A 72089-nucleotide genomic window follows, 5' to 3' on the forward strand; every position below is an offset into this window, starting at 1 on the left:
CTATGTTTTTGCTAGGTTTTCAGAAACCAATTAAGACCTAAGTTCATTGTCTTCGCCGTATAGTAGTGTCAGAAAATACGTCGATCTTGACGGTAAAAGTAAAGACTAGGTTAGAGTGTGGTGTTTGGTATTTATTTTTGGCCGAATTTTGGAGGATTATGTCATTTATGTGAGTGATGTGATCCTTGTTTTCATCCCTGTTGTGTTAAGTTGATTGGTTTAGTTGGATAGTTTTAATGTCAGGTTTTATGTTATTATTGTTGGGTAGTATGGTTTTATGCTTTGGTGTTGGAAGTTTCCCTGTTGGAATTGTTAGTTATTGTAGATTTGTAGCCCTTTAAGTATTCCCCAAAATTGTTTTATTGTTGGATGTCTTATGTGGGTATGTTCAACTTTGAGGCAAGTAGGAGTTGTTCGATTGAGTTTAAATGTTTACTCAATTCTAATTACATAAGAGTCAGTTAACCTTGTTAGTGGCCTTGTCCTGTGTGTTCATACTACTTCTAGTGGGGGTATGTCAGGTTATAAGATGAAGGGGGAAGATGTGGGTGATTATGGAAGGGGGTGTTGGTGTCCACAAAGTTGGGTTTTCCGGTTTAGGTTTGCGATGAGAGGGGATCTCATTGCATTCAAAATTTCTTATCCGAAGACAACTCCCCAATGTTTGGGGGTTCGTAGCTTGTCAACTAGGTTGAGTCTCTCCCGTTCTAAGGAAAGACTCAATGTATCTTTTCAATAAGGTATCCAGTCAGTGTCTCAGTTTGTTTGTGAGCATTATCTATCCTTTCGTGTCTCTCTTTGTCGTTCAAGTGTCACATGGTTTGAAGGGATTCCTTTCGACTACAAGCTTGCTTCAAGCCAAGTGAAAATGGGAATGTAGAACTGTTATGAGGCTTCATCAACAGTCAAGGGTTGACGATCAAAGTGTTCACTACCTTTGTGGTTTTTAAAGTTTAATACTCCGTATTTATTTTGTTTGTAAGAGTTAGTAAAGCTCTAGTAGTATGTTGTAAACTTGTAATATGTGAACATATTCAATTATGTATACGTATGTTTGAGCTTATGTCCAAAAAACTAAAAAAAACTTAAACTTTTTATGTAATAGTTAAAATTACAGTCAAAGGTAATATGTATAAATGTTCTCTTCGTCCCTTTTTGTTCTTTACACTAGTTTTTGAATTCAGGCGATGCCCCGAGTTATTTATTGGATAACGCTAACTAAGCATTTTCCGCAAAAAATAAAATAAACAATTATGATTCTCTCCTATTTTTATTAAAACAAAATTTATTTCTATAGGAGTATTCATTACAAAATATAACATGTAATATTGCTTGGCCAAGTGAATACGTCATTAGTGTTCAAATCACGAGGTCATGGGTTCGAATTTTATATTTCTAATTTTTGAATAACATATGGATGACATGGAATGACATGTGTCGAATGCAAGATAAGAGCGCCACATGACATGGTATACTCTCTTACAAACGCTATTCCTTCTATTTTTTATTTAAACGAAAATTACGTTTATTTATAATGTTTTTACTTTTATCCAAAATCTGACATTGGGAAAATGTGAAATAATGCCCAAATGGAAAAGTGTGAGAGATTAAATGCCCAAAGAATTTAATCAGTTAAAATAATCACTTGGCACAAATTTTTACAGAATATTAAGGGCATCTATGTGATAATATAGAACGAAATTTTATAACGGGTCGTTTGGTCGGAGAAGGGAAAGGGAAAGAGTATGAGAAAGAGAATCAAGGAGAATGGAATGAAAAGCATTAGATATAGAATATTGTTTGGTAACCTAGCTAGCCCCTCCCTCTTTCTTTCTCCATCTCCTCTTCCGACCAGCGAGCAACAACAGTCATCCATGTTGTCGCGCTCGTCGCCCTGGCCTGCTCCACCATTGCTCTCTCGCCTCCCTCTCCTTCTGTCGCCGCCCCCTCCCCCCCTCCCTCTGTCATCGCCCTAATCCCCTTGAAGGAAATAATGCCCTTGGTCCAAATATGCATTCAAAGCTAAGTCTAATAAATGCAGTTAAGTATTAATTAATTAAACAAGTTAATAATTCAGTGAGATCAAGTGAGTTGAATACCTAGCTAGAGGCCACTTCAGTTCAAGTGGAATTAATAATATTAATCCACCGCTTACTCTTGACTGAACCCGTAGGGTCACACAAATAGTACGTGAACGGATCAAGTATTTAAGTAAATTAAATACTCCATTTATGAATATTCGGAATCGACGGATCTCGGTTCCAGTGGGAGCTGAAATCGTCAAAAGGCAAAATATGAATACTCTGGAAATGATGATATTGCCGGAAACGGAAATATGGATCATAACGGAAATATAAATATTATCCAAGTCGTAGATGTTGCCGGAAACGGAAACATGGTACGTATCAGAAAATATTATCGGAAATAGAAATATTGCCGGAATCGGAAATAAATTCCGGAATCGAAAATATTAAATATTTGTTCGAAACGGAAATAAATTCCGGAATCGGAAATATTAAATATTGTTCAAATCAGAAATGAATTCCGGAATCGGAAAACGAATCGGAAGCGCGACATACGAAACGATCGTCGGACGAGCTTGCTAGACGCAAGGCCCAGCACGAAGCCAGGCCCGCGCCTAGCGAATCCCGCAAGCAGCAAGGCCTACAAAGCCCGCGAGCAGCGAGCAAGGCTAGGCCCAGCAGCAGCGCCCACGATGGGCCGCGTGCTGCCATCGCCTGCCTTGGGCCGAGCCGCGCACCAACGCCCATGTGGGCTGCGTGTGTGTGCAATGCTACGTACGACCAATTCCTTGGTCGTTTAGGATTGCTTGATTAAATCGTTTTCCTAATTCTACACGAATTTAAATGTTTTTATGTTTGATTAAACATTAAATTCTAAAGAATTAATTTAACTAGAATGCTAATAGATTTAGTTATTTGAATCCTAGTAGAAATCTAAGTCCGTTATTTCCACCCTATAAATACGTGGTTCATAATCACAATTTATACACAACAATTCAATAAGTATTCATATAGTTTAAGTTCAAGTACGAATTTAATAAATCGCCTAAAATATATAATTAAGCTTTCAAATAAACATAATACCTTAGAGAATATCCTAGTTGGTTGAATCTAAGACGGATCCGAACGTGTTGTGGACTATCTACGGAGGGGCGACATTTGGAGTCCTAAACTTGTTCTTGTTCGGTTCGGGGGCAGCTAGGGAAGGCACGCATCACATGTATGTATCCTAAATTATGCTAATTGACTATGTGACAATTAATTTGGATTCCTGGCTTTATGGTTTTTCCGCATGAGATATATGTTTTATATTTGTCATTACCTAACAGTGGTATCATGAGACTTTAATTAATTCCATAATCAATTATAGTTAACATGGTTAAATTTTATAAATTTGCAATGAATTAAAGGGGTGATTAATTTCTTGTATGTAATTAATTGCAAATTTGTGCGATTATTTGTATATATGTTCGCAGGGTTTTTCGGCAGTTTTCTCAATAATGGTCGAAAGCGTATAATTTTATTGTGAATTTCGCATGTAAACGACGTTTTAAAATTTTAACAAAAATCAAAGATTTGTTGCAAATTCGAATTCTAACTATGACTTTTCGGAGGTTTTAGTTTTTCGAACGCAAAATTTATAATTTTTATGATGTTAAATTAAATATTTGCGAATCTTGTACGTAAATCTTGAATCTATGATTGACCTACTGTATATGTATAACAATTTTAAAGCCTAATCTTGTTAGTTATACAACCTAATTTGTAATTGTAATTAATTTGTTGAAATTCGAATAATTTAGAATTTGTTTTGGTTTTCATAATTAATTAACAATTTAATTAGAATCCTATAATTAAAAACCACAATAAAATTTGTTAAAATTGAAAAATTTTTAAAATTTTATGACCTATATTTGAATCCATGAAAATTAATATAATCGGAAATTAATTTGAATAATAAATTTTTGATATTTTGCCTAAATTTATGAAATTAATATGAGCTATTAATTTGTCAATAAATTTAAATTATAAAAGTTTTAATTTTTATGAAAATCGTTCACAAATCTTGCACGCACGAAGCAATGGAAGCTAAGTGTCACCCTTAAGGGGTGTTGCATAGTGCACGCATGCGACGACGAGCAAGGGAGCTCGTCGCCCATGCGGTACTAGGCAGCGAGCAAGGCACGGTGCACGCGCGCGGGGGCTAGGCTCCTGTGCGTTGTGTGTTGTGTGCACGTGATCGAGAGGCGAGACGAAGGCAATGAGCACACAGGCCGCGCGCGCAAGCGACGAGCGCTGGTACGCGCCAGCAAGCACTGGTTCGCCCAGTGCGCGCTGGCTCGTCCCAGCGAGCGATGCTTGTTGCGCTTAGTGCGTGGCTGGCTCGGCTTGCTGCGTGATATGCGTGGCCTGCTCGATGCTTGTTCTACGACCATCGCAGTGGGAGGCCGTGGGCACTGCACTCGTGCACGCGACCCATGGGCGCTGCTACTACAACGCTTCGACGAGGCATGGGCGCAAGCCTGTGGCTTTATCTTAGCCCGTTGGTTCGTTTTTTTTTTCGGTTGAAAACGATTTTAATTAAGTTTAATTTTGTAATTTAACTTTTTCTCGGAATTTAATTTTGATTAATTTAATTATTATAAATTTATTTATACTAATTATTTTACTAAAATTAAAACCTTGATAAAATTTAAATTAATATATTAATTTTAATCAACTGGAAATAAAATAAAGGATTTAAAATATTATTTTATATGAGCTTTAAATTTTAGTTAAATTTGTAAGTTTCCGGTTGGACTAGGAAATACAATTTTATGTTTAAAATTTGTAAAGCATGTAAATTTCTTGGTTTTAGTAGGAGCCCTTAGTCATTAAACTCTTGATTAGGTCTACATTCCTTTAAGGTTAAAACAACTCGATTAGAATTAATAAGGATTGAATAATTTGTAGATTATTGGAAGCCTTGATTAATTGTTGCAAATATTTATGTGATGCATAATATGTTCTACTAACTTGCTATGTGGGTCATTCATTGATAAATGAATAGGTGAATGGTATATTGTAAATATACTGTTTTGCAGGTTATGGAAAGTGACTAGTATGGCCCAAATAGGATAGAAAATATGGTCTGCGTACCATTAATTTGAATGTAAAATTGGTCTAATGCACCAAAGTTTTTAATTTTAACTATGGTCTGCGTACCATCAAATAGTTGTAATTAGTTTCAATTATAGCATATCCTATTTGAAGAAAATGGCGCCTCCCATGGTGAAATTCAAGACGGAGTTTCCAGTCCATTTTCAAGACGGAGTTTGAAGTTGAAGCTTCAAGATGAAGTCGGGCCATACTAGATCACATTTATATCTTATGCATGCTTTAAGTTATTTATTGCTTTAAATATGTCTTAATTATGCATGAGATTGTGGCTTGATTTGTTTAAGGATTCTAGTTCACTTAAAATCTAACCAACATAGTAAGAGCCTTAAGTTTCAAACTTTAAAAATTGAGTTAAAAGATGTCATGCCAAAATAACACTTACTTGGATAACCTTTACATCAATCTTAGTAATAGTTTTCCGCCATAGCGAGGTGTTACTTATTGATCCTAAAGGGGTAAGGTACACAAATAATTGTGAGTACATGTTAGTTTTGGTGAAACTCAACGATATAAGTAAGGAGTCCTTTTATGTCGTGGAAAAACAGATAGGTTTACCTAATAAGTTCTTAGACGTACCTATCAACCAAGAGTAGTTTCTAGACTATTAGCAAAGGATTTGCTTACCTAAAATATTTTAGAATTGAGTCTATAATGTTCTTAATTCTTCGATGATTTTAGGATCTTGGAATCATTTTATTCACACCTGCCGGAACACATAACTTGAATAAAATGCTTAACAAATATTGAATTATGCATGAATGCTAGAATTTAAGTATATTAAGAGAAACTGTGAATGGTTATTTACTTGTTTATTCTTTTCAATTGTAGTTTTAACTATGGCAAACAACAAATAATTCAACATCCGTTCAATTCTCGAAAAGGAGAAGTTGAGCGGGAAAAACTTCCTTGACTGGCAAAGGAACTTGAAAATAGTTCTTATGCAGGAAGAAAAGGAGTATGTCCTGGAAAAGGCGATGCCCGAAGCGTAGGCGACGGGGTCACTTAGGCAGCCCTCAATCGTTGGATTGATGCCAACAAGGATGTAAAATGTCTAATGCTTGCAACCATGAGTGCAGATCTACAGAAAACGTTCATCAACTCAGATGCTTTCACGATCATTAGTGAGTTAAAGAACATGTTCCAAGATCTGGCTCGAGTCGAAAGATTCGAGACTCATAGGCAAATTCTTGAGACCAAGCTTAAGAAAGGCGAGCCCGTAAGTCCACATGTTCTCAAAATGATTGGACTCATTGAGAATAAGAGTCGGCTGGTGTAGGCACGGAAAATTCATAATACGTGTAATACGTGCCACGTCGGATATTATTTGAGTCAAAAGTCAAAGTATTGACTCAATAATTATTTGACGGTCGACAAAATTAATTAAGTTTGGTCCATAAATTAATTTGGCCCATTTTAGTTATTTTATTCAAACCCGAATATTTTTAACGGTTAAACCTAATAAAAAAAGGTAAATTGTTATAACGGGTCATGACAACCAAGTCCAAACAAAAAGCCCAATATTCAGCAAAACCCTAAAAGCTTCCTCATTCTATAAATAGAGTACTTTACCTCATTCTTAAGGAGAGGAGAAACAGACGGCAAAACCTAAAAATCTCAAATCTCTCCCTGCCAGTCAAGTCACAACTCTCTCCCTAGAAGAAGAACATCAAGCAATCAAATCGACGTGCCGTTCCATTCTAGAAGATCAACCTTGGACGAGATCAAGCCCGGAGGCCCTTATTCAAGAAGATCAAGCCAGTTCGTGAGCAACATCAAATCAACATCAAATAATCCCGGTGGAAGAAGAACAACAAGCATACAAAACTGACGTGCCGTTCTATTTCTACATCAACATTCTTGAACGAGATCAAGCCCGAAGGCCCTCATTCAAGTACAAATCAAATCAGTCTGTGAACTAAGTAAAATTCAAAGTGGAGATCGAATCAGAGGAGCAAATATTAGAGATTGTACCCAGAAACTTCAAAAATCAATAAAATATTTTGTTCACATTATTTTGATTCTCTTATTTTGCAGACTCTGAAATTTGTGTTTACAAATTTGGCACGCTCGGTGGAACAATTTCTACCTCTCATCTCTTTCTCCACAATCAAAGTACTGACGCACTTTCGAGCCGTAAAAGCATGATGATGAAGAAACAAGATCCGATCATGGCGGCCAAGAAAATAGCTGTTCATTTTGATGCAACTTTGTCGTCGCTAACAAACCTTGACGGTGGCTACAAAAACATGTTCTTCCCTCCAAAATCAAGCAAACGTCTGTCACAGAAGGCAAGCAATGGAGCGGTCCGAGGTCCGTCACATGAGACTAGCAATGGAGCAATGGACGTCATCGTTGTAAATGTCAGGGTAATTGAAGAAAACACCATTGAGGAAGAATTGGCGAGCATGAAGAAACACCTTGAAAAACTTGTCAAGGACGGCGAAGAAAAAGGAGCCCAAATCAAACGGCAAGAAGAAAAAATTGCCAATTTGACCAAGAAGCTGGAAAAACGTCCCATTGGCAAATCATACAAAAACGGTGAAAACGAATGTGAAGGAAAAAGCGGTGATCCTAAATCGACAGTGAAGTCCAAGCCAAGAAGGAGAAGAAATCCCCATGGTGATTCGTTCTGCTTCCGTCAGATTCAAGATACGATAGCCAAAACTATTAAACAGCAGCAACTTCGCGTAGATCCTGACAAAAGTGGCCATTACATCAAACCGTACACAAAAAGGATTGATGCCTTGGAGATGTCCAAGGCTTATCAACCTCCAAAATTCTTGCAGTTTGATGGAAAAGGCAATCCGAAACAACATGTTGCACATTTTATTGAAACGTGTAACAATGCAGGGACTGAAGGAGACTTGGTCGTGAAGTAGTTTGTTCGATCGCTAAAAGAAGTTGCCTTTGATTAGTATGCCGACGAATTAGAATCTGGATCGATTGATAGCTGGGACCAGATGGAAGAATTGTTCCTGAATCGCTTCATAAGCACTCGTCGCATCGTCAGCATGATGGAGTTAACACGAACAAACCAGTTGGAGGATGAACCGGTCGTGGAATACATCGATAGCTGGAGGATACTAAGTCTTCAATACAGGGATCATTTTCCCGAAACTTCTGCAGTTGAGATGTGCACCCAAGGCATGCAGTGGGACTTGGTTTACATCTTGCAAGGAATCAAGCCCAAAAATTTCTAGGATTTGGCAACTCGAGCTCATGAAATGGAGAATTCGTTAGCCAATCATGAAGAAAAATCCGATTAGTCGGGCATTTGTTGAGACTTCGACGATTCGAGGACACAAGTCTGCAAGAAGTTTCAACAATGATCCTGGGAGCAAAGGTGAAAAATATCTTCCTCAAAAGCTCCTAAGCACGAGCCTAAACTGCATAACAAAAAAAAATTGCAAAAAAATTTGGAACTACGTTCGGCTTGATCCAAAAAAAAAAAAGTGAAAAAAATCACTTATTTTGGTACGTGCCTATCTTGGATAATAAAAAAGTTCAAGGGGAGCCACATCAAAAAAAAATGAAAATAATTTTGGAGTAAAATTTGAAATTGTATTCCATAAAAAAAAATTAGAGGATTACGTATGTTTTGGAAACACACAAAATGTTTTTTAAAACGAAGTATGACGGGGGCATGAGTAACAAAAAAAACCAAATTGTTTTACTCTTTCTTCAAAAATATTAAGTTTGTCGTCATTTACTCAATGTTTGGAGAAAGCTCAAAAGCACCAAATACATCGAACCAGAAATCTGAAGAAAGCATCCAAGCACCAGGAGTTCGCGAAAACTACATTGAGTTCCGGAGATAGCTTCTAAGCACCAGGAATTTGTAACGTGACCGACTGAAGAATGGAGAAAGCTTTCAAGCACCATCAAAACACCAAACACCTCGGACCAAAGATTTGGAGAAAGCTTCCAAGCACCAGAAATTTGCAAAAGGGATAAATTGAAGGATGGAGAAAGCTTCCAAGCACCATCACAATCAAAATTCAAAAGGATCAAAATATTTTCTTGAAGAGAAGCCGTCAAGCACCACAGAGGCCAAATGTTGAACGTGAAGATTGGAGAAAGGTTTGAAGCTCCAATGCACTATCAAAATTTCTTGAAGATCTAGAGGAAGCTACAAGTGTGAAGTCAAATGTCAAGGTACAACTCAGGTCACAAAGTTCACTGTAACATCATCGAAAGTGTTGTCATACGTGTTAGCTAGCTTCATGTAAATGGATTTGGTCTCTAATGTCGTCATATCATGGCTTCAACTACGTACTCTAACTCCAAGTGCTTCATGCGCCACAAATATGGCTCGCGGCTCGACTTCAAGTTATATAAGTCAATTTTGTCCGGGTGTTGCGTGCTTGGCTTCATGGTAGCAATGCTTGGCTGATTACGATAGCAAAATTGTTGTTTGATCGGCTTCACGGTAGGGATGCTCGATAATCGACACCAACTTTATTGAAATTAGAGTCGTATAAAAGCCATGACGCGTCAATTACTCCGCCATTAGTGAAGATGAGATATATTGATGAGGAGTCTTTATGTTGTAAAGGTCATACAAAAAAGTTGCATTTTAGCTCCTCTATGGCATTGGGAAAAAATTGGCTCGTAGTCCTTTGGCATCAAACATGACAATCACCACTATCAATCATATTATTATACTTTATTTTTTATTTTTTTGAAAAAAAAGCAAAAAGATAAAGAGAAAAGAAAAAAAAAAGATTTTGGCATCAAAGCACGTGAATAAGGTAACAAAGAATGTTTGAGCTTTTCCTTATTGGTCATAGTTCAACCATACGAAATACGAGAAAGGCACCAAAGTTTCAGACGACATAGTTTGAAGCTCAAAGTTGCTAAAGATGATGGCCTCTTCTTTTCGGTGCTACTCAAGTACAATAAATAGGTGCAAGGACAGGGGTTCTCTTTTCGGGACTTCTTCGGTCCAAGGACATTGAGGCGGTCTCCCTCCATGGCTTCTCCTTCATCTCCATGAATCATGATGGTACCAGCTCCTTCTCGGGTTAACAAGTAAAGGACAACTCCATCTCGGACTCGATCAAGGACGACAACTCCGTCTCGGGTCTTCGGAAGATCAAGCAGCTCGGACTCAAAGACAATAAATAGCGCGGACACCTCCTACTACACTCCAAAGCGGTATAGTGATGGGATGATGACTTCTTCTCCATGCCTGGAAGGAAAATCACAAACCTGCAAATAAATCAAACAAAGATAAGTATTATCTTTTATAACAAAAATATGTATGACGTTGGAGCATAATTGTATTAGATGTGGAGTTCCTTCACAAATTGATGCTGTCAAGGTATCATTCTTGTATATACATGACAACTGACAAGTGCATACAACTCATGGGTAGATTATTCAATAAAGTGACCCATTAAGTTTGGGCCGTAGGAAAGCCGGTTAAAAAAAAGTCGAGACTCAATCACGAGAAAACACTTCAAATTGTGTACGTGACTTAGTCTCGAGGGGGCAATTTGTAGGCACGGAAAATTCATAATACGTGTAATACGTGCCACGTCGGATATTATTTGAGTCAAAAGTCAAAGTATTGACTCAACAATTATTTGACGATCGACAAAATTAATTAAGTTTGGTCCATAAATTAATTTGGCCCATTTTAGTTATTTTATTCAAACCCGAATATTTTTCACGGTTAAACCTAATAAAAAGGGTTAAATTGTTATAACGGGTCATGGCAACCAAGTCCAAACAAAAAGCCCAATATTCAGCAAAACCCTAAAAGCTTGCTCATTCTATAAATAGAGTACTTTACCTCATTCTTGAGGAGAGGAGAAACAGACGGCAAAACCTAAAACTCTAAAATCTCTCCCTGCCAGTCAAGTCACAACTCTCTCCCTAGAAGAAGAACATCAAGCAATCAAATCGACGTGCCATTCCATTCTAGAAGATCAACCTTGGACTAGATCAAGCCCGGAGGCCCTTATTCAAGAAGATCAAGCCAGTTCGTGAGCAACATCAAATCAACATCAAATAATCCCGGTGGAAGAAGAACAACAAGCATACAAAACTGACGTGCCGTTCTATTTCTACATCAACATTCTTGAACGAGATCAAGCCCGAAGGCCCTCATTCAAGTACAAATCAAATCAGTCCGTGAACTAAGTCAAATTCAAAGTGGAGATCGAATCAGAGAAGCAAATATTAGAGATTGTACCCAGAAACTTCAAAAATCAATAAAATATTTTGTTCACATTATTTTGATTCTCTTATTTTGCAGACTCTGAAATTTGTGTTTACAGCTGGATCAAAAGTTCTCTCAGGAAATGGCTGTAGACACCATCCTCCATTCTCTTCATAACGGGTATGATCAGTTCAAGCTGAACTACATTATGAATAGTCTGGACAAAACGATCACTGAGCTTCACGGTATGCTGAAGACCGCTGAAAAGACGCTCAAAAGTGATAAGCAAGATGTGCTTATAGTGCGTGGGGGCAAGTTCAAGAAATCTGGAAAGAAGAGGAATGCTAAGAAAGGTGGCAAGAAGGCCAGCCTAACTAAGCAAGCTGGCGGCACCAAGTCTGAAAAGAAGAAGGTGAGCCAACCCACTTATGAAATCTGAATGCTTCTACTTCAAGAAGAAGGGGCATTGGAAGAGAGATTTCTTGAAGCTTAAGGAAGATCAGAAGAACGGAACGGTCGTTCCATCTTCAGGTACTTTTGTTATAGACTGTATACTTGCAAATTCAACTTCTTGGTTATTAGATACAGGTTGTGGCTCACACTTATGTTCCAATTCACAAGGACTAAGATTAAGTAGAAGATTAAGCAAGGGTGAAGTCGACCTACGAGTGGGAAATGGAGCACGGATTGCTACATTATACTGTAGGAACTTATTATTTGTCGTTGCCCTCTGGGCTAGTTTTGGAACTGGAAGAGTGTTTCCATGTTCCAAGTCTTACTAAAAACATCATTTCTGTTTCTTGCTTAGACGCTAAGGGATTTTCCTTTTTAATAAAAGACAATAGTTGCTCGTTTTATTTTAAAGAGATGTTTTATGGATCTGCTAGATTAGTCAATGGACTTTATTTACTAGATCACGTCAAACAAGTTTATAACATAAATACCAAAAGGGCCAAAAAGAATGATTCAGATCTCACTTATCTGTGGCATTGTCGATTAGGCCATATTAACATGAAGCGCATAGAAAGACTTCAAAAGGAAGGAATTCTAGAACCATTTGACTTAGAGGATTATGGTAAGTGCGAATCATGCTTACTTGGCAAAATGACAAAGCAACCTTTCTCTAAAGTTGGAGAAAGAGAAACTGAACTATTGGGTTTGATCCATGCAGATGTATGTGGACCAATGAGTACAAATGCTAGAGGTGGTTTCAGCTACTTTATCACTTTCACTGATGACTTTAGTAGATATTTTTATGTCTACCTAATGAAGCATAAGTCTGAATCCTTTGACAAATTCAAGGAATTTCAGAGTGAAGTAGAGAATCGGTTAGGCAAGAAGATTAAGGCACTGCGGTCTGATAGAGGCGGTGAACATCTGAGTTATGAATTTGATGACCATCTGAAAGAATGTGGAATTCTAACAGAATTGACTTCTCCCGGAACACCTCAATGGAACGGTGTGTCAGAACGGAGGAATAGAACCTTGCTAGTCATGGTTAGATCAGTGATGGGTCAGGCCAAACTTCCAATAGAATTTTGGGGACATGCACTAAACACAGCTACATTCACACTAAATAGAGCTCCGTCTAAAGCTGTCGAAACGACTCTGTATGAATTATGGTTTGGAAAGCCTCCAAATGTGTCTTTTCTAAAGATTTGGGGTTGTGAAGTATACGTCAAACGATTAATTTCAGACAAACTTCAACCAAAATCTGACAAATGTATCCTTGTTAGCTACCCAAAGGAAACAAAGGGAATACATCTGAGAACAAGGTGTTTGTTGCTCGAGATGGTATCTTTTTGGAAAGAGATCACATTTCCAAAATGACAAGTGGGAGAAAAGTAGACCTCGAAGAAATTCGAGTCGAACAACAAACTCTAGAGAATTCTCAAGATGACATTCAGGTTGAAACTTAGAGATCTTTAGAAGTATCTGGTGAGAATCAAGAACCAACTAGAAATGTAACCCCGCGTAGATCGCAGAGATATAGGTCTCAACCGAAAAGGTACTTAGGTATTTTGACAAACGAGAGCCATGAAGTTCTATTGCTGGAAAGTGATGAACCTGCGACTTACAACCAAGCCCCCAAGATACTATTATGGCGAGGGATGAACAAAAATCCATAGCTCTAATTCAAAATTCTCTTTATTTATCCCCCCGCGAGGAATTACCCAAACATTTGACTCTTAACCCACCATAGTTTGTTTAGTTTATTCCTTATACCAAAAATCCTATTTCTTAATTCTAATTTCTAATTTTTTTTTAGGTCCAGCCAAAATAGGGTTTTCTTTGTATATTTCTATTTTATATATATTATATATAATAATTATGAAATATATATTTAATATAGATATAGAAATACATTTTCTATAAAAAAAATTAGTAAATAATATAATTGTATTGTTTTGTCTATGACGAGCCCTAGCTCCAAGCAATGGCAAGAAGCCATGCAATCTGAATTAGACTCCATGTCTAAAAACCAAGTTTGGGATTTGGTCGATTTTCCAGATGGCTACCAAGCCATAGGAAGGAAATGGGTTTTCAAACTGAAAAAGGACAAGGATGGAAAACTAGAAGTTTTCAAAGCTAGATTGGTTGCAAAAGGTTACAGGCAAGTCCACGGTGTTGATTACGATGAAACCTTTTCACCAGTTGCAATGCTAAAGTCTATTCGGATAATGTTCGCAATCGATGCATATTACGATTACAAAATATGGAAAATGGATGTCAAAACAGCTTTCTTAAACGGCGTATTAACAGAAACTGTGTTTATGACACAGCCTGAGGGTTTGATCCAAAGAATTCTAAAAAGGTATGCAAGCTTAAGAAATCCATTTACGGATTGAAGCAAGCATCAAGGAACTGGAATATACGTTTTGATGAAGCAGTCAGTTACTTTGGCTTCGTCAAGAACGCAGACGAATCTTGTGAACAAGAAGGTCAGTGGGAGCAAAACTGCTTTCCTAGTACTATATGTCGACGACATATTACTTATCGGAAATGACATTCCTATGTTGAACTCTGTCAAGATTTGGCTTGGGAAATGTTTTTCGATGAAGGATCTAGGAGAAGCACAATACATACTGGGCATCAAGATTTACAGAGATAGATCTAAAAGGATGATTGGACTTAGTCAAAGCACTTATATCAATAAGGTGCTTGAAAGGTTCAAGATGGCAGACTCCAAGCGAGGCTACCTACCCATGTCTCATGGAATGACTCTAAGCAAGACTCAGTGCCCAAAAACACTTGATGAGCGTAGACGAATGAGTAGGATTCCATATGCATCATTGATTGGTTCAATAATGTATGTTATGTTATGTACATGCCCGGATGTTGCGTACGCACTCAGTGCTACGAGAAGATACCAGTCAGACCTAGGAGAGGCGCATTGGACTGCCGCCAAGAATATTCTGAAGTACCTGAAAAGGCACAAAGATGATTTCCTGGTCTATGGTGGAGATAATGAATTAATTGTTAAAGTTTATACGGACGCAAGTTTCCAAATCGACAAGGATGATTTCAGATCACAGTCAGGGTTTGTCTTCTGCCTCAACGGAGGTGCAGTAAGCTGGAAAAGTGTTAAACAGAGCACCATTGCAGATTCTACAACAGAAGCGGAGTACATTGCTGCAGATGAAGCAGCAAAGGAATCTATTTGGCTAAGGAAGTTCATAGGTGAACTTGGTGTAGTCCCCTCCATTAAGGGACCAATGGCTCTATATTGTGACAATAACGGAGCTATTGCACAGGCAAAGGAGCCTAGACACCACCAGAGAGTCAAGCATGTACTTCGTAGATTTCACCTTCTACGAGAGTTCGTTGAAAGAAAAGAAGTCGAGATAAGCAAGATTGGAACTGACGACAATATCTCAGATCCATTAACTAAACATCTGCCGCAAGAGAAGCACAACTTGCACACTACAGCTATGGGAATCAAGCATGTTGGAGAATGACTTTGATGTTCTTAATTAATGTTTTAAAGTTTTAGAGTTTAATACTTTGTAAAACGTTTTGGTTAACCATTCATATAAATGAATAAAATTCATTATTCCATTTAATTTGTGGTTTATTAAATGATGAGTCCTTTCAATTTGACGATATATTCAAGATAGACTGTCAGGACCAGTCCTGTGACTAAGAAATGTCTATCAAGTGAACTTGAATGTCAAAAGTTGAAAATGGTCCCTGGTCGGAAGTTTTCTATAAAGGTGGACGCATAGAAAACGCTAGACGACTAGAATGCAAGATGACTAGTAGTTCTGTATCTTGAACTATGTGGACATGGCAATGTCGCAATCATTTGCATAGGTACTTACTTTGAGAAGACTAGTATCGGACAGACCTATAAAACTTTACTGTAAGAGATGAAAATCTGTCATAAGTAAATTTCATTACATTATTATACACTAATCCTCAATACCTGAGTGATTTGAGATTACTTGTTTGAGAACTGGTTACTTTGACGTTGTCAACCGTCGCACCGTAAAAGGAGACCATAACGGCAACGCTCAGGTAATCACCTATCAAACGAATTCTAACCTCAAGATCACAAGATTGGGATTGTCCTCCCATAAATCGGATGAGATGCTGAAAGTTGTACAAGGCCACTCGGAGAGCTAGAAACTGTAAAATTCATGGCCGTGCTCAGATGAATCATAGGCTATGATTATCTGTTTATTTGATCAGTTGAACTCTGAAACTGAGAAATACCACTGGACATAATAAGGATGACTACTCTTACCTTATGTTCATGAGCAAGCATCAAGCGACAAAGGAATTAGGCAATGCACACTTGTCCCTAAGGACAAGTGGGAGATTGAAGTAAATAATTCCCTTGGTCCAAGTATGCATTCAATGCTAAGTCAAATAAATTCGGTTCAGTATTAAATAATTAAACAAGTTAATAATTCAGTGAGATCAAGTGAGCTAATTGCCTAGCTAGAGGCTGCTTGAGTTCAAGCGGAATTAATAATATTAATCCACAGCTTACTTTTGACTGAACCCGTAGGGTCACACAAATAGCACGTGAACGAATCAAGTATTTAAGTAAATTAAATAATCCATTTATGAATATTAGGAATCGACGAATCTCGGTTCCAGTGAGAGCTGAAATCGTCAACAGGCAAAATATGAATACTCCGGAAATGATGATATTGCCGAAAACGGAAATATGGATCATAACGGAAATATAAATATTATCCAAGTAGTAGATGTTGCCGGAAACGGAAACATGGTACGTATCGGAAAATATTATCGGAAATAGAAATATTGCCGGAATTGGAAATATTGTCGGAATCGGAAATAAATTCAGGAATCGGAAATATTAAATATTTGTTCGAAACGGAAATAAATTCCGAAATCGGAAATATCAAATATTGTTCGAATCGGAAATGAATTCTGGAATCGGAAAACGAATCGGAAGCGCGACGTACGAAACGATAGTCGGACGAGCTTGCTAGACGCAAGGCCCGGCACGAAGCCAGGCCCGCGCCTAGCGAAGCCCGCGAGCAGCAAGGCCAGCAAAGCCCGCGAGCAGCGAGCAAGGCAAAGCCTAGCCAGCCGCAAGCGAGCAAGGCTAGGCCCAGCAGCTATAGGGGAATACAGTTAAACATAATAACATGTGCGGAACAATCCCCAAAGCCAGGAAACATGTATAAAGCACAGATTAAGCAAACTTACGTTCGAAGCGTGTTTTCCACCATAATCTGTCAACGAACACGAACAAAGAACTCCACTTGTCGTTCCTCTACTTGGTTCACCGACACGATCAGATCCGTCTTGATTAACGTAGCTTAGACAATTGATCAAGATACTTTGCTTTTGGGAAGAACTCACTTTGGAGGCACAAAGAGAATTAGGGTTCTCTATGTCTCTAGGGTTTGAGCAATATGAATTGTGTGTGTGTTGGAAATAAGGTTGTAAGGTTATATTATTAACCTTACTAACCGACCAAGCAAGAAGCAAGGCCGGCTAGCAAGCCGTGCGAGCCAAGCAACACGGACCGCACGCCCGCGCCCAGCGACACACTGCAGGCCGAAGCCCACAGCGCGCGCGCCGAGCAGTTGGGCCGTGGGCCTTGCTCGCTCGTCGCTGCTGTGCGCTATTGCTTGCTATTGCGTGCTCGCGCCCAATGGGCTTGCCTTGCTTGCCTTGGCTCGCGAGCTTGCTGGCTCGTTGGGCCTTGCACGCTTACGTGCTTGGCTCGGCGGGCCGGCAACTCCGATGCCCTTCGTATTCGCGATTTAATATATTTCTGATATATTATTTATCGTTTCGTATACGACGAATCACCGTCGTACGATACGATTTATTTGTGTCGCCTAGCTTACGAATATTCGCAATACGATATACGATTCCGACAAAGGTCGTATCGTATAATACGTTTCCAACTAATTCCCGAAAATCTATTAAATGAATTTCCGATTCATTTAATCCGGTGATCTGTTACGTGTCATTGGTGTGACCTTGTAGGTTCAGTCAAGAGTAAGTTGTGAGTTCAATATCCATTAGAACTCACTGATCGGAAGCATTGCTCCAGCTAGCTGTTCCGATCACTTGATCTCACTGAATTAATTTTTCGCAATGAATCTGAACCTTGGTATTATACTTAATGCACCTTGGGTGAAGGACATATTTCCTTCAATCTCCCACTTGTCATTCAGACAAGTGTGCATCCACATTACTTTGTCACTTAGTGTTACTTACTGAACATAAGGTAAGATCCAAGCCATCCTTATTAGGTCCAGAAGTGTTTCTCGGATTACAGAGTTCAACTGTTAAACTTTTGCAGAAGGTTAAGCCTAACCATTCTGAGCACGGCCATGCATTTTACAGTATCTAACTCTCCGAGAGGCCTTGTTACACAAAAACACCATATCCTATCAAAGATAGGAGGAAAATCCATTCTTGCAATCTATGAACACTCACTTTGATTCATAGTACGCCCAATAACTGCTTTTATAGCCTCCTTTTACGGTGCGACGTTTAGCTAGTATCAAAGCAAACTAATTCTCAAACGAGCAAACATAATCGCTCATGTTCTGAGGAACGGTTTCTAATCACCATTAATGAGAACTACCTATGACATGACTTTAATCTCTTAAAGTGTTCTCATGGTCAATCCGATACAAGATCCAATAAGTATATATGCAAAAGATTCTGACATCTAGTCACTCTAGTTCAAGAAACAGAACTAAGTAATCTACTTGCAATCTAATCTTCATTAGTCATTGGTCGTCCACCTTTCAATGACCTGGATTAGGGATCCTTTGTGACTTCAATATTCAAGTTCACTTATGGGTGTTTCTTTGTCGAAGAATCCATCTTGACATCCCATTTGAATGATTTGAATCACATGGACTTATCATTTAATACTAAACCAAGATTAAATGAACTATGAAATATAATTTCATAAATGATAAATTTTTAAACCAAATGCTTACCAATTTGTGGGCCTCTAACCCAAAATCAAGCATTTAATGTTTTACAGATATAGGCCTTTCACCCAATACTTAAAAAATTCATCGAACTCAAACTTGATTCCATATCTGCATATGAATGTTGTGTATCATTCAATGCAGAGGTTTAGTTTATCATACTTTGCTATCCTTAGCATCTTTTCTATCAAAAGCCTTTCGATGTAAGATGAAAAGATCTTTTAATATGTTTCTAGAATGATCTAGTCTTTCGTTGCTGTTCAGAATGATAATCATATCTAAAATAGAAAATCATCCAGGTAGCAGACTTGTGATCAACCTGAGTTCATTGAAGAACTCCCACTAAAAACAATTCCCTTTTATTGCTTCTTAGGCAATAATGAATTCATTTCAATTATGTAGAATTTCAAATGAATACTCCAACCAGTTCACATAGATGTGGGAGATACATCTTTCAACTGAGAACTTGGAAACTAATCATTGATTCAGTTTCCCATGCATCACATATGGTTTAGAACCTATGTAACCACCTTTTAATCACGATGCCTAATTGCCCGTGTTTGTTTGTGGTTTGCCTACCAACAAGATTCAGCTTTTGCTTAGGCAAATGCATGTAACATCAAAACTTTAGTTATATTCACTTCCTCTTATCAAGTGCTCATCCTACATATCCAAATGTATTGGATGTTCATGATACTGTTCCAATGATCTTTGATCCAGATCAATAGAGATTGGTATAGCTCGTCACGATCCAATGTTCACGAGTTATCTTGGCGATCTATATATCACATTATACATTATTGATTATAATGCAAAAACCATTCACATTTTAAAACCCATCCATGTAACTTTTAGCTTCATTCTGTTTCAAGAGACACTGAATCTTGCTAAAATCTTGGCATTGCCATGTGATATAAGGTGAAGGCACCTCTTCAAGGTCCTTCATGCTTAACTCTAGTGATAACATCCTAGCTTTATACTTAGTTAAAGCATTCATAACTTAGACTTACTCATATGGGGTTGAGAGTCTCTTTTGAGTCTCTCCATTGTGTTTGATTTAGTAATTAATTTTACAGAATCCAAACAACACTTTAGATCCTATCCAATAGATCTTTAACCCAGTATGTTCTAAGTTTCGCCATGGTTCTAATATTGACAAATACTTTCAAATCTAACTATTTGAATGCCATTTTCAATAGAGAGATATGTATCTCATATATAGAACCAATAAACTTGACCTAGCTCCCACTAAACTCCTCATCTATAAGATGATCCATATTTTCATAAAGCTATGATTGCTCAATAGCCTTTTAGACAAATATGGTCCAATTCCCACTTGCATGCTTTAATCTACGAATAGATTTCTTAAGCTTACTCTTTTATCTAGCATCCAAAACTTTTACATTGTGTGATGAACACAATTCCTTTCTACAATTCCAATTGAGTAAGGTGTTTCGTTTTCCAATTGCCATATTGCCATATGCAATGATTGCTAGATTTATCCAAAATAGTTCAAGCATTCCGACTTGGTGAAAAAGATTTCAACATTATCAACGCCGTGAAGTTGTTTACAATCTTTAACCACCAATGTAGCTTCTCTTTTGTATGTGTATACAATATCATCTTCGTATGTTTTGAAAACATGTTTGCAACCAATGGGAGTAAACCCTTTATGCAAATCAACGTTGTATGTTTAGAAAACATGTTTGCAACCAATGGGAGTGAACCCTTTATGCAAATCAACGTTCTATGTTTAGAAAACATGTTTGCAACTAATGGGAGTGAACCCTTTATGCAAATCAATGTTCTATGTTTAGAAAACATGTTTGCAACTAATGGGAGTGAACCCTTTATGAAAATCAACCAAATCATAGTCTTGATTCTTTAAGATGAAGGTATTTCGGATAAAATGGCCTCAAACCATTTTGTATGGCCTCGAACCATACTTATGTTTTTGATGGCCTCAAACCATACTTGGGAATTTCGTCGTAGCTAACCTGTAAGTCGTATGTTTTGAAGCAATTTCCAAAGTCTTCATAGTTTTCATTCCTCAAGATATCTATGTATCTTTCTTGGTTGAATTCTATTCCTTATACGATTTACCTAGGTATTGAACATCAAACATTAATGTCTATAAAAACATTACTCAAGTCCTTTGAGTATTAGGATTCTCTTGAAGCACTTCTAAAGTCTTCCTGAAGCACTTCCAAAGGCTTCTAAGTACGGAGCTTTTCCAAAGACTCCTAAGTATCCTACATTTGTTTGTTGCTTGACTCGAAGTCCATTCGAGGTCATTTTTCTCCCACTTGCCTTTTTGGAAATATGATGGTTTCCTAAAAGACATTATCAAGAGCAACAACCATATGTTCACAGATTTGTGGTAGAATCAATACCTTTTGTTTCTATGATTCGCTCATAAAGAAACATATATCTATCCTTGAGTTTGTTTGATGTAAACACTAACTCCCACTGGGTTTGACAACCCTAGATATATATGTACTGAAAAGATGTACTGAACCGAAGTTCAATCCTTATGACATCTTATCCTTAGCTTTGACAACTTTGTTTAGTGTGATAGTCACTTGAGAGTATCATTTAGAAACTATGTAGGAAAATAGTCGTGATTATCGTTAATCGAAATAGATTCCGATTTCTCCATTTGGACATACCATATTCTTATGGAGCTTCAATTGTCATATTGCCATATAAACAATCTAGATAATCTTTCTTGGCTTATGAAAACATCACCTTGACCCAGCCTAGATGTTCCAAAATTCTTGCCAAGTTGATTTTATACCCTTTTGTGAATTACATTGAAGCATTTCTCACATTTCACTTTGAGTAAATATAGCCATATTTTCTCAAATTCTTGTGAAATAGGTAAGTCATAAAATCCATCTTTGGCCCATGAACATAGTTGTCTAGACTCTTCTAACAATAGTCCATTTCGATGTCATGTTAAACAAGCAAGACCCACGTGTCTTAAATCAACCAACTTTCAAAAATCCATGCCATGGAATCTTAGAATGTTGACTTGTTGATATGATCGTATGACATGGCCAAAGATATGTGGAACACAAATCAAAATGTTTGATTTGAACCTTCTGAAGTTTGAGTGTGAAAAGATTCGTTTGTTTATTAATTAATCATATGACTCAACCCTTAAATGACCATTTCATTCAAATAAACACTCAACGAATGTTTTTGTTTACTTTGAATGTGAGTCTTTCCGTTGTCCAAACAGAAATTGATTATGATGATTAATGGAACATAATACCATTAAGTTCCAGCCTTTAGAAGGACTTTAAAACAAACATGATGACCCTACAATTAATGTAGCAAAACTTTGCTTCATTTCCCACTTGTAGGTCAAGTAACCAGACTTAGCTCCCGGAATTTGAGTTCCTAACAAGAGTTAGAACCTCAAGCGGTAATCTAATACCATAGGAGTTTATTTTCTAAGTCGTTTTCTCTTTAACATAAACTTCAAGGTAGAAATTGAATCTTGAATTCATTTCTTTTGTTCCCCTTTCCTATCCTTTCTAGCACGTTTTCTTATAGTCCTAAAGATTTTACTCTTTGCTTGATCTTCTTACTTTGTTAAGCTTACAAAGTCCCTTTCTTTTGTTCACTTTGAATGACAACATCCAATGAGTCAAATTCATCATCGAATCAAAAGAAAATTGGTTGTTAACCATTGGTTATACATGAGTCTTTAACTCAATACTTCATTATTTCAAAATTACCCAGTATTCTGAATATATGAGGTCCAATTGGTCTACCGTTCAAATTTAAGTTTGAAAACAACCATGAAGAGCACTATAAGAAAATAGCATTCAAGATACGCTCTCACTCTCCTTTTCTTTGAGAATCGCTCTCAAAAATAGTTACCAATCGACCGAGGAAATATCGCAGTTCTATCGTCCAAACGCAATAAGGTTGAAGATGTACTATTCTACAGAATGAACTAGCAAAGAAAACATTTATCATACTTTAATAACTTGAAATAAATGCATTCACGCAATCATCAAAGCTATTAAAACATTTCATTTATGCAAAAAGCAAAAACATGGTCCAAAATGAATGAAACGATTCCAAGACCCCAAAAGTCCTAAATCCTTAAGCAGCTTTAGCATGTCTTAAGTATTTTAAGATTTTAGGTAAGCAAAACCTATTGCTAGTAATCTCCAAATTACTCTTGGTTAATAAATTAATACCATAATTTATCCCATTGCCACAACATAATGCCATTGTTGTTTGAGTTGTAACCACAATCAACGTGCTCCTTTAGGACGCCTTACCACCTAGGTCAACTAAAATAGCACCTCGCTTTAGCGTAAACCTACTATCTTAGATCCCTAGATTTTTGTAAGTGTTGATTTGGAAGTCAATTTTTAAACTCAGTATTACTTGGACCTAGTTGTTTCTATGTTGGTTCGATTATTTAGTGAACTTAAAACTAATCGATTCATAGGAGACAACCTGTTCATGCAAAGCATACATACATTCATACATTCACGCATAATATATATATATATATATATATATATATATATATATATATATATATATATATATATATATATATATATATATATATATATATATATATATATATATATTAAATTTCATAAATAAATGGTGATCTAGTATGGCCCAAAACATCTTGTCTTGAAGCATCCAATCTTCATCACCTCCTTGTTAGCTTGGCATCGTCTTGAATCTTCGTTCAAATGCTAACTTAAAGTTCTAAACTTAGAAATACTTGAAAATAATAAAATTACATCAAAATTTCCATGGTACGCAGACCATATTTAAAACTTTACATTCAAAGATAGAACGGTACGCAGATCGTATTTAACTATCCTAAATTGGCCATACTAGTCACTTGGAGTACCTGCATTGCATAAAATATATATTCTATGCATTCACCCATTCGTATGCTAAAACGAATGGCCCATGTTAATATGCAAGTATTTACGTGAATTAATTGAAATTCACGTTCACATAAAAGCGTCCTAAAAGATTAATCAATTTCCAAATTATTAATCCTTAGACTTTATTCTAATTAAAATTGAATTTTTATTAAAATAATGCGACCTACGAAATAATTAAAATAATTATTTCATTTTAATTTCATTTAGTGGCTCCCACTCAAACCAATAATTATTCCGGATAATTAATTATGAAATATTAAATTAAAACTCGCGGCCCGGCCCAAGCAAATAAAATATTAAATTAAATATCCCGTTAGCCCAAATTAATGCAAATATACGAAGCCCAACGAATTAAACGATTTTTTTTAAAAAAAAAGTCCAATTACTAAATCGGGCTAGGCTTGCGCCCAGCCCCGCCTTGCGTGAGGCCCAAGAGCACACGAGCAAAGCTCGCGCACCCCTAGCCCCATCGCGCGCGCGCGCACCGCGTCCCCGCAGCCATGTTGTCCCTGCGCTGCGTGTTGTGCATCGTGTGTGTGCTAGACGTTGCATGGCTTGCGCCTCGCTTCGTCGCAGCCCCGCAAGCTACCTCGCCTTCCCCTTCCTCGCCTAGCGCGCACGAGGCACGCAGCATAGCTGCTGCTGCCCGTGTCGCATGGCTCGGTCGAGCACAATGGCCTCGTATGGCTCGACGAGCCATACTTCCACCATGCTCATGTTCGTGCCTTTGGTTCGTAATACGGACCAACTTAATTAAAATTAAATTTAATTCACGAACTTGCATTAATTTTATTTTTCAAAAAAAAAAGTTACGATTTTTATTTTCGAAAAACAACGATTTTTAACGATTTAATAAACTTTAACGACAATCCAATTTCGTAAAATTAATAAATCAAGGGCTAACAATATTCAAACTTTCAAGAACGATCGAATCAACTTTAATGTTTGAACTTTTAATTAATAAAATCCGAAACTTTATATCGTTCATAAACAATTAAATTTCAGATTATTAATAATTTGGTTTAAGTGCGATTAAAATTAACGAAACCATTCAAAATTTTAATCCAATAATTTTTAAAATTAGCCACTGACCCATGAAAGTATACCCCCTTCCCCAATTAACCGAATTATTAAACCAATATTAATTAAAATTCAATTAGGATTGCAAATTTTACGAATTGGGGAAAGGCAAAATTAGGGTTTATACTTATCGGAAAAATCTGAAACGTTTACCAAAGATCAAGAATATATCTAGAAACATTGTGTCAAAATTTCAAGCAATTCCGAGTAGTTTAGGTCGACCTTTTAATTGAATTACTGTCCGACACTTTTAATTTTTAATGAAAAATTAACAAAAACGCCCACAAAACGATATTTCGAGGCCTGTTTTCGCAATTCTATTCTCATGAGTTGATCTTAGAAAATCGTTTTCCATCAGATTAGGGTTTTAAAAATCGAAAAAGCGAAGATTTTTTATTTCGGACCTGATTATACGCAATTCAACCAATAATTCGTACAAAATTCCGAAAAATCAACAAAAAATCCAAAATTTCGACAGATGCAAAAACAATAATAATCATGCTAATTCATGCTTTGAATATATAAGGCTCATGATACCACTGTAGGGGAATACAGTTAAACATAATAACATGTGCGGAACAATCCCCAAAGCCAGGAAACATGTATAAAGCACAGATTAAGCAAACTTACATTCGAAGCGTGTTTTCCACCAAAATCTGTCAACGAACACGAACAAAGAACTCCACTTGTCGTTCCTCTACTTGGTTCACCGACACGATCAGATCCGTCTTGATTATCGTAGCTTAGACAATTGATCAAGATACTTTGCTTTTGGGAAGAACTCACTTTGGAGGCACATAGAGAATAAGGGTTCTCTGTGTCTCTGGGTTTGAGCAATATGAATTGTGTGTGTGTTGGAAATAAGGTTGTAAGGTTATATTATTAACCTTACTAACCGACCAAGCAAGAAGCAAGGCCGGCTAGCAAGCCGTGCGAGCCAAGCAACACGGACCGCACGCCCGTGCCCAGCGACACACTGCAGGCCGAAGCCCACAGCGCGCGCGCCGAGCAGTTGGGTCGTGGGCCTTGCTCGCTCGTCGCTGCTGTGCGCTATTGCTTGTTGTTGCGTGCTCGCGCCCAATGGGCTTGCCTTGCTTTCCTTGGCTCGCGAGCTTGCTGGCTCGTTGGGCCTTGCACGCTTACGTGCTTGGCTCGACGGGCCGGCAACTCCGATGCCCTTCGTATTCGCGATTTAATATATTTCCGATATATTATTTATCGTTTCGTATACGACGAATCACTGTCGTACGATACGATTTATTCGTGTCGCCCAGCTTACGAATATTCACAATACGATATACGATTCCGACAAAGGTCGTATCGTATAATACGTTTCCAACTAATTCCCGAAAAGCTATTAAATGAATTTCCGATTCATTTAATCCAGTGATCTGTTACGTGTCATTGGTGTGACCTTGTAGGTTCAGTCAAGAGTAAGTTGTGAGTTCAATATCCATTAGAACTCACTGATCGGAAGCATTGCTCCAGCTAGCTGTTCCGATCACTTGATCTCACTGAATTAATTGTTCGCAATTAATCTGAACCTTGGTATTAGACTTAATGCACCTTGGGTGAAGGACATATTTCCTTCAGCAGCAGCGCCCATGATGGGCCGCGGCTGCCAGCGCCTGCCTTGGGCCGAGCCGTGCACCAACGCCCATGTGGGCTGCGTGTGTGTGCAATACTACGTACGACCAATTCCTTGGTCACTTAGGATTACTTGATTAAATCGTTTTCTTAATTCTACACGAATTAAATGTTTTTGTGTTTGATTAAACATTAAATTCTAAAGAATTAATTTAACTAGAATTCTAATAGATTTAGTTATTTGAATCCTAGTAGAAATCTAAGTCCGTGATTTCCACCCTATAAATACGTGGTTCATAATCACAATTTATGTAACACCCCAAAATTAGGACCTTTTATATAATCAAAAACCTTGTTTTTATTTCATAAAACAATCGTCCAAACCTTGGGAGTGTCACTGCTACATTTATTCTCCGTAGAAAATAAATGCAAAGCTACAAAACAATTTAAAACCATTAAAGTCAAAATTAACTAAGTGGTCTAAAGGTGGCCAATAAAATATTACAACCAAATCCCATAAAAATAAATAACAAATCCAGCTTAGACTGAAATAGAAATTGTCTCTTGACTAGGTGGTTATTCTAAGCGTCTCCTCACTCGTAGCCAAGTACCTTTACCAACCTGCAAAAATAAATAGGAACACACAAGAGAGACGAACTCCCAAAAATCAGATAAATTGAGTAATTCGAACTTCATCCCGTAAAATAAATAATTTTAGTTTGAAAACATTTTGAGTATATAAAATAGGTAATTTAAACAACAAGTACCAATTTAATAATTCCATTATTAAACTTATCAAATAAGATCATTATTAATTAAGTGAGGGAAAGAGAACGCTAAGGTTACGCGTTGAAGGAAATAATGCCCTTGGTCCAAGTATGCATTTAATGTTAAGTCTAATAAATGCAGTTCAGTATTAATTAACAAGTTAATAATTCAGTGAGATCAAGTGAGCTGAATGCCTAGCTAGTGGCCGCTTCAGTTCAAGTGGATAATAATATTAATCCACAACTTACTCTTGACTGAACCCGTAGGGTCACACAAATAGTACGTAAACGGATCAAGTACTTAATGGCATTAAATACTCCATCTATGGATATTCAGAATCGACGGATCTTGGTTTCAGTGGGAGCTAAGATCGTCAAAGGCAAGTAAATGAATACTCCGGAAACGATGATATTGCCGAAAACGGAAATATGGATCGTATCGGAAATATAAATATTATCCAAGTCGTAGATGTTGCCGGAAGCGGAAACATGGTACGTATCGGAAAATATTATCGGAAATGGAAATATTGCAGGAATCGGAAATATTTTCGGAAACGGAAATATTGTCAGAATCAGAAATATTATCGGAATCGTAAAATAATTCCGGAAACGGAAATATTAAATATTTGTTCGAAACGGAAATTAATTACGGAATCGGAAATGTTAAATATTGTTCATATCGGAAATGAATTCCGGATTCGGGAATTTCATCGGAAGCGCATCGTACGAATTAGCATCGGACGAGACTTGCTAGACGAAGGACCAGCATGAAGCCAGGCCTGCGTCCAGCAAGCCATGCGCACCAACACACGCTGCCAAAGCCTCGCTAGGCCCAGCAAGGCATAGCGCGCGCATCATGGGCTGCGCTCATGGGCTGCAAGCTGTGCAGCTCGCGTGGGCCGCGAGGCTTGCGCGGGCTGTGCGATGCTCATGCTCGTGTGCGGTTGTGTGCGATACGTATCCTAAATGTATTGGAATTCGTTCTATGATTAAATCTTAATCCTAGTAGATAGAATTTATTTAATAGAGTCCTAAAGGGATTCTAATTAAACTAATTGGTATTCTAATAGGATTCTAAATCCTTTTCCATACTCTATAAATATGTGCCTAGGGTTACAAATTTATACACGAGATTTCAAGTATTCAAAACTAGGATTTTTAAGCAGAAAAATCAGTCAAAACTCTTGCCCTATTTAGCCGAAAATAATAGTACGTTAAGGGAGATTCTAGTTGGTCAATCTTAAGGCAGATCCGGACATGCTGTGGACTATCTACGGAGGGATGACACTTGGAGTCCTAAAGACTTGTTCTTGTTCGGTTCGGGCGCAGCTAGGGAGGGCACGCTACAAAGTGTATGCATCTAAATTATGCTATATGATTATGTGCAATTAATATGTATCCTGGCATCTAGGTTTTTCCGAATGATTTATGTTTTTCATATGTATGATAACTTAACAGTGGTATCAGAGCCTCTTATTATTTTCATAATCTAAATTGCATGACATGGTTAAATTTTACAAATTTGCAAAGAATTAAAAGGGGTGATTAATTTTCATAATTGTTAATTAATTGCAAATTGCGTTTATTTAATTATATGTACGCAGTTTTTCGGCAGTTTATTCGTTACTCATCCAAATCGAGTGATTTTTGTGTCAGTTCCGCATGTAAAAGGCATTCTAAAACTTTGACAAAATTATTATATTTTAGCCGAACCCAGAATTCCCAAATTCGAAGCCTAACTATGACTTTTCGGAGGTTTTAGTTTTTCGAACGCAAAAGTTTGTAAATTTAAGATGTTAAATTGAATATTTGCGATTCTTGTTGATAAATCTTGAGTTTTTGATTGACCTACGGTATATGTTTAACAACTTTGAATGCCTAGACTTGTTAATTATACAACCTAATTTGTAATTATGATTAATTTGTTGAAATTCGAATAATTTAGAATTGATTTGTTTTTCATAATTAATTAATAATTTAATTAGGTACCCATGATTAAAAACCATCATAAAAATTGTTAATTTATGATAAATTTTAAATTTTTATGACCTAGATTTGAATTCATGTTAATCGGAAATTAATTGATTAATAAATTTTCGATTTTTTGCCCTAAAATTATGAAATTAATATGTTTTATTAATTTGTCATAAATTTTAAATTAAAAATCTTAAATTTTTTTTATGAAAAACGCTCATGAATGTTGCACGCACAAAGCAATGGAAGCTACGTGTTACCCTTAAGGGGTGTTGTATAGTGCGGGCACGCGACGACGAGCAAGGGAGCTCGTCGCCCGTGCGGTACGAATGCAGCGAGCAACCAAGTCATGGTGCGTGCGCGAGGTGAGGAGCTTGGGCGTGTGTGATGTGTTGATGGGCGGTGGGCGAAGGGGCGTAGCACAAGGTCGAGGCGCGCGCGCGGGAGAGCGCAAGCTGGGTCGCCCAGCGAGCACTACTCCGCGCACCAACGAGCGTTGCCTCGCCACGAGGGACTGCTCGCGCCTAGCGCGCGATGCATCCCTTCGAGAGCTGCTGCGATGCATGCGGGCGAGCAGGCTGCGAGCAGGCTGTGCGCAAGCGTGGCTTGGCTTGCTGCGTTTGCGTGTGGCTGCTGCTGAAATTGTGCCATGGCCATGCGATCGGTCGTGCACACGATGGGGCTTGGGCGCAAGCCCAAGTGCTCGTCGTGTTACGATTGTCGCGTTTTAAATTTTAATTTGAGGTTTTCAGTTCAAGTAATTTTAATTAATTTTAAAATTAATAATTTAAATTGTTTTCTTGGATTTTAATTTTGAATATTATAATTATTATAAATTTTAATTTATTCTAATTATTTTACTAAAATTAAAAACCTTGAATTAATTTAAATTCGACTGAAAATAAATTAAATAAGTGGATTCAATTATAAATTTATATGAGCTTTAAATTTTAATTAAATTTGTATGTTTCCGGTTAGACTAGAAATACATTTTTATGTTTAAAATTAGTTAAGCATATGAATTTATTGGTTTAAGTGGGAGAAATTTTAGTCATAAACTCTTGATTAGGTCTACAAATCCTTTAAGGTTAAACAACTTGATTAGAATTAATAAGGACTGAATAATTGGTAGATTATTGGTGTCCTTGATTAATTGCTGCAAATATTTATGTGATGCATACAATGTGTTTTACTAACCAGCTATGTGGGCCATTCATGATAATGAATGGGTGAATGGTATATATTGTATATGTACTGTTTTGCAGGTTATGAAGTGACTAGTATGGCCCAAATAGGATAGAAAATATGGTCTGCGTACCATTAATTTGAATGTAATTGGTCTAATGCACCAAAATTTGTTTTTCAATTCAAATATGGTCTGCGTACCATCAAATAGTTGTAATTAGTTTAATTATAACTTATCCTGTTTGAAGAAAATGGTGCCTCCCACGGTGAAATTCAAGACGAAGTTTCCAACCATTTTCAAGACGGACTTTGAAGTTGAAGCTTCAAGATGAAGTCGGGCCATACTAGATCACACTTATCTTATGCATGCTTTAAGTTATTTATTGCTTTTAAATATGTCTTAAATATGCATGAGATTTTGGCTTGATTATGTTGCATGATTAAGGATTTTAGTTCACTTAAAATCTAACCAACATAGTAAGAGCCTTAAGTTCCAAAGCTTTAAAAATTGAGTTAAAAGGTGTCATGCCAAAATAACACTTACTTGGATAACCTTTACATCAATCTAGTAATAGTTTTACTCTCAGCGAGGTGTTACTTAGTGATCCTAAAGGGGTAAGGTACACAAACAATTGTGAGTACATGTTAGTTTTGGTGAAACTCAACGATATAAGTAAGGAGTCCTTTTATGTCGTGGAAAATCGATAGGTTTACCTAATAAGTTCTTAGACGTACCTATCAACCAACAGTAGTTTCTAGACTATTAGCAAAAGGCTTTTTCTTACCTAAAAGATTTTAGAATTGAGTCAAAATACATAATGTGCTTAATTCTTCAATGATTTAAGGATCTTGGAATCATTTTATTCACACCTTCCGGAACAATAAATTCGAATAAAATGTTAATGACTTGTTTAAATTGCATGAATGCTTTAATTTTCAAGTTATTACTCATGATAAATGTTTAGACTTTGCATGCTTCAATGTATGTTTTAATTATTGTTTATAATTGAGTATCTTGCACTGCAGTAAATCCTTTTAGAAAGGTAACAGTAAATTTCCTCGATCGGTAGTGAATCCAAGAACGATTCACGGAAATGAGAGAAAGTGAGCAATTTAAAATGAACGTTTCTTATAGCGACTTTTATGGTTGTTTTCGAATATCAAAGTCGAATGGCAAAGCGATTGGTGCTTGTGAATTCAAAATACAATGTAGTTTTGAGATCATAAAGCATTGAGTTTAAACGCTCAGCTTTACCAATGGTTAACAACCTAAAATCTTTTTTCCATTTAATTCTCGAATGAGTCTAGTCCCTAGACATTCGAATAGATCGATGCTTAGAGAACTTTAGAAGCTTCTGGTAAGATCATCTAGTTGAAACAAAATATTCAACATAAATAAAATGGTAAGAACTTTGATAGAGTGACATTGGACATGTCTAACAAAGTATAAAAGTCAACACTAGATAATTCAATTCTTAAGACTATAAGAAAGGGTACAAGAAATAGGAAAACAAGGAACAAATGAAAGGAATTTACGATTCCGTTTCTACCTATAAGTTTATGTTTAAAGAGAAGTGACCTATCCATCAAACTTCCTTAGTATCATATACCGCTTGAGGTTCTTACTTCGGTAATAACTCAAACAATGGAAGCTAGGCTACACTAATGGCCTACAAGTGGGAAATGAAGCATGGCAATGCTACATTAGTTGTAGGGTCATCTAGTTTGTTTTAAGACCTTTCAAGGCTGGAACTTAATGGCTATTTTGTTCCACAATCAGCATACCTAAATTTCTGTTTTCAAATAATGTTTGTTTGTTTATTTGAATGAAATGGTCAATTACGGGTTAAGTCAATATGCTTGATTAAAACAAACAACTCTTTAACAATAAAAACTTTACTGGGTTCAAATCATTCTCTTGATTTGAGTTCCACTAATCTTTGGCATTGTTGCTTAGACCATATCAACAAGTTAACATTCACAAGCTATATTTCGATGGACTTTTGAAAGTTGATTGATTTCTAGATCATTCAAGACAAGCTAGTCTTACTTGTTGAAAGTAACAAAAGATATGAACTATTGTTAGAACGCCTAGACAATAGAGTTCAAAGCTAAAGAAAGATTTTATGACTTTATTAGTTCACATGGACTTGAGTGAATATAGCTTTATTTACTCAAATGTGATATAAGTTTGAATCTGTTTGGCTAGTTCAAAGATTCAGAAGTATAAATCCACTTGGCAAGAAATCATAAAGATCTAGGTTAGATCATGACGATGTTGTAATTTCACGATCGAGCTCCATAAGATATGAAATATCTACTTTGGAATGATCAAAGTCAATTAGTACTTGATTCGATCAATGATGAATCATAAAGAATTTTCCTATAATTTCTAAAACAAAATGCTCAACTACCACCAAACTAAACCAAATTCGTCAAAGCTATTGAAAAGTAATTTCAGAATATCTTTTCATAATTATATATCTAAAGAGTTGAGCGCTAAACTCAGTGGGAGCTTAGTGTTTGTTATTCAACAAACTAAGGCCCAATTATAGATATATGTTTAATTGTGATTTATTCAAATGAGACACAAGGGTATTGTTTCTACCACGAATTTTGAGAACATAATGTTTGTTTGCTCGAAATGATGTCCTTTTTGAGATTCGTTTCCAAAATGACAAGTGGGATAAAATAGACCTCGAAAGTCTTCGAGGCAAACAACAAACATAAACGGACATTCCGGAGGCTTTTCGAAGTTCTTTAGAAAATCCGAACACGTATTCTTTAAGGACTTTAGAAGTGGCTTTTAAGAATTGACATCTCTTAGAAGACTTTACAAGTGCTTCAAGGAGAACGGAATATTCAAAGGACTTTCAAGTGGCTATTTATATTCTATTGTTTGATGTTCTATACCCAAGTAGGCATAGAGTTCAAGTCACTGAAACTATGAGATTCTTCTATTAGATAGTGAAGAAACATTGAGTTCAGGTCACTGAAGCTATGCGATTCTTCTATTAGATAGTAAAGAAACCTACAACTTGCAGTCAAACTATTATCATGTAGATTAATGAGTTTGTGACCTGTAAGAAAGCTATGACGAAACCCAGATTCCCTAAAATGGTTAGAGGCCATATATAGACTCAATGTTTAATTGGTTAAAGGCCATAAAAACATACTCAATGTTTTGATGACAAAATTAAAATTTTGTTGATTTGCAAGAATGATTTACATCTATTGGTTGCAAATTGGTTTTAAGGATAAAAACCATCAAACATGAAATTGTGTTCACACACAAGGCTAGATTAGTTGCTAAAGGTTACAAGCAAATTCACAGCGTGGATTGTGTTGAAACCTCATGCATAATCGTAATGCTCAAGTCTATAAATCAAGCAGTGATTGCATATTGGTACATATGGCAATTGGATGACAAAACGTATTCCTCAATCAAATGTTGGAAGAAACTATGTACATGGCATGTCATAGGATTTGTGGATCCAAATAATGCTTGAAATGAGTGCTAGCTTATGAAATCTAAGTACAGATTTAAGCAAGCAATTGGGAATTGGAACTGTATTTTAGTGAAGCTAATAAGTATTTTTGTTTCATAAAATATACATAAATCTTATAGATGTATAAGAAGTTTAGTGGGAGTACATAAAATTTAATTGGTCCTATGTGTATCACACACATATCTCTCTATTGTGAAATAACATTCAAATACTAAATGACTTAGGTTTGAAATTATTCATCAATGATGGACCATGGCGAAACTTAGTACATACTGGGTATTAAGATCTATTTACAAAGATCTTATAATATTGTTTTGATTAAGTAATGGCATTTACTAAATCAAACACGAAATACTCCATTGGAGATATTCGACCCATGTGAATAAATCTAAGTAAAGAATGTTTGAACTATGTATAAGCATTTACTAACTTAAACATCAAAGGATCTAAGTGAGATTCTTAACCTATATTATATGTCAAAGAATTTAGCTGGATTTAGTATCTACTGAAACTAGATAAGCTAAAGTTACATGAATAGAATTCAATTGGGAATTATTCTGCAAAATAATTTATCATGTATGATATAATATAAGGATCGGCAAAAATGTATCGTATGGCTTTAGGCATGACGAACATACACCAATCTCTATTGATCTAAGTGAAGATCAACTAGATTGAGATCAAGAATACTTGTGGTACTTGAAAAGGTACATAGGACTAGTTCTTGATTCAAGGAAATAAAGATATGCTAAATATTGATGCTACACGCATAAACACTGGCAAAGGATCAAGCAAGATCCCTTTGGAGTTAACCATTGGCAAGGACGAGCTATAGAGCATCGTGTTTTGAAATGGCAACATGGATTGGAGACCATGAGTTGTTGCGTGAGAAATTAAATATTAATTTCTATGTTCTAAGATATAGCTGGAAAGTCTTCCACATATCTGTGAACTGCTTGGATAAGAAAATCCAAACAAAGCATCACAAGCAACCTATACAGTTGAAGTAAAAGTACTTATTGCCTAAGAAGCAATGAAACATGGTTGTTTACGTTAAAGAGTTCTTCTCTGAACTTGGGTAGATCACATGTCTGCTGACTTAATGGTTCTTCATTGCAAAAATGCATAGAACCACTATTGAAGTAAGAAAGACTAGATCACATAATAAACAAACTCAAAAGATCTTATCATCATATCTCGAAGAACATTCGATGAAAGGGATATTAAGATTGGCAAAGCATGATAACTAAACCTATGCAACAAGTGAGAAACAACACTCACATTATAGCACTGGAAATCAAGCATAGCTTTGAATTCCATGAACTGTTTTAAACATGGGTTTGAGGCCCATGGTTGTAAAACATTGGGGTTGAACATTTATCATATATGAAATGTATTTTCATATTCCATTTAATCTTGGTTTAGTATTAAATGATGAGTCCCTTCAATTTGACGAAATATTCAAGATAGACTGTCAGGACCAGTCCTGTGACTAAGAAATGTCTATCAAGTGAACTTGAATGTCAAAAGATTGAAAATGGTCCCTGGTCAGAGTTTTCTATAAAGATAGACGCATAGAAAACGTTAGACGACTAGAATGCAAGATGACTAGTAGTTCTGTTTCTTGATCTATGTGGACATGGCAATGTCATAATCATTTGCATAGATACTTACTTTGGGAAGACTAGTATCGGACAGACCTATGAAACTTTACTGTAAGAGATGAAAATCTGTCATACATAAATTTCATTAAAATTATTAGACACTAATCCTCAATACCTGAGTGATTTGAGATTACTTGTTTGAGAACTGCTTACTTTGACGTTGTCAACCGTCGCACCGTAAAAGGAGGCTATAAAGGCAACGCTCAGGTAATCACCTATCAAACGAAGTCTAATCTCAAGATCGCAAGATTGGGATTGTCCTCCCATAAATCGGGATGAGATGCTGAAAGTTGTACAAGGCCACTCGGAGAGCTAGAAACTGTAAAATGCATGGCCGTGCTCAGATGAATCATAGGCTATGATTATCTGTTTATTTGATCAGTTGAACTCTGAAACCGAGAAACACCTCTGGACATAATAAGGATGACAACTCTCACCTTATGATCAAGAGCAAGCATCGAGCGACAAAGGAATTAGGAAATGCACACTTGTCCCTGAGGACAAGTGGGAGACTGAAGGAAATAATGCCCTTAGTCCAAGTATTCATTTAATGTTAAGTCTAATAAATGCGGTACAGTATTAATTAACAAGTTAATAATTCAAGGAGATCAAGTGAGCTGAATGCCTAGCTAGAGGCCGCTTCAGTTCAAGTGGAATTAATGATATTAATCCACAGCTTACTCTTGACTGAACCCGTAGGGTCACACAAATAGTACGTAAACGGATCAAGTATTTAATGGCATTAAATACTCCATCTATGGATATTCGGAATCGACTGATCTTGGTTTCAGTGGGAGCTAAGATCGTCAAAGGCAAGTAAATGAATACTCCGGAAACTATGATATTGCCGGAAACGGAAATATGGATCGTATCGGAAATATAAATATTATCCAAGTCGTAGATGTTGCAGGAAACGGAAACATGGTACGTATCAGAAAATATTATCGGAAACGGAAATATGGCCGGAATCGGAAATATTGCCGGAAACGGAAATATTGTCAGAATCGGAAATATTATCGGAATCGGAAAATAATTCCGGAAACGGAAATATTAAATATTTGTTCGAAACGGAAATTAATTCCGGAATCGGAAATGTTAATATTGTTCGTATCGGAAATGAATTCCGGATTCGAGAATTTAATCGGAAGCGCATCGTACGAATTAGCATCGGACGAGACTTGCTAGACAAAGGCCCAGCACGAAGCCAGGCCTGCGTCCAGTAAGCCATGCGCACCAACACACGCTGCCAAAGCCTCGTCAGGCCCAGCGTAAGGCCAGGCCCAGCAAGGCATGGCGCGCCCGCATCATGGGCTGCGCTCATGGGTTGCAAGCTGTGTAGCTCGCGTGGGCTGCGAGGCTTGCGCGGGCTGTGTGGTGCTCGTACTAGTGTGCGGTTGTGTTCGATACGAATCCTAAAGGTATTGCAATTCGTTCTATGATTAAATCCTAATCCTAGTAGATAGAATTTATTTAATAGAGTCATAAAGTGATTCTAATTAAACTAATTGGTATTCTAATAGGATTCTAAATCCTTTTCCATACTCTATAAATATGTGCCTAGGGTCAAAAATTTATACACGAGATTTCAAGTATTCCAAGCTAGGATTTTTAAGCAGAAAAATCAGTCAAAACTCTTGCCCTATTTAGCCGAAAATAATAGTACCTTAAGGGCGATTCTAGTTTGTCAATCTTAAGAAAATAGAGTATATATTGACGCTTTTTCTATGACGCTTTTATAAAGGGTCACAATATTTTTTTGGTCACGAAAACTAAATATGTATATAATGACGATTTTAGGTGTCTAAATAAATATTGGCCACAAAAAGAGTCACAATGTTACAAAAATAACCATTGCACGTGACCACGTGTTTAACTCCCGCTTATTTGGAGATTTCAGAAACCTCACGTATACACTACACGACACCCACGAAATTCTCAACCTCCTCCACTCTAACAACCGACTCGCTGCTCCCTCCTCTATTCTTCAGCAAAAAATCCCAGAAAATTCTCAAAAATTCCCCAGATATTCTCACCAAATTAACGATCTCCGATCCTCAACTCAAATTTCTCTCATTCCATTCCAGTATAAATGGGAAATCTGGAGAAGCCTACAATTGCAAGCTAATTCTCACTCCACCCTAAATTCATCTTTAATTTCAAGTTTCTTTGGATTTTCACGACTTGATTTCGTAATTGCAAGAATTCATTCGAACCCAATCGTAGAGCCGTAACAGAGCCATCGCAGAGCCATCGCAGAGCCATTGCAGAGCCATCGCAGATTTCACCGTTAAGTTCTTGATGTTATACCCGTATTTTATGTCAAGTTAATTGTAAATTACTTTTTGCAATTGAATTTTAGGGGAGAGGTGTCCATGAAAGTATGGGGTTAAGGACGAAGGGGATATTTTTATGAGAACCAGGGACACAAGAATTCTACATTTTTTTGGACCTTCGAATTTTAAGGGGCAGCATATTCTAATTAAAAATTCTGCAATTAGTTTGTGTTTTTATGTGAACTTCCATACTGAATTGAGTGAATTTCAATTCTTTTAGTTATACGGATTGGTTATGAATTCGTTGTCTAAGACACTTGATTTTGATTAAGAAATGGAAATTTAATTACTTATTGTTGAATGAGCATATTGAGTCAATGCAGTGTATCACAAATTGTATCACAAAGTAGGGTCTAAATGTTAACCTGAATGATCAATTTCTGAAAGATCATTTTTAGGATTTGTATGCTAATTGAGAACCTTTTAGGTGTTTGTGTACCTAGATGTTTCAAAGTGGTGTCAACAATCCATGGTAAAAGAAAAGGGTCAGTAAAAAATTATGTTTCTTGATGAAATATTATGGTAATTTTTTCAGCATTAATCCTAGTTGATGATGGCAGCATTGTAATTTTGAAAATCACATTTTCGTAGCACTACTTTATTTATATTTCAAGAGTGGTAAAACACACTCCTTAGTCTTTACATTCACATACTAGGAAATGGAAAAAAAAACAAAAAAAACAAAAAAAAACTACAGAGTGAAATCAAACATCACTCTTCCTGAATATACAATTTATTCATCTAACACCAGACTTCGAGCTACTATGAAACAACACTCTTCCTGAACCTACAATTTATTCATCAACTCATCAACACTAGCCTTCGAGCTATAGCTGGTAAAAGGAACTTGGATAGGTTTCTGTTCAATTAAGCAGGTAACAATGTAGGGAGTAACAATGTAGGGAGTAAGCTGGAATTTGCTTTTTTCTTGAGTGTCTAACACATTTAGAAAATTTCATTGATACCAAAATTTTGGTTGAAGCTGTTACATACATGATGGTTATTATGGTAGATTATTTGGTTCTTTTAGAATTAGGAATTGGATGTATTGTATGGTTTGGGTTTTTTTTCTGTGAACAATATAGCTTACCTGTTCAACGAGATTGAATCGTGTGACCCTTTTCTCAATACCCCAGTAATTCATAATCAACCTGGTTTTTAAAAGATTGTACTTCTGGAAAATGTGGATAATCTTATACCTAAAATCTCATCAGCCTATGCTAAGGAGAGACCTTTATTCATATCCAAATTCCACCTGAAACTTCTGGTGAAGCTCTTATAGCAACAGTTTGTTCTATTTATTGATATAGTTAGTTGACAGATTGGAGTTGAGTGGTTAAGATGTTTAGTGTAGGCCCTAGGGTGTTAGTTTTTCAGGGTGTTCAATTTGCAGTCTGGTTTTCAGTCTGTATCCTGTTGCAGTTCTGCTTTGTGCCTCCGCTTCTGGTTGTCTGTCTGCGTTTGTGCAGTTGTTTGGCCTGTTGTTTGAAGGGTTGCTGTTCTGCTCAGCCTGGTGTGTGGTCAGTGTGTGCAGCTACGTGTTGTGTGCTTACTGTAGTTGTAGTGTAGTTGTAGTGTACCAGTTGCTTGCTGCATTGTTGGTTGCTTTCTGATGCAGCTGCTGTTTTGTTTTGATGTTCTTTTGTGTTGTTCTCTTCTGCGTTTGGTTTCTCTCTTTGTGGTTGCTTTTGTGTTTTTAGCTTGCGATGCGGGTTTGTGCTCCCTTAGCTGTTTTTGTTTTGTTGTTTGTTTGTTTCAATTCTATTTGGCTTTTACCTTTTGGTAATAAAATATACCTTATTTACCAAAAAAATATAAATGCCTTGGTCTTAAAAAATATTTCCAGAATAGGGTTTGATTTTCCGTAGAGCTACAACATAATTATTCTACTCTGCCAAAGCCACAATAAAGGGTTGTGCATTGAATCTATACTGTCCAGGCTTTAATCAGTGTCCTAGTGGCTTCTTGATATCACAATTTATCTGCTAAAAAAAACTTTAATCAGGTCAATGGAATAAGAATCATGTAAAATCGGAAACCTGAATTTCACGCAGCGGTTTCCCTTTGGCGTCGAGGCCATAATGTCGAGAATAACTGGGTTTTGTAGTAGTGTGAACTGCTATTGCTTGCTGCTGTGAATCTGATCTGCTAATGATATGCTTTTTCTTCGATCTGATATTCTGTATCGTGATTTTCTGCCTAATCTACTGTCAATATGCTGTTCGTGTTTTATTCATTGTTTGCCTTTGTTAATTGTAGTTCTTTTGTTGTATTTTGTTTTTGATGTTTAGGTTGTTGGTTAGTTGGTGCAGTTGTTGGTTGATTGTTTAGAGTTCTTGAACACTTAGGTTTAGAGTTTGTTAAAGAGCTCTTCCATCAAAATTAATATAAAATTAAGGAGCTCTTAATTTGATTAATAAATTCTCAAGGTGAAATGAATTTGGTGTGGCAAATGTAGATCGAGATATAGGAAACTAGAAATTAAATTAAATGCCTAGAGTATGCGGCATTCTATGTTCATGTGTACGTACTTGGTTAGAGACAAAATTTATGATATCCTGGACACTAAGTCGTTCCTGGTGTTATTTTTAATTCGTGAAATTTTGTTTGAAGTATCTTTTTGCAGAAGCAGCGGAAGTTTTTGGACTTCAATTCAAGTGGCCACCGGTTTTAAGAGTTTTCCTGGAGTTTAGGATCTACTTTGTCCCGACATCTCCTTCCCAAGCGTTTTACAGGTGCTTATTGTTAAATTTGACATTCTTAAAATTATATAAAATTTGCCTTTATTTTCCTACTCGACTTGTGGTTGTGTAAATTATAAAATGATCAATTAATACGTATAATCAAACTAAAATTTGAGTGCAATGATTAGACTTATGACTTATTATTTTCTTTTAGCTTTTACCATCTTATTTATTTTATTGAAACTTTGGTGTTCATAAATTTGTGAAACTCGCATGCTTTATTTTCCTTGTTGAATTCATGAGAAGTTGAAAGTATCATCTTGTCTGCTAAACTCACATGCTTTATTTTCCTTGTTGAATTCATGTGAAGTTGAAAATATCACCTTGTTTGCTAAAAAAGAAATGATATGGAATTGAATGAAAGTAGTTTCTAGCAAGAAGATGAACATAGATACTGAATATTGGTAGAGTTGTGTATGGAGGTGTTTTGATTTTATATTCACTTGAATTAATCTCCTAAGTAAATAATTATTTTTAACTAGTTCCTATTTGAATTATATGTAATATCAAGGTTCTAAGAATGATCATAACGTTTATTTATAAGCAATTCCTATTATACGACGTATGATAATTATATATCTTATTACTATATTAATTCCATATAGATATGGATACAAGTTGGATCGATCTACCTATTGTCCACCCTAAGTATGTCGAGGGTTGTATGCAATCCATTGAGTTTGCTAAAGAAGATCTAGTCCATGGAAAAATTAGATGCCCTTGTAAGAATTGTAAGGTGGAGAAATGGTTCCCGGTAAATGTAGTAGAGGGACATATTTTGTTTAAGGGGTTTTATAAGTCGTATAAGAAATGGATCTTTCATGGTAAAGAGGATATGATTCATCGTGTGGTTGGTAGTGATGGAGGGAATACTAGTGAAGGATCCCTAAATAATGAAAGTGGGTTTGTTAGTCGAGATAATATGGGAGGACTACTAAGATCAGCTTTTAGTGTTAATACGTTTCCCAATTTCCCAACTTTTGAAACACGAGAGGATGATGAGTGGATTGAGGAGCGAGTGACCTATGAAAGTGATGCTAAATATGATGATTCTACGAAAGAGGAAGAGGCGAAGTATAAGAAGTTACTTGAAGCTTCTGAGGAGAAATTATATGAAGGGTGTACCAACTTTTCAAAGTTATCTTTTCTTTTACACTTGTTTCACTTGAAGTGTATGAATCATTGGTCCATTGAATCTTTCAATATGCTGTTGAAGCTAATTCTAAATGCGTTTCCCCAAATACTTGATTTTCCCTCATCCTTTTATTACAGTAAGAAAATGATAAAAGACTTGGGTCTTGGGTATGAAAAGATTGATGCTTGTCCGAATAATTGTATATTGTATTGGGGTGAATTTTTAGAGAAAGACAAGTGTCATGTTTGTGGTACATCGAGGTGGGCGAAAACTAAGGGTAAGGGTGGCATTACAAGTGATCAAGGTACGGATACTCATAAGAAGGGTGTGCCATCTAAGGTAATGCGATATTTCCCTCTTATCCCGAGGCTAAAAAGAATCTACATGTCACCAGAAACAGCAGAAGATATGAGATGGCATGATACAGAGCGATTGGGTGAAGATGATAAGAAGATTTTGAGGCATCCTTCAGATGCCTTAGCATGGAAGGCATTTGATGAGCGTCATAGAGATTTTGCATTAGACCCTCGTAGTGTTCGATTAGGTCTTGCGAGTGATGGGTTTAATCCTTATCGTTTAATGAACACCACTTATAGTACGTGGCCAGTGATGTTGATTCCTTATAATCTTCCACCATGGTTATGTATGAAACCATCTTCTTTCATTTTGTCCACACTTATTCCCGGAAAAGCAAGTCCTGGAAATGATATTGATGTGTATTTGCAGCCATTAGTGCATGAATTGAAATTGTTGTGGACTGGGGTTGAAGCTTTTGATGCTTTTGAAGGAAAGAAATTTAATTTGCGCGCGGCTTTGCTTTGGACTATTAATGACTTTCCTGGCTATGCAATGCTCTCTGGTTTGAGCACAAAAGGTTACAATGCATGTCCTATATGCATAGATTCCACGCCTTCTGATAGATTTGGGAACAAGATTTGTTATTGTAGCTATAGAAAATGGTTACCTTCAGATCACCCATATCGAATTCAGGGTGACAAATTTTGTGAGAAGTATGGAACTAATGAGTGGGGTTGTAATACCCCGAATTTTTAAAACTCGATTAATTATGCTTAAGTATTTTTATTTAGTTTAAAATCGTTTTCAATCCTAAATTCGAACTTTATTGTAATTAACGAAGTTTTATTTCGCTTGAATTTTTAATATTGTTACACGAATTACTATTTTTAGATTTTATAATTTAATTTCATATTTAAAAGCTTAATCTTAATATTTTCGGATTTTAAATAATTTCGAAACGTTCTTATCTTTATTCGAAAACTAAACTTATTTTACAAAAGTTTTATTTCACGATTTATTTTTTTCAGATTATATTAATCTCGTATTTTCGAGAATAATTACGTTTTAAATATTTCGTACGTTTTCGTTAACGACTTATTCGGAAAATAAATTCAATTACTTGCACGTTATAAATATTATTTTCGGAAATTAATTTAGTCAAGATCGTTATTTTAATTTTAGTTATTAGTAATTTAATTCTTAAAATTAGCCCAAAAATTACTAAACTACCCTTATTAGCACCTAAATGAAACAAAGTCAGCTTCTCTTTTCTCTTCTTCTTCCTCACGTCACTTTGGCCATGGAAATCAAAAGCTCCACTTTCTACTTGTCACCACCTCAAGGCAACTCAATCTACTTGTCACCACCATATTGCAATTCAAACCTTACTCATCAAACCTACTTGAATATCTGGAAATCTAGAACTAGAATAGCTCATCTTATTCATCAATTTCTTTGATTCAATCTCTTCCACTTGTCAATACAATCAAGCTGAGTTGTTGCATCTATGGAGCACCATAACAACTATAAATAGCTGCTCAACCATCCCAAATGAAACACAAATCAGATTAACCACTAATTCCTAATTCTCCATTAAAATTCCTTAAAATTAATTCAAGAAATTTCCACCACCACCACCACTTACTGCTGCCGCACCGTTCCACCGAAAACCACCACCATTGATCACCCAAATTACCCTCAGCCTCCGACCACCATCACCGCAACCTTTGCTCGCCTTCCTCCTCTCTCTCCGCGGTCCCCTCCCCTGCCTTCCTCTCTCCTCCGATCCCAGCAGCGAACACCACCAGTGTCGCTTGCAGGCATGCTCCGACCTCCCACCTTCGTCCAGTAATCTGGCCAAAATCCCCACCAACAGCCACCACTCTTTTTATTTCCTCCGTTCTTCGTGCGTCCCTTGCTGTTCCTCTGCTAACCTGCGTTCCAACATTACAGGGAGCAAGTTCTATTTGAACTTGGTTTCTTTTGTGCTATAAGTCAGCCCACTACTAGATGTTGGGCCAAGCTTGATTTATTTGGGTAAGTGTTTAATCAAATTGTTTTTATTTTTATCAATTTGTTTTACAAGCCTTAATGTTTAGTTAAATAATGACTTTCATTCTTCTTTAAACATTACCGTACTTAGTTATAATACTACTCCATACACTTTGTAAGATTTAAGCTGGTAGACATATCTCCTTGTTTTGGAAATTAATATTTCTTAAAAAGTATAGTTATTTTCTCGAAAACTAAAATATATGCATTTACCATTATTAATTTTACTCATTTACCTTGCTATATCCACTTTAATATAAAAAGAAGAAGAATCGGACTCGGAGCTCAGAAAGAACGAACCAAGGACAAAGCTTAACGTAACGCGGAATTAAGGTAACGACTATTACTAGTACCCGCAATTCCCTTATAAATGCGTTTATGAAATTACAATGTTATGATTTATTTATGAATTGAATATTTTGACATGTTTTATGAATTGCGGGAAATGAAATGTGATTTGATTGCATTATTTATTATAATATGATTGATTGAAATTCTTATCAAACGATCTTTATAAGAAACCATGAATGAAATGATGTTTATGCAATGCCATGAAAGAATTGATATATTTTTGATCCCAGGGTCTAAATGATGTTTTATCATGATCTCATGATCTAAAGGATTTATGTTACTTCAACTGAAGTAAAAAGGCTAAAATGTAAAATTAAACGAAACATGATAAATGAAAGTGAAATACCTAGTCCGTTTGGCAGTATATGTTCACAGGTTACGATTCTCGGTCATGCATGTACCCATGGGGCATCCGCCCATTGAGCCAAGGCTCTCATGTTTTCGGGCCAAGGCCCCATGTTTTATGGACAGCGGTCCATCGTGGAAGACGTTCCACCATGCCATACTTGCCACGGCTAGCATGTGCACCCAAAAGTTATGAATGAATTAAATAAAGGACTTTATAAAATGTTTTAAAGTATTCTATTCTCCCTGTGTTATTAAATAAAATGAATTGAAATGAATTTACGTTGCTAGAATAGTTCGTTACTGAGTCTTCGGCTCACCGTTTTGTTTTCTGTTTTAGGTACTGCGGGGATCAATGGAGACGAGTAGTGGCGAGGAATTTCACTTGAATAATATTCACTTAGTTTATGCTTAATGTTTTAATAGTTTAATTAAAGACTCTTAGTAAGTTATGTACTTTTATTTCGGTAATATAAAGGATTATTATAATATTTTTTGGGATTTAATAGCTTATGATTGATGGTTGCCTTGTAATTCCCAATAGGGAGTTACGGCAGGTAATGTCCCGACCAAATTAGGTTAATTCCGCTGCTAATTATGCTTTAATAATTGAATTAGAGGTCGGGGCGTTACAGGGGTAAAGCTCCATCTCGTCCTAGCGGGACTGATATATTGAGTGAACAAGAAAAAGTCGAGTATGTTAATGGAAAGTCGAAGGCACCACAGAAAAAGAGACAAAGAGGAGATAATGATAACAATGATGTCCAACATGAAAGTGCTTTTGGTACCAAGAGAAGCATATTCTTTGATTTGGTGTATTGGGAGCATAATCTTTTAAGGCATAATTTAGATGTAATGCACATTGAGAAAAATGTGTCTGAGAATATTTTGGGAACTCTTCTTAGTATGGATAAGAGTAGAGATAGTAGGGATGATCGAAAAGCTCTTGAAAAATGGAGAATAAAGCCTCACCTTTGGCTTAGTACTAATCCTAATGGAAGTGAATACATGCCTCCAGCTTCCTATTCTATGTCTACGGAGGAGAAAGAGAGGTTCTTAAATGTTCTGCAGAAACTTAAAGTTCCGGATGGATATGGATCCAACCTCTCTAGTTGTGTGAATATGAAGCAAAGAAAGTAGATTAACCTCAAAAGTCATGACAACCATGTTCTAATGCAAGATATCCTTCCTGTTGCCTTAAGAGCTTCTAACGCTACAAAAGTGATTGACTTGTTGGCTGGATTGTCTTCTTTTTTCAAGAGGTTGTGCTCTACTACTATTGATCCAGATGATTTAGATGATCTTCAAGATGGAATTATTTTAACTCTTTGTAAGTTGGAAATAGAGTTCCCGCCTTCATTTTTCACAATCATGGTCCATTTGTTGATTCACTTAGTGGATGAGGTTAAACTTGGTGGACCAGTGCAATACAGATGGATGTATCCCATTGAAAGGTTAATTGTCTTCCATGTCTTAATTATATTATTTTATTAAATATTTCACATTTATTATATTAAAAGTAAAAATATTTTATTTGAAAGGTACTTGTCCCATTTGAAATCACATGTAACCAATAAAGCCCAACCTGAAGGATCTATTGGGGAAGGCTTCCTTTTAGAGGAGACAATTAGGTTTTGTTCGAGATATCTTGAAGGTGTTAAGACCATCTTTAACATACCTACGAGGATGGATGATGAGATTTCAAATTCCAATGATTACTTGTTTAACACTGGTGGTCGAGTTGTTGGGAAGGAGGTCACCATTCGCCTTGATGACAAAAGCTTAAAACAAGCTCATCGCTACGTTTTACTTCACTCTGATGCGATCAAAGGGGATATGGAGTAAGTATTATGTTAGTTTTCCTATGAATTATCTGTTGTTGAAATAGATCATTCTAAGTTATTTCTTCTTACATGAAGTGAATTTTTAATGGAGAAGCGTCAAATGAACTCACAAAGTTCCGCCACGGAGAGTGATGAAAGCAACTGGATCATCAATGAATTCGGAGGGTGGTTGCAAAATAAGGTTACTTTTAAAATAAGTTCTTTTAATGTGAAATAAATACTTAGTTTTTTTTAAAAAAAAACAATGTATTTGATTTTACTATGTATCATCGTAGATACATTGCATAGATGCCACCACCGAAGATGAGAAACTAAGAAAAGCTTTAGCGGGTGGTTTGTATTGTTATGGTAGAAAATGAAAAGGATTCATCATCAATGGATTTAAATTCCTTTCCATGGATCGCGATTGTCGTCTGCTGACACAAAATTCTGGAATTATGGTTGAAGCAGATGGAGAGGCATATTTTGGAAAAGTGATGGATATCTATGAATTAAATTACTATGGAGCTTACAAAGTTGTATTGTTTTGTTGTGATTGGGTAGACATTCATAGGGGTGTAAGAACATATCCAAATGGCGACGTATGTGTCAATTTCTCGAAATTGATGCATACTGGCCGATTGTTGCAAGATGATCCATTTACATTCTCATCTCAAGCAAAACAAGTTTTTTACATAGATGAGATTCAAAAAGGATGGTTGCATGTTGTTAAGAATAAGCCTAGGGACTTGTTTGATTTAGGTGATTCTTTACCAGTAGAAGTAGAGGGAGTGGGTGGGTTAGATTGATCATGTTTATTTATTTTTTTATTTCTCTTTGTATTTGTATTTGTATTTGTATTCTATTGATTCCATCTATTGAATATTTTATTTTACTTTCAATCTAGTAATTACGTTATATGTGTTCTATCCTATGATGCATATTGCATTGTGTTTAGTAATATCATTTATTTTCTCTCGTGTCTTGTAAATTGAATATTGTATATTTTTCTTGCGGTTGATATGCTTGTGGTAGCTATACTTGATACTTTCAAACTGGACTGGAGTAAGAAGTGTTGGAGAAAGGCGAGTTCTGAATTAGATGACTATGTAGCATTCAAGATTTATACTATCTCCTAATTCTTGCTCTAACCATTATTCTTTACTTGTGTATGACAGGCTGTTGGCGATTCTGCGAAATTTATCCTTTTTATCAAGGAATTACTACGTCGTAGGATACAGGTTAGTGATGATTATTCCCTGTGTTCTGTGACTGTTTTGTGTAAGATATCAGCAGCTGATTGAGTGTTCAGAAATATAGACTAGACGACTAGATTAAGTGCTTTACAGTGTCTCCGTACCATTAGAATGTCTCATTTAATCTACAGTAGCTGCCATTCTCATGAAGATATAAATGAAAACATTTGTTATATTGTGTGATCCTCTTTTTTACTTGCGGAACTATGCTAGTTCTCTTTGGTTTTACCATTAATTATTTCTTTGTTTAGTTTTTATGCAAATTTCTGTGCACTCTTTCCTAAAAACATGATTTTTTTCCTGTTCCAGAAAATATTTAGCTTCTTTTTTAAGTAGTTGAAATTGTCTGCTTAATTTATCTACTTCCATGGTGTATCAAATCAATGCAAAACGGTTGAGATTACAGTCAGACTGAAACTCTGTTCCTTGCCTCTCCATAACCTGGTAAAACAAGGGAAAAGAACACCAAGTTTTAAAAGGTAATTATGTCGAAAACAGAGAAGATACAACCTAGAAGCTAAACCAAACTAGTCATATTGAGCTAAACAACTAAGAAAAAAATGTAGCATAGAAACTGAGACAGTAAAAAAAACTACGAGCATATTCCATCTTTGTTCCCTTTTCTGGCAGGGGGTGATTGAACAACTATTGTCACATAGAATTCTCTCTCTTAGCTTTGGGAAATGCAACAGTTCTCCTATCAGGATAAAACCCAACCCATACAACATCCTGGGAATCACAACTAAAATGTACCTTATTGCTAAAATGACTAACACTCTTTTACTTCCTCTTTATCATTACTTGCTACTGCAATCTCAGACTTAGGTAATCTGATTCCAGCTCTGTTGTCATCCAAGATTTATAATTCTTGAACAAGCAGTTACAACCAGCAATAAAAATTGTACGATAATTGAAGTGATGGAATCTAAAAATATAAAGAGGAGCTTTGCTCCATTGAACCTTCAAACATCTTTTCTTTGCTTGAGATACAAGTTTACATTTGCCCACTTGACTTAATATACCAGAGATCAAAACGAGCATCAGATCAATAAGTATAATAGCATGTATAGGATATGGCGTAATTATGCATAAAATCAGAGGTTCTTCTGAAACCAAGTAACCAGTATCCTATCATAAACTGCAGGATTTATGGATAGAGCTTGCTGCACGAATAAAGGTGAATGTTTCTTCAGCTGCAACTATATCCAGGGATGTAGTGCATAGTATGATACTAGTAGTTTGAGAGATACTACGGTTGACAATGGAAAAATATAACAAAAAAAAACTACAAATATGTGTTAGTCATTAGTCATTACTCTGTATAACTACTTGTAAAAATAATTGTCTCATAAAATTGTCAAAATCAGTTTTGTGGTTGGGGTAGTGAAGGTTGAGTGCTCGACTGAGAGTTGGGTTGTCGTGATTCTCTTGTTGGTGTCTTCCACCTCCTAGAACCAGTAGATGATGTTCTTGATGCAATGTCTGTTGCTCTGGCTATTGATGCTGCAACTTCAGCAATTTTTGCTGCTTTCTATGCCTTTTCAGCAGCTTTAGCCGCCTTTTCAGCAGCTTTTGCCGCCTTTGCTGCATTTGATTGATCTCTAACTCTAGGTTTTTTTGTCACAATTGGCTCATGTGTTTCTCTAATTTCCTTTCCGATCAGACCTCCCTTACAAGTCTTAGAATTGTGCCCAAAACAACCACACTTCTGACATTTCACAGTTTTTGATCTTTTCCCTGGTTGCTCTTCTTCTTCTTCTCTCCTTCTGTTTCTGCTAGGTCTTCCAACTCCCCTTTTCATTCTGGGTGGCTTGATTGATGGTAATTTCTAATTTTCATCGACCAAAAGCAACATGGTATCCTGATTTCAGTGAGTTAGCTGCTAAACAGCTAGAAAATCTTCCAATGCAAGGGCCTATGAGGGTTATACTTAAGAGTCTGGGTGGCAAAGGGAACAAAATCAACGTGGAGGCAGAAGAAACTATTACCTCATTAAAAGCAAAGGCTTCTAAAAAGCTTGGTGAGCCAGCTAATTTCAAAATCTATGCTTGTTTCAGGTTTTAGTTCCTGTAATTTTCAGATAAAATCCAAAATTAATAAGATATGAAACAATAATGTAAATGCATATAATAAATCAGTAAAAATTTAACATTTGATTTCCTTGAATAAAGTAAAATGCATTATATAGCAAACACTGTTGGGTTAGTGTCTTGTACCTTAGGTGCAATGTTAATGTTATGACTGGCTTGAGGGGAAAACCTAGGACTCCTGCTACATTGTAAGGTCTTGAATACAGAGTTAGGTGATTTTGGAGATGGTGGATATATGCCTTTTGTTGCCTGGTCACTCTCACTCACAAGGGATTTTCTTTGTGTAGCCAACATCATTTTTTCAGAAGCTTTTCTACGCTTAGTGTACTCCTCCTGTGAAATTTATCTAAAATCTACGTACATGATTCTATTTGTGTGCTTTTTCGCTTATTATTTTGAGTGATAGTTTAATTTCTCAGCTCACATTCTAGTTCTGAATTTCTGATAGAATAATTGTGTTTCTCACTTGCTCAACAGGAACTGAAAAAATGAGTTACAGGAGTAAAAGAACCTTCATAGCTACTGCTAGTGAAGACTCGAGCCTTGCTTCACCAAAGTCAGCCAAATCTTCTGATAAATCCACCCAAAAATGGGGGCCATTCTGCCCTTCAACACTTGGAGTGTCACAAACATTTGGATATATATCAGAACCCATCAAGCAATCCACAACTGTAAAAAAAGCCTACGTCTTCTACATCATCTCCGTCCATGGTTGCTCCAAAATCATACATACCTCCTCAATCTACTTCCATACCTTCAAAGCCCCAACTTCAAACATCATCAAAACCATCTTTTAGCCTATCACAACCATCCTCTAAACCATCGCAACACTCAATTTCATCCACTCTCACAGGAGCACCACAACCACAAAGAAAAACGGCTGAAAGTAGATGGTCGCGTGGCCCTTTATTTCCAAATCTCATTCAAATAGAAGCACAAAAAGAAGCAGAAAAAGAAGCACAGCATGCCAAGCCTCATAACGCTACCCAACAGCCTCATAAAGCTACTCATCAACCTCAGAAAGTTTCACAAAATTCTGTCAAAGCTACAAGTCTGCCTCACAAAGCTGTACAACAGCCAATTATGTCTTCTTTCACAGGTGCCAAACCATATTCAGAGAAAAAATCATTTGTTCCACCCATGGGATTAAAAAAACATGTGCTGTCACGACCTCCTCCTACACCATCACCATCAGACTCCATGACACGGAATAAAAATGGATATGGTGATCGGGTTTCTGTTCAGAGGCCTCCAACATACATGGATGTTAGTGCAAATACATCTCCCATGGAGCGATCTACTCCATCCTTTCATGTTGAGCGATCTACTCCATCCATTCAGGTTGAGACAGAACCAAATTACAGTTCTGATGAACCAGTCGAATCAGTTTCTGAAAGTGAAGAAGAATTGAACGAAGGAGATGGGGGAGAGACTAGTGTGAAAGCATCAAAACCTCGACACCGGATTGTAGTTGCAAATTGGCCGAAACGCGTAAAGTTTGATGACAAGGAAGAGGTTCTAGCTATAGGTAAAAACATATCTCTACATAAAAGATGCACCTTTTTTTTTATATATTGGTGATTCTATGTAATCGAGTTGTTTTTTTAATTATTACACGTAACTCTATATCTTTAAATCTGGCAGATGCTAATAGAAAACGCCATCTCGTGAAGGGTTCAGTCCAGCCTCGAGACGTTTGGACTGATGAAAAAGGATTCAGATACTATGTCAAGCTCAATGAATTCTGTCAACCTCTCCGAAAAGGTGGTTCCATCCTTGTGAGTTTCCTCAGTGATATTGCAAAAAAAGATTCATTGTGTCCAGTGGGAATCAAAACCTGGCGTGCTGTGAACAAGAAGTTAAAATCTAATATTGTTACAATGGTTCGAGTATGTAGATTATCGTTCTTAACCCTTTCATTCATGATCAACTAGTTGCGCATTTGTCAACCAATGAGATTATATTTTTACATATACTATGCATGGTAAGTATAAGCATGTGATGCTCTTGTAGCTCAGAATTTAATAGGAGGCAAATAAGGTTCGGAACTTAAATGAGACACCTAAGCTTAACAGCTCTGCACACACTTAGATCACTGACCAGGTCCGAATCTTTGTTCATCAGGGAGACACCTAAGCTAAACAGGTCTGCACACACTGAGATCACCGACAGGTCTGAATCCTTGTTCACCAGTGAGACACTCTGAGACATGAGAGGTTGTATCTGCCGGGCTTCTGTCAATAAGAACAAGATATTCACTAGGTTACGCTAGTCAACAACAATAAGAACAAGGTTTTCATTACATCATATACAAATCTAAGATAGCTTAGTTGCTCTGACTGGTTGCAAAGATATTCCTTCCGTAGGAAAAAACTGGTTTTACCATGGAAGCTTATTTTCTTTTACTTTCAGTATTACTTTGCGTAACAGAACATTAGAATGGGAATGAGAATTTATTCCTTACTACTATCAAAGAAAAATGATCGAACTCCCATTTAGGATTCCTTTACCCTCTTTACACTTTCTTAGTTCCTTTCCATTTCCCCTGAACAGACTGAAAAGGTCCTTAACAGTATTAATATCCAGGATTTCAGGCACATAACCATGGAGAGTAGGAGCAATGAGACAACTACTAATCACAACATACAGCCTTCCGGTCTAACAATATTTTCCTCCAGAAATATTTGACTTAAAGTTTCCATTCTCGAATAGTTAACAAACATCAAAACACTTCCATCTAAGTTAACCTATAATCAGCTAACAATATGTGCAATTCAGCACCATTTCTCAATCTCAAACACCCCACGGTAATATACTGAAACTCAATATTATTCAATTAAAATTTAAAACAGTAGCTTCTTCCTAGACCAAGTTCACAAACAACAATAAAGAACAATTTCTATATAAGAATGCTATACATCAAGCAAACAAAGCTGGTCAAATCTCAAGAAGACCGTAGCTCTTTTGAAGTAAACGAGGAGGAACCAGGGGCATCATAGTGTAGGGAGTTACAGAACTAGTCATAACATAACTAGTACATCCGTCCCTAAAGGGATTTCTCCAGTGAGCATGAAAGCCAAAGTTTGACAAACAATTTCCAGCTTCTCCTGTCCTAGTCCTGTGATCATAACATTAACAAGTGCCCCTAGTACCTGATTTCTATTTCCCTCTTATCCATCAATATTAGAGTTATGTTATAACTAGGACACTGGACATAGCTATTTTATTAATTTTAAAATTTATAATTCCCCCAACATTCAAACTTGAATTGTGTCTATCCCACTGATGTGATGTAACATGTGATGTAACTTGAATTTTTTTTTTGTCTTTGAAGGAACATTTTGTGATACCTGATGGGCTGGTAGTTGACAAGGCAATTGTGAGGCGTGCTGGTAAATCATGGAAGAATCACAGGTATATATTGAAGAAGCGGTACTTTGATCCAGTGAATAAAACTCTAGATCAAAATTATGATAGTATTCCTGATGGAGTATCTAGTAGCAGTTGGAATGATTTGGTCGATTATTGGTTTTCACTAAAGGGCACGGTATGTAACCCCAAAAAATCCTGATTTGAGTAAGCTACTTTTTTATCTTCGATTAATGATAACATTGATTTATGAACTTAGAAATTATCTCAACTTGGAAAAGATGCTCGAGCAGTACGAGGTCATATTCACAACAGTGGTCCTACAAGCTTTGCTAATCGAAGAGAAGATCTTGTATGATTTTTTACATTATTTGATTTGTTGCATTTCAATTGCTATAGGTGCTAATCATATATGCTCTAATCAGCCTCGATCTACTCCATAAGTTTGTTGAATTTTTTTTTTCTCCTAATATTGCAGAAAGAGAAGAAGGGAGAGTATAGCGAATTGACGTTTTACAAATCAGTTTATGCAAAAGAAGATGGAAGCTTTAAAGAGGGCACAATATCTCGTCAATTTATGGTATCCATTGCGTTGAGTTCATTCAATAATTCATATTTTTTTCATCTAAACCTTACGCATTTCTTATTATGTACCAGGAGGATGCAAACAATAAAGTCCAAGAAAACCTTGCGAGTTCCTCTACTTCCAAGTCTAAGGTCAAAATTGAGAATGAGGTCTTTAATGAGCTTATGTACGGAGGTGAAGTGCCTAAACGTCCTCTAAATTATGGCTTTGGAGTGAAGCAAAGTGACATATTTGGAGTGGAAGGTTTGTTGAGGAAAGAAGGGTCTAGCTATCTTGACAATAGTGATATTGAAATGGAGAACTTAAAAGTTGAATTATCAGTTGTAAAGAAGCAAAATGAAGACCTTGCACAACACAATAAAGTGCTGGACAACAAGTTTGATGAAACAACAAAGACATTTAAGATGATTGCTTCGTACTTTAGACAAGTTTTGAAGGAAATACGTAAAGGAAATGTGTCATCAGACCTTTTAGATGGTGCAGAATCAGCAATACTGATGGTCAGTTCTATTCCTTATACCTTTTCTTTTTTATTTAGCTTCATCTGTTTTTTTATCAATCTCTTATGTTCCGCATCCCTGCCAGCCAACCATTATCTCACTTAAATACAAATGACCCGAGGATAAAAAAAACTTAACAATTAGAATGTTGACTTTTACTAAAGAACATTACTTAGAGAATAATCCAATCAACTAGAACTAAATAGAATAGTCAAGTAAGAACCGCAACCCGGTGAAATCATTTGTGGCCTTAACACTGATACTCTTTCGAGGAATAGTGCTACGAACTCAGATAGTCACTGCACTTGCAAACAGAAATTTAAAGGAAAACACACAACAGGAAGAAGGAATGATTTGATAGATTAATAATTATATGTTTGGGTTTACAAAACAACAGAATAACTTAGAGACTTTCGAGAGGTCTCTTCTCTCCCACTTAGCTCAATACTCTCCAGATGCCCTTTTCCTACTTCCCTCTTCCTTTTTATTTACAAAACATTGAATACAGACAAAAGTAATTAAGAAGGAAATACTCAGACAAATTGACAGCTTGCACAAGACAAATTGTCTTAATGAACATGTCCGTTGCCACCACTTAGGTGGGTGGTTCCTCTCCGGGTGCTGTTGCTGCAGCTTTCTCTTTTGTACCTTGCTGTCTCTTGTGTCTTCTTGTGTATGTACGGATCATAGGTGGTCTGGTTGAGTATGTTGCAAATAGTGCAATCTTATTTGACACTTAAGGGTCATAAGGCTAAGAACAAATCATGTTCAATATTATCAGCAAACTAGCTAGCTAGTTTTACTAAAATTTCTAAATATGTTCAAACATACAGCAGATTCAAGAGGCTTGCTTAAAATTTACAGTGGCTTACAGTTCTCTTGATAAGTTGGACTTTGATACTCTGCATGTTAACTCTGCAATTAGTTTCTTTGCTACTCTCCAGCTCCTAACACATTTATAAAGACTGAAACCTATATAACAATTCACTGGGTATGAGTTGCTCTATACTTCTGCATATGAAACTTGTTCATTGGGTATGAGTTGCTCTATTCTAGTTGTTCCGTCTCTTGCATGTCTTTTTGCTCATCTTTGCTTGAGTTTAACTGTTAATATATGTTTGTTTAGCAATTCGCATCCCTTTCTTACCTGTTTCAAAGAGACATGATATTGAATCTTAGATGCCAAATGTATATACAAGTATATAGTATGGTCCTATCAAGTCTGTGGCTAACTGGGATTTTATCAAGTTGTATTTTGCCGGCAATACCATATAACAAGTCGCATAAACCTTGCACTTAGGTTGATTATGGCACACAGGTTACTGCTTCCTGTCTAAAAATGCCCTTCTGCTTCACTTTTGTATATGACTGTCTTCTTCTTTTTTTTGGTGAAAACGGAAACATTTCATAAACTAAAATTCAGCCTATTACAACCCGTCAAATGTAAGTTTAAACAATAACTAGGGAGAATGAAGTCAATGTAAATATGACTGTCTTCTGCTGTCCTCAATTTACAGTTATTACTTATTGGTGGAATATAATGCGTGGTGGAAATGTTCTAGTTTTGTTGGTGTTCTCTAAGTAGAATTTGTGTGTGCTGACAAAATCAGAGAATTAGAATGTGTGTGTGCTAGTTTTGTCAGACTATCCAACACTGTGTTGCTCTACACTGTTTTGGGGTAGGAGCTAAATAGGGATTTCTTTAGTGCTTGAGTTATATCACAAGCACACACACACGCGCACATAAATAGATTTGGTTGGGACTAAGAACAGAGTTGGAGAATCCAAGGCAGATCGGAGTAGGATTGTGTAAATCGGAGTCAGGTTGAAATTTTAACTGCTAGTTGGATCAGAGTCTGATCAGAGTCTGCGAGTTGATCCGAAGCCTATATATAAGCTTCTAAAAAACAGCTAACATAAAGGTTTACCTAAAAGAAACCCCTGCAAATTTGAAATGGAAATCACGAAGATGAGAGTTACAAAAGTTTCAATCTTGACATGGCTTGTATGTAGCTAGGCATAGTTTCTTCCTGTTCTTGATGAATTACTGAGTTAAGAATTACAGATGAATACTTTTTTTTGGCAGAAACTACACACAAAAGAGAAAACAAACAACAAAAATAAACAAACAAGCTTAAAAAACTAACAGTAACTTGCTGCATTTTTCCACAACACAACCTTCAAGGTTATCTGATATGCGTCTTATTTCCCCACACAAAGTAATCAGCTCAAACCTGCAAGAAGGTAACTCCTAATGGCAGTCACAACCCCTATGTAGCTTGTTAACACTTTGACACATCTTATACGAAGAGAATCAGCATGCTGTAAGGATAGTAAAGCAGTCTTCATCTCCGCTTGGCAGGCATCTAAGGCTTCCACTCTTTGAACTTCATTAGCAACTTCTCTATTGTTCTCCATAATTATCCAACTCGCTATTGCAATAGCATAACCTTTCTGCTTGAAACTTTTCCATGAACCTGCAATAATAAGATCAATAGAAGAGGTAGTATAGCTGTTCTTAGGAACAACTTGGTGATTATGCCTTTGCCTCTGATCAGCACCGTTAATCATTCTGTCTCCTTTGAGAATTTGCATCATTCTGGTAGCTTCCATTGCTTGTTTAATATGCTTTCTTGCTGAATGCATGATACCTATTGGGTTGAGATCCACCTTCTTGAACGTTATTTCATTTCTATGCACACAAGATGAATACTTGGAAGAGTAAAGTTAGTGTATACATTAGCTGACTCATTCTGCACACACAAATCCAACTTCAGAAACAACATGATTTTTAGTATTTCTATTGATTTTACAGTTTCTTTTACCAAACCTATAAAATTTGATAAAGTTTTACCTAGAAAACACAATATATCCCCAAAGTAAGTTAAAATTCACAAAATAACAGAATGGTTAACATTATATTTACTCGTCTTTTAACTGTGATCGCGATAACCACTTCCTACAGTGGTCAGTAACAAAAAAAATTCTTCATGTTCTTGATGAATTACTGAGTTAGTAATTACAGATGAACACTTGGAAGAGTAAGATGTGATTAAAAAAACTAGTCAGCAACTTTGGAATTTATGTGATTAGCCGAATTTTCATGAAGAATCTCTACATTTTGTCACTTGTAACTTTCCTTTTCTCCTACGTATATTTGATCAGTTACAGCAAAGAATCATACAAGGAAAGTGGTGAAAAAGAAACATTCATCTGTAATTCCTAACTCTGTAATATGTTGTTGCTGCAACACTTTCCTTCAGCTTCAGGCATCTTCCGATTTTAAATATTTACATTTTCCCAGATGATCTATACTTTTCTTATATGTCTGTTTTTTTTATGGAAGTATTTCCTCCAATAAAATATTGTTATAATGCTTTTTACATTTCATATATATGACATAATTTTATTTTGTGTAGATTAATGATGATTCAGGTGGCGAAGGTAACAATTCGATCAAGATATTGAAGCTCCGATCTCAATCACGGGGATTTAGGAACAAACATTGTTTTTTGTTAACGGATCGGAACAAACTCTATGTAATTTGTTGGATAGTCCTAGGGAGTTATTTTTATTTCTAGTGTAATTTGATAAGGCAAAAATTTGATGTATGAATATAACATAGGATCCTATTGTTATTTTGGTATGTTTTTAACTAGTTTGTGTTAGGTTATGATACATATGACAATTCATAAATCATGCGGAAAAACCATTTAGCCAGGAATACATATTATTTACACATAATCATATAGCATAGTTTAGATGCATACTCTTTGCTGCGTGCCTTCCCTAGCTGCGCCCGAACCGAACAAGAACAAGCCTTTAGGACTCCAAGTGTCGTCCCTCCGTAGATAGTCCACAGTACGTCCGGATCCGCCTTAAGATTGACCAACTAGAATCGCCCTTAAGGTACTAAAAATTTCGGCACTTTTGAGCAAGGAATGTGTCTGAATTTTTCTCTCAAAAACTCACTTTGAATACTTGAAAAACTTGTTATAAATTGTGAACCCAGGCCACATATTTATAGGGGTATGGAAAGAGAATTGGAATCGAATTAGGATACGAATTAATTAAATTAGAATCACAATAAAACTCTTATTTAATTAATTTATCAAATAGAATTAGGAATTTAATCATTAAACGAATCCTGTACGTTTTAGGTTTCGTATGTGAACACAAACACCCACGCACGCACAGCAGCCCACGAGGGGCGCCATGCGCGCGCGCGCACAGCCCGAGCATCGCAGCCCACGACTGCCGCAGCCTTGGGCGCGCGCTGGGCCTGCCTTGCGGTGGGCATGGCGCAGCCTTGGGCTGGCGTGTTGTGGCGCGCGTTTCCCTTGCTGGACGTGGGCCTGGCTTCGTGCTGGGCCTTCGTCTAGCAAGCTCGTCCAATGCTAATTCGTACGACGCGCTTCCGATTAATTTTCCGATTCCGGAATTCATTTCCGATACGAACAATATTTAACATTTCCGATTCCGGAATTAATTTCCGTTTCGAACAAATATTTAATATTTCCGTTTCCGGAATTATTTTCCGATTCCGATAATATTTCCGATTCAGACAATATTTCCGTTTCCGGCAATATTTCCGATTCCGGAAATATTTCCATTTCCGATAATATTTTCCGATACGTACCATGTTTCCGTTTCCGGCAACATCTACGACTTGGATAATATTAATATTTCCGATACGATCCATATTTCCGTTTCCGGCAATATCATCGTTTCCGGAGTATTCATTTCTTGCCTGTGACGATCTCAGCTCCCACTGAAACCAACATCCGTCGATTCCGAATATCCATAGATGGAGTATTTAATGCCATTAAATACTTGATCCGTTTACGTACTATTTGTGTGACCCTACGGGTTCAGTCAAGAGTAAGCCGTGGATTAATATCATTAATTCCACTTGAACTGAAGCGGCCTCTAGCTAGGCATTCAGCTCACTTGATCTCACTGAATTATTAACTTGTTAATTAATACTGAACCGCATTTATTAGACTTATCATTGAATGCATACTTGGACCAAGGGCATTATTTCCTTCAGTCTCCCACTTGTCCTTAGGGACAAGTGTGCATTTCCTAATTCCTTTGTCGCTTGATGCTTGCTCTTGAACATAAGGTAAGAGTTGTCATCCTTATTATGTCCAGAGGTGTTCCTCGGTTTCAGAGTTCAACTGATCAAATAAACAGATAATCATAGCCTATGATTCATCCGAGCACGGCCATGCATTTCACAGTTTCTAGCTCTCCGAGTGGCCTTGTACAACTTTTAAGTATCTCATCCCGATTTATGGGAGGACAATCCCAATCTTGCGATCTTGAGATTAGACTTCGTTTGATAGGTGATTACCTGAGCGTTGCCTTTATAGCCTCCTTTTACGGTGCGACGGTTGTTCAACGTCAAAGTAACCAGTTCTCAAACAAGTAATCTCAAATCACTCAGGTATTGAGGATTTAGTGTCTAATAATTTTAATGAAATTTACTTATGACAGATTTTCATCTCTTACAGTAAAGTTTCATAGGTCTTGTCCGATACTAGTCTTCCCAAAGTAAGTATCTATGCAAATGATTATGACATTGCCATGTCCACATAGTTCAAGAAACAGAACTACTAGTCATCTTGCATTCTAATCGTCTAACGTTTTCTATGCGTCCAATTTTATAGAAAACTCCGACTAGGGACCATTTTCAACCTTTGACATTCAAGTTCACTTGATAGACATTTCTTAGTCATAGGACTGGTCCTGACAGTCTATCTTGAATATATCGTCAAATTGAAGGGACTCATCATTTAATAAACCACAAATTAAATGGAAAAATGAATTCTTTTCATTTATTGTGAATGATTAACCAATAATGTTTTACAAAGATTTAAACTCTAAAACTTTAAAACATTAAACAGAGACATCAAAGCCATTCTCCAATATGCTTGATTCCCATAGCTGCAGTATGCGAGTTGTGCTTCGCCTGCGGCAGAGGTTTAGTCAATGGATCTGATATGTTGTCATCAGTTCCAATTTTGCTTATCTCGACTTCTTTTCTTTCAACGAACTCTCGTAGAAGGTGAAATCTACGAAGTACATGCTTGACTCTCTGGTGGTGTCTAGGCTCCTTTGCCTGTGCAATAGCTCCGTTATTATCACAATACAGGGCTATTGGTCCTTTAATGGAGGGGACTACACCAAGTTCACCTATGAACTTCCTTAGCCATATAGCTTCCTTTGCTGCTTCATGTGCAGCAATGTACTCCGCTTCAGTTGTAGAATCCGCAATGGTGCTTTGCTTAGCACTTTTCCAGCTTACTGCTCCTCCGTTGAGACAGAAGACAAACCCAGACTGTGATCTGAAATCATCTTTGTCGGTTTGGAAACTTGCGTCCGTATAGCCTTTAACAATTAATTCATCATCTCCACCATAGACCAGGAAGTCATCTTTGTGCCTTTTCAGGTACTTCAGAATATTCTTGGCAGCAGTCCAATGCGCCTCTCCTGGGTCTGACTGGTATCTGCTTGTAGCACTGAGTGCGTACGCAACATCCGGGCGTGTACATATCATAGCATACATTATTGAACCAATCAATGATGCATATGGAATCCCATTCATTCGTCTACGCTCATCAAGTGTTTTTGGGCACTGAGTCTTGCTTAGAGTCATTCCATGAGACATGGGTAGGTAGTCTCGCTTGGAGTCCGCCATCTTGAACCTATCAAGCACCTTATTGATATAAGTGCTTTGACTAATTCCAATCATCCTTTTAGATCTATCTCTGTAAATCTTGATGCCCAATATGTACTGTGCTTCTCCTAGATCTTTCATCGAAAAACATTTCCCAAGCCAAATCTTGACAGAGTTCAACATAGGAATGTCATTTCCGATAAGTAATATGTCGTCGACATATAATACTAGGAAAGCAATTTTGCTCCCACTGACCTTCTTGTATACACAAGATTCGTCTACGTTCTTGATGAAACCAAAGTCACTGACTGCTTCATCAAAACGTATATTCCAGCTCCTGGATGCCTGCTTCAATCCGTAGATTGACTTCTTTAGCTTGCATACCTTTTTAGCATTCTTTGGATCCTCAAAACCTTCAGGCTGTGTCATAAACACAGTTTCTGTTAAAACGCCGTTTAAGAAAGCAGTTTTGACATCCATCTGCCATATTTCGTAATCGTAATATGCAGCGATTGCTAACATTATCCGAATAGACTTTAGCATTGCAACTGGTGAAAAGGTTTCATCGTAATCCACACCGTGGACTTGCCTGTATCCTTTTGCAACCAATCTAGCTTTGAAAACTTCAAGTTTCCCATCCTTGTCCTTTTTCAGTTTGAAAAGCCATTTGCTTCCAATGGCTTGGTAGCCATCTGGCAAATCGACCAAATCCCATACTTGGTTTTCAGACATGGAGTCTAATTCAGATTGCATGGCTTCTTGCCATTGCTTGGAGCTAGGGCTCGTCATAGCTTGTTTGTAAGTCGCAGGTTCATCACTTTCAAGTAATAGAACGTCATAGCTCTCGTTCGTCAAAATACCTCAGTACCTTTCCGGTTGAGATCTATATCTTTGCGATCTACGCGGGGTAACATTTCTAGATTGACCATGATTCTCACCAGATTCTTCTAAAGATCTCTGAGTTTCATCCTGAATGTCATCTTGAGCATTCTCTAGAGTTTATTGTTCGACTCGAATTTCTTCGAGGTCTACTTTTCTCCCACTTGTCATTTTGGAAATGTGATCTTTCTCCAAAAAGACACCATCTCGAGCAACAAACACCTTGTTCTCAGATGTATTGTAGAAGTAATACCCCTTTGTTTCCTTTGGATAGCCCACAAGGATACATTTGTCAGATTTTGGATGAAGTTTGTCTGAAATTAATCGTTTGACGTATACTTCACATCCCCAAATCTTAAGAAAAGACACATTTGGAGGCTTTCCAAACCATAATTCGTATGGAGTCTTTTCGACAGCTTTAGACGGAGCTCTATTTATAGTGAGTGCAGCTGTATTTAGTGCATGTCCCCAAAATTCTAATGGAAGTTTGGCCTGACCCATCATTGACCTGACCATGTCTAGCAAGGTTCTGTTCCTCCGTTCCGACACACCGTTCCATTGTGGTGTTCAAGGAGGAGTCAATTCTGATAGAATTCCACATTCTTTCAGATGGTCATCAAATTCATAGCTCAGATATTCACCGCCTCTATCAGACCGCAGTGCCTTAATCTTCTTGCCTAATTGATTCTCTACTTCACTCTGAAATTCCTTGAATTTGTCAAAGGATTCAGACTTATGCTTCATTAGGTAGACATAACCATATCTACTGAAGTCATCAGTGAAAGTGATAAAGTAGCTGAAACCACCTCTAGCATTTGTACTCATTGGTCCACACCGTAGCTGAAACCCAATAGTTCATTTGCTCTTTCTCCAACTTTAGAGAAAGGTTGCTTTGTCATTTTGCCAAGTAAACATGATTCGCATTTACCATAATCCTCTAAGTCAAATGGTTCTAGAATTCCTTCCTTTTGAAGTCTTTCTAAGCGTTTCAAGTTTATATGGCCTAATCGACAATGCCACAGATAGGTGAGATCTGAATCATCCTTTTTGGCCTTTTTGGTATTTATGTTATATACTTGTTTGTCGTGATCTAATAAATAAAGTCCATTGACTAATCTAGCAGATCCATAAAACATCTCTTTAAAATAAAACGAACAACTATTGTCCTTTATTAAAAAGGAAAATCCCTTAGCATCTAAGCAAGAAACTGAAATGATGTTTTTAGTGAGACTTGGAACATGGAAACATTCTTCCAGTTCCAAAACTAGCCCGGAGGGCAACGACAAATAGTAAGTTCCTACAGCTAATGCAGCAATCCGTGCTCCATTTCCCACTCGTAGGTCGACTTCACCCTTGCTTAACTTTCTACTTCTTCTTAGTCCCTGTGGATTGGAACATAAGTGTGAGCCACAACCTGTATCTAATACCCAAGAAGTTGAATTAGCAAGTATACAGTCTATAACGAAAATACCTGAAGATGGAACGACTGTTCCGTTCTTCTGATCTTCCTTTAGCTTTGGACATTCTCTTTTGTAATGGCCTATTCCATCACAATAAAGACAGCTTGATGTGGACTTGTCCTGCTTTGATTTAGCATTGCCCTTGGACTTTCCACCTTTCTTGAACGGTTTCCTTCTAGCCTTGAGTAAATCTTTGGCTTCACAGTCCAGTATTATTTCAGCCTTTCTGACAAGGTGAACAAATTCTGCAACTGTTTCTTCTTTTGGTTCACTTAGGTATAGTTGCTTGAAGCGACCAAACCCACTGTGTAGTGAATTGAGTAAGATAGAGACTGCCATCCTTTCGCTTATTGGTGTTCCTAGTAGACTTAGGCGATCAAAGTATGAACGCATAAGATCCACATGGAACCTCAGTGGGACGCCTACCCTCTATTTAATGCGAAGGAGCTGAACATGTGTTTCTTGGACCTCCATCCTATAACACCTGTTGGGAGAACTAACCTTTAGACCAGACATTGATTCAATCAACTCATGGACGTTCAGGTCCCTGTCCTCCGTGCTTCCACGACAGATATCCCTCAGATTCTTGATGAGCGTAAAAGGTTCATAGGCTACAAACCTTCTAGCCCAATCATCAGGGATATTGTTCAGCATGAGACTCATAACCTTTTTGAGATCCGCATCCCAGGTGTAAAATCTCTCAGGGGTCATGTCTCTGGCATAGTAGCTTGGCATGGGATGTGACAGTACATACTCAAGTCCATTGAGTTTGACTATTTCAACTAGCTTAGCTTCCCATTCAAGAAAATTTTCCAGGTTCAGCTTGACCATAAGCTCATAACCTTCGATGATGTTTTGATTGTTGTTTGCCATATTAAAAAACTACAATTGAAAAGAATAAACAAATAAATAACCATTCACAGTTTCTCTTAATAAACTTAAATTCTAGCATACACGCATAATTCAATGTTTATTAAGCATTTTATTCAAGTTATGTGTTCCGGCAGGTGTGAATAAAATGATTCCAAGATCCTAAAATCATTGAAGAACTAAGCACAGTTTGTCGACTTAATCCTAAAACATCTTAGGTAAGCAAAAGCCTTTTGCTAATAGTCTAGAAACTATTCTTGGTTGATAGGTACGTCTAAGAACTTATTAGGTAAACCTATCGATTTTGCCACGACATAAAAGGACTCCTTACTTATATCGTTGAGTTTCACCAAAACTAACATGTACTCACAATTATTTGTGTACCTTGCCCCTTTAGGACCAATAAGTAACACCTCGCTGAGCGAAAACTATTACTAGATTGATGTAAAGGATATTCAAGCAAGTGTATATTTTGGCATGGCACCTTTTAACTCAATTTTTAAGTTTGGAACTTAAGGCTCTTACTATGTTGGTTAGATTTTAAGTGAACTAAAATCCTTAATCATGCAACATAATCAAGCTTTTGATCTCATGCATTTTAAGACATATTTAAAAGCAATAAATAACTTAAAACATGCATAAGATAAATGTGATCTAGTATGGCCCGACTTCATCTTGAAGCTTTAACTTCAAAGTCCGTCTTGAAAATCTCCGTGGGAGGCACCATTTTCTTCAAATAGGATAAGCTATAATTAAAACTAATTACAACTATTTGATGGTACGCAGACCATATTTGAATTGAAAAACAACTTTGGTACTTTAGACCAATTACATTCAAATTAATGGTACGCAGACCATATTTTCTATCCTATTTGGGCCATACTAGTCACTTCATAACCTGCAAAATAGTACATATACAATATATATATATACCATTCACCCATTCATTATCATGAATGGCCCACATAGCTGGTTAGTAAAACACATTATGCATCACGTAAACATTTGCAGCAATTAATCAAGGGCACCAATAATCTACCAATTATTCAGTCCTTATTAATTCTAATCAAGTTGTTTTAACCTTAAGGATTTGTAGACCTAATCAAGAGTTTATGACTAAAAAGGGCTCCCACTCAAACCAATAAATTCATATGCTTTACTAATTTTAAACATAAAAATGTATTTCTAGTCTAACCGGAAACATACAAATTTAATTAAAATTTAAAGCTCATATAAATTTATAATTGAATCCAAAAAGTTTAATTTAATTTCAGTCGTATTTAAATTAATTCATGATTTTAATTTTAGTAAAATAATTAGAATAAATAACATTTATTATAATTACAATATTCAAAATTAAAATCCAAGAAAATAATTTAAATTATTAATTTTAAAATTAATTAAAATTACGTAAACTGAAAATTTCAAATTAAACATTCAAAACGATCTAATCGCAACGCAAACACCCTACGCATCGCACGCCCATGGGCCACACGCACACAGCCATCGCTGGCCATGTGCGCGCAGCCCATGCGCTGTGTCGCATAGCTGCTGCTTCTACCCTTCGCAAGCAATCGCGCGAGTTGGTGCTCGCTGCGCGCGCGCCAGCGCTCGATGCACGCGAGCCATCGCTCGTTGTGCGCGCTCGCCAGCGCTCGATGCACGCGAGCCATCGCTCGCTGTGTGCGCTCGCCAGCGCTCGCTGCGCGCGCTCGCCAGCGCTCGCTTGTGCGAGCTCGCCAGCGCTCGCTTGATGCGAGCCAGCGCTCGCTGCGCGAGGCATCGACGCTGGGCGCAGCACTCGTGGCACGCGAGCTTGCGCTCGCTGCGCGCGAGGCTGCGCGTGCTTGCGCGAGGCAGTGCGCGTTGTGGCGCAGCTCGCTTGCTGCCCACACGCGACTGCCGTGCCTTGCCTTCGCCCATGCCCATTCGTCCAGTGCTCGTAGCCCACGACACAAGGCAGGGCTGCTGCCTTGTGCTCGTGCACCATGCCCTTGCTCATTGCATTCGTGCCGCACGGGCGACGAGCTCCCTTGCTCGTCGTCGCATGCCCGCACTATACAACACCCCTTAAGGGTAACACGTAGCGTCCATTGCTTTGTGCGTGCAAGTTATATGAACGAATCGCATAAAATTTAAAAATTTATATTTAAAATTAATGACAAATTAATAAATTAATATTAATTTCATAATTTTAGGGCGAAAAAATCGAAAATTTATTATTCAATTGATTTCCGATTAACATGGATTCAAGTCTAGGTCATAAAAATTCAAAATTTATCATAAATTTACAATTTTTATGGTGGTTTTTAATCATAGGTATCTAATTAAATTATAATTAATTATGAAAATCAAATTAATTCTAAATTATTCTAATTTTCAACAAATTAATCATAATTACAAATTAGATTGCATAATTAACAAGGCTAGGCATTCAAACTTGTTAAACATATACAGTAGGTCAATCAAAAATTCAAGATTTATCAACAAGAATCGCAAATATTTAATTTAACATCTTAAATTTACGAAATTTTGCATTCGAAAAACTAAAACCTTCGAAAAGTCATAGTTAGGCTTCGAATTTGAGAATTCTGGGTTCGGCCGAAAAATACTTTTTTTGTCAAAATTTTAGAATGCCTTTTACATGCGGAATTGACACAAAAATCACTCGATTTGGATGAGTAACGAAGAAACTGCCGAAAAACTGCGTACGTATATTTAAATAAACGCAATTTGCAATTAATTAACAATTACGAAAATTAATCACCCCTTTTAATTCTTGCAAATTTGTAATATTTAACCATGTTCATGCAATTTAGATTATGAAAATAATAAGAGGCTCTGATACCATTGTTAGGTTATGATACATATGACAATTCATAAATCATGCGGAAAAACCATTTAGCCAGGAATACATATTATTTACACATAATCATATAGCATAGTTTAGATGCATACTCTTTGCTGCGTGCCTTCCCTAGCTGCGCCCGAACAGAACAAGAACAAGCCTTTAGGACTCCAAGTGTCGTCCCTCCGTAGATAGTCCACAGTACGTCCGGATCCGCCTTAAGATTGACCAACTAGAATCGCCCTTAAGGTACTAAAAATTTCGACACTTTTGAGCAAGGAATGTGTCTGAATTTTTCTCTCAAGAACTCATTTTGAATACTTGAAAAACTTGTTATAAATTGTGAACCCAGGCCACATATTTATAGGGGTATGGAAAGAGAATTGGAATCGAATTAGGATACGAATTAATTAAATTAGAATCACAATAAAACTCTTATTTAATTAATTTATCAAATAGAATTAGGAATTTAATCATTAAACGAATCCTGTACGTTTTAGGTTTCGTATGTGAACACAAACACCCACGCACGCACAGCAGCCCACGAGGGGCGCCATGCGCGCGCGCGCACAGCCCGAGCATCGCAGCCCACGACTGCCGCAACCTTGGGCGCGCGCTGGGCCTGCCTTGCGGTGGGCCTGGCGCAGCCTTGGGCTGGCGTGTTGTGGCGCGCGTTTCCCTTGCTGGACGTGGGCCTGGCTTCGTGCTGGGCCTTCGTCTAGCAAGCTCGTCCGATGCTAATTCGTACGACGCGCTTCCGATTAATTTTCCGATTCCGGAATTCATTTCCGATACGAACAATATTTAACATTTCCGATTCCGGAATTAATTTCCGTTTCGAACAAATATTTAATATTTCCGTTTCCGGAATTATTTTCCGATTCCGATAATATTTCCGATTCAGACAATATTTCCGTTTCCGGCAATATTTCCGATTCCGGCAATATTTCCATTTCCGATAATATTTTCCGATACGTACCATGTTTCCGTTTCCGGCAACATCTACGACTTGGATAATATTAATATTTCCGATACGATCCATATTTCCGTTTCCGGCAATATCATCGTTTCCGGAGTATTCATTTCTTGCCTGTGACGATCTCAGCTCCCACTGAAACCAACATCCGTCGATTCCGAATATCCATAGATGGAGTATTTAATGCCATTAAATACTTGATCCGTTTACGTACTATTTGTGTGACCCTACGGGTTCAGTCAAGAGTAAGCTGTGGATTAATATCATTAATTCCACTTGAACTGAAGCGGCCTCTAGCTAGGCATTCAGCTCACTTGATCTCACTGAATTATTAACTTGTTAATTAATACTGAACCGCATTTATTAGACTTATCATTGAATGCATACTTGGACCAAGGGCATTACTTCCTTCAGTTTGATTGTTGGATATTGCAAATATGCACGCGTACCTGGACGTTGACGTTATATATATAATATCAATTATATAGATCGACTTGTAATTTTAATTGATTACAGGTGTGATTATGATCAGATATTGTATTATTTAATTTCAATTCATATATTTGATTCTTGGTTTAAACATAATTATTAATTCAAGCATTAAAAAAATATGATTGGGAGGTGAATTGTGACGCTTTTTGCATCAAAAGTGTTTTGGGGGGAAAATAATGGGCAGGTATATTGTGACGCTTTTATTCATCAAAAGCGTTTTGGTGGGAAATCGATTTGGTGTGATTTCGTGCCAGATTTAGCTAGACAAATACCCACCACAAAAAGCGTCTTTATATTAAAGAAGTGGCTTAAAAAAGCATCACAAAAGGCTAAAATTGTGGCTACTAAAAGCATCATTATATAGTGGCCCAAAATAAAATGACGCTTTATTGAAGCGTCATTTTAGAAAATTGTGACGCTTTTTGGCGCCACTTTTCGACTGAAAAAGCGTCATTATGTGTACTGTTTTTTTGTAGTATAAGGCGGATCCGGACGTGCTGTGGACTATCTACGAAGGGACGACACTTGGAGTCCTAAAGACTTGTTCTTGTTCGGTTCGGGCGCAGCTAGGGAGGGCACGCTACAAAGTGTATGCATCTAAATTATGCTATATGATTATGTGCAATTAATATGTATCCTGGCATCTAGGTTTTTCCGCATGGTTTATATTTTTCATATGTATCATAACCTAACACGCGTAACCCTTGAAAATGGCCAAAGTAAGATGAGTACATAATGTCCCTAGTGTGCACACCCCTCACTAATTAACTATGGGTCTCCGCGATCACGCACCAATAGAATTAGGAGGAAGACTAAGCAGAAAGTTTAATACAGAATAATAGAAACCTACTAGAAGCCTATCGGGTCTCCACTAAAGTGCACCGATAGAACAACATCTAGAAGGGCAACATGTTCCTAACCCTTACGGGTTTTTCCCTCTAAGATTACACTTTACGTAATTAGTATTTTAATAAGGCCCAAACATGTAGTACAAGTAGGTATAAGAATCCATTAACGAATCGTAGTCCAACCTCGCCACTTATTCACCGATTAACCGCTACTAACATAACTTATATAAACTTATGAAATTCATTCAGTCCCCTGACAATCTCATGTCAAGAGAATCATCAAGTGCAAGCCTATATTAACCACCAATATCATTATCAACAAGAACATGTGTCTACATGCATACTTAAGAACACTGTATTCTCAAAGTAATTAGCTAGGCCCACTTTCAAAAGTAGTATATATGTAGACTTCAACAATACCCTCATCGTATTACTGCTAATTTAATATATATCCATAAAATCGAATCATATAGCTTATTTACCAATCACCTTATTCTCCTATCACACAATAATGTATAAGCATATCCAAAATATTCTTCCTAACGGGACCTAAAGATGATGGAAATCGGAAATTACCTTGAACGCGCAAATAACTAATAAGTAATATTTGTGTAATCAACTAACAACCTCCATCTACAAGCAAGGAAATAAGTATCCTATGTTAGTCTAATTATAACACCCGAACAATTAAAACAAATTACTGGAAATCATAATATACTTTTGCCAAGAACTAATTCTCCTACTTGATTGTAACTTCCAACAAAATTTAAAGATTAATTTTTTTTTTGGTCAAAAGCAGACAAGATTAGTAAAAGCTAAATCAATATGATAATTTAAAGATAGTAATAAAACCTTAAGGTACATAATATGACAATCTAAACATAACTAATAGGGTTTAAACGTACGAAATTATAGTCATCTTTTACCAAAATAATGTAATTGTTATTTTTAAGAACCAAAAATATCATTGTTTCCAAAACAAAAAGAATCGAAAAGATAAAGAATGACAAGGAATAGAGGGGATGAAGTTCAAGGGTCTCACTGTATAGAGGTAATGGTTGCAATGGTGACCGAACATACACGACGATCGAAGGTCTAGGTGAGGTAGGATCGCCAATACATGGCTAATGTCGACTTGCAGTGATGATGATGCATGATGGAAGGAAAGCAAATAGGAGAGTTAGGTTCTTTGAGGATCAATTAGTATACATACGGAAAATTGGAGTTTGAAGGCATATTTATATTTAAGTCTAGGTTTAGGGTTTTAATTAGTTTAGGAAAGTTCCAGAAGTAAATAAATTTAAAAATCTATTTTTATAATTTTTTGTAGTAAAAATAATTAAAACAGATTGTAAAATCGTTTAAATTCCTAAAATGAATTATAAGGAAATACCCGATAATTCGGGATATTACAATTTATACACAACAGTTCAATAAGTGTTCATATAGTTTAAGTTCAAGTACGGATTTATTAAATCGCCTAAAATATATAATTAAGCTTTCGAATAAACATAATACCTTAGAGAATATCCTAGTTGCACTAGAGGAAAAAAGCTTATAAGTTGCTCAACATAAGGTGCCCTCATACAACAAGAGCAACTTATAATGGTTTAAAAAAAAAAAATTATTTTCCCTCCAATTTGAAACCAGGGCACCTTAAACCTAAGTGATTCTTATTTCACGCAACAACACTACAGCAGCGAACTTGAGTTCCGTACAACTCAAGTTTGCTCTCGTCCACACTCAAACTCACTCAAACTCAGGCCACCATCACCGCGCACCATCACCACCGACGTTCGGCCATTCTTCTTTACCGCCACTCAAACTCCGGCCACCATCACCGTGCACCATCCTCACCGTCGTTCTTCGCGCGCAGCTGGCCTGCAATTCTGTTACACGTACGTTCTTCTCACGGCCTAGCGACAAGGCTCTTCACCGGCGCCTCCTCTTCACCGGCCTCCTCTTCACCGGCCTCCTCTGAGGCTTTCATGTTCACCGGCGACAAAGCCCTACGCGGCGCCTCCTCGATCTGCTCCTTCTCACGTACCGGCGGCAATTCTCTTCACTCACCACTCAATTCTCTCCATATTAGGTGGTTGATGTTCCTAGGTATGATTTAATTACATAATTCAGTTACATTACACCCTTATTTAATATGAAATTGCTTTGTCGATCGGTTTTGTTCTTGTGGTGGTAGTGCGTTGGTTGATTCGGTGGTGGTGGGAGTGGGGGGAGGTGGTCAGTGGGAGGGAGTTGTATTGGTGGTGGTGGGAGGTGGTGGTGGGCAGTGTGGGAGGGAAGAGGTCAGTGGTGGTGGTACGTGGGAGGGAGTATTGCATAAAAATAATAATAATAATAATAATAATAATAATACTAATAATAATACAAATCAAAATTATATATAATAATAATAATAATAAAAATTAATAATAATAATAATAATAATAATAGTAATAATAATAAAAATAATAATAATAATAATAATAATAATAATAATAGAAGTACAATTACAATTAGAAATAAATAATGAAAACTAAAAACTAATAAAACCAATTAAACTTTAAAATTTTATAAAAACAAAGAAAACAAACGAGTTATGAAAATAAGGCCTAAATCTTGTTATTAACAAGAACACAATTCCATATTTTTAATTTGTTGA

The 72089-nt window shown here is 36.8% G+C and overlaps 1 protein-coding gene across 1 annotated transcript; it reads left to right on the forward strand.

The window, feature by feature from the left end:
• The first annotated feature begins 8197 nt into the window (after positions 1-8197).
• LOC110778339 (uncharacterized) lies at positions 8198-45891 on the forward strand. The gene is made up of 5 exons (XM_056831343.1): positions 8198-8327; positions 39250-39347; positions 39446-39539; positions 41177-42716; positions 45387-45891. Exons 1-5 carry the CDS (start codon positions 8198-8200, stop codon positions 45889-45891), a joined length of 2367 nt encoding a protein of 788 aa, XP_056687321.1.
• The last annotated feature ends 26198 nt before the right edge of the window (positions 45892-72089 follow it).

Source organism: Spinacia oleracea, chromosome 1, assembly GCF_020520425.1.
Source record: "Spinacia oleracea cultivar Varoflay chromosome 1, BTI_SOV_V1, whole genome shotgun sequence".
Lineage (NCBI taxonomy): Eukaryota > Viridiplantae > Streptophyta > Magnoliopsida > Caryophyllales > Amaranthaceae > Spinacia > Spinacia oleracea.

What these genes read in the sequence shown, in the direction of transcription:
- LOC110778339 (XM_056831343.1), top strand. Translation starts at nt 8,198, where the DNA reads ATGGAGTTAACACGAACAAACCAGTTGGAGGATGAACCGGTCGTGGAA. An exon ending in AGTTGAGATGTGCACCCAAG is followed by an intron (nt 8,328 to 39,249) that starts GCATGCAGTGGG and finishes ATCCTGTTGCAG; the next exon opens with TTCTGCTTTGTGCCTCCGCT. An exon ending in TCTGCTCAGCCTGGTGTGTG is followed by an intron (nt 39,348 to 39,445) that starts GTCAGTGTGTGC and finishes TTTCTGATGCAG; the next exon opens with CTGCTGTTTTGTTTTGATGT.